Here is a 72089-nt window from a genome sequence, read left to right on the forward strand (position 1 = left end):
AGTAACCTGACACCCTCCGCCCCACCCCCCACCCCCCACCCCTGCAGCCCATTGGCCCAGGTCTCAAGCACTGGAGCCAGGGCGACTGCAGCGTTAAACAGTGCTACAAACTCTTATCTCTTCCTCCATGAAGTCCTACAATAAGACAAGTCAGCAGTCTGCAACCACAAGAAGAGGAGGGCGGGCATTCAGCTGATTTGTTGATCATCTTTATTTGATGGGGTTCTACCTGCTGCTTTGTGAAAGAGTAGTAGAGTTGGGTTTTCATCATTGGAATCGCCTCAATATAGCAGATGATATGTCATTTGCATATCAGAACTACAGCAAAACCCAAAAGAAAACCCAAATATTCCCAAATTTGCTGATGGCAATGTGTCAAATAAAATTAGACATTGAAAAATGCTCAGAAAGTAGAGAAATAGTATTCTTGAGCATGTGAAAGGATTGCCTCAACAAAGCACGCCAGTGCTCTCATTGCTAGTACATAAATCACAACCAATAAATCGTTCATACAGGAAATTTTCCAACCCTAAGCTTTTTATTTTATTTTATTTTATTTATTTTACCTTTATTTACCAAGGCAATCAATTTAAGAACAAATTCTTATTTGCAAATGCAGCCTGAACAAAGAGCAAAAGCAGTTTGACGGGAGAGGGGAGTGCTGAAAATAAGAACAATGTTATATAAAATTACAAATATCAATACAGAAAATATGTAATACAAAAGCATCAAACAACATTAAAGCCATGGGATATGCAGGGCTGGACAATAACGATGTACCGATGGCCCGGGGCAAGTTAAAACAAAATTGGGGCAAGTAAATCCAATCAGTGATATTCCCGTCGGGCAAGTGTACTTTGGCATGCCATACTGCCAAGAGTTTTTTTTAAAAGCGGTTCTTGTTGGGTGTTGGTAAAACACGGACTGCGTAATTCCGGTGGTCATTTGCAAACCAATCCTTGCAAATCTTGAAATGGACCAATCAAAATCGTTTATTTAGACCGCAGTCCGCGTTTTACCCACACCCGTTCTTGTTGGCGATCAACCAATCAGCGATGGTTTGACTAGGAAAACATCTATCATGGCGTCCCTGCCAACATGGTCTAATTGTTCAACAACTTGTGAAGGAAAACAGCAAAAAGTGATGAACCAGTGCCTCCTAAACAAGTATTTTATTAGCGGCAGCAAATCAAATGATGGCACAGGTGAGTGAATCACATTGCTGTGACAATTTGAAGTGGTCACAATGAAACACCACCGATTAGATCCAATACCAAGTGCTGATTTTGCACAAGATACAAAATCTAGCGCTTCCATTTCTCTGTGTATTTTTCTCACCTTTGCTTCACAAATTATTGTTTGACTATTAAGCATTTTTTTCGGGATTAAAAACACTTTACTAGTACACAAATGCGTCTATTCAATAATGTTTCATTGTGGTGCACAACTTCGAAAAGGCAAAGTGCCTAGAAGTCTCTTGACAATCCAGCAATCCATGCAACGTCATGATCTATGTAGGAAAACAACCACAAGAAATGATAATCATTTCATCTTTATTTGAGATTCTCATGTGATGCCACAAAAATGAGATGATATCATTATGGCAGTCATTTCATTTTACATGGGGCAAGTTCGGGCAAGTAGTTCTCACCTTAAGGATTCCCCATGGGCAGGTCATTTTTCTTTTTAATGTAGAGCCCTGGATATGGCAATAGGCCTAATCAGCAAGTGCATGAGTCAGATGTAATTAGTTGCAAGTTTTGTTTAAAGACAGAGAGAGATGTGAAGGCTGAAAGTTTTAGAGGGTTTTGTCGGATGTTCCAGTCATTAGCTGCAGCAAACCGGGGAAAGCGCTGCGTCCAAAGACGGTACGGACTTTGGGGATGGAGAGTTTGATGTGATTACTGGACCTTAGATTGTAAGCAGAGTGAGAAAGATGTAAGAGGGAAGAGAAATAGAAGGGTGTGATGCCAAGTAAGGTTTTGTAGATGAGCTGGAGCCAGTGACGGAGCTTAAGAATACATTTTATTTAAGGAAATATCCTCCTCCTAAACACATGAACACAATTTGGCATCAAGACTCAATGGGGAGGGAGGCAACATGCCTCAGGGGAGATGAATGGCCAGTTAACAAATCAAGACTTGACGAGAGAGAGAGATTGTGGGGCTCCAACTCCGGTAATGAGATCCTCAGGTAACTGGGCCATTTAGAAGCTGAAGGTGATAAATAGGTGGAGAAGACGAAGCTTGCGTAAGACATTTCACATCATCTTGCACAACTGGACAATGCAGTATTTTCACTGTATTGTGTTTGTCACTGATCACATTGCTTTGTATGCACAGCGCCGGTAATGTGATAGTGTTAGGTAAGAACTCCTACCAGCAATACAGGTATTAGTCAACATTTGTGGAGGTTATTTTTGGTTGGCTTACTCAACATTACTTACATTCCTTTCAAGGTTGCACAATTTGGAATTATACTGTTTTGAGTTGTTATATCTCAAAATGACACCAAACATTAGCATTCAGCTGCTGCCATGACATCAATATAACATTTATATCAAGCAACTCATGAATTAATACAAATTATCCTGCTCTTAATAGTAATGGTAATGGTAATATTTCATTTGAACATGCATCAGATTACAATTGAATGCATCACATAATCAGTTCACAGTTCCACATGTCCAAAAGGAGTAGGAAGAAGCAAAGCTTATTAAATCCTACCCCTCCATCTGGTACTTTTACAATCAGTAACTTACATTTGTTCACTTCCTGCTTTCCATAATACAGTTTAAGGTTTTTTTTGTGTTTTTTTTAATAATGCATATGAGCATCCAATGACATAATGGGTACGATAGTAAGTGTCAATATAGTGATATATATAGTACATCAGGACTGGTTCAAGACTCTTCATCCTTGTATTTAGCAAACATCAACTGCTTGTATTGTTTCTTTAGGTCACTACACAAAGCTGAAGACCATAGGTGAGAGTATAGGAATGTAGATAGATCGGTAAATTGAGACCTTTGCCTTTTGGCTCAGCTCCGTCTTCACCACAACAGACTGATGCAGAGTCCGCATCCCTGCAGACGCTACACCAATCCGCCCGTTGATCTCGCGATCCATGCCTTAGTCACCCATGAACAAGACCCCGAGCTACCCCAGGCAGTAACCATGTACATGGACTTGGAGGTGCTGGTTCTCATCCCAGGTGCTTCACACTCTGCTGCAAACCAATCCAGTGAGCGCTTAAAATCAAATAATCTGCAAAGAGTCCATCTCTCTCTTTAATATGAACGTTAATACTCAATGTTCAATACATTGTGGTGGAAGAAGAGCGCAAAATGCATCATCACTGTTCAGGTTGCGCAAGAGGAAATACTGTGGCGCAAAAATACAAAAGAATGTCACAATGTCTTTCTTTGGGAAATAAATGAGTCAAAACTCGTCGCACAATTCTACACTAAAGAACCCACAAAGAAGGAAGTAGAGAAAATGTTCGTGAGTCATATAGATTAGATTCACACTTCCTGTAAACTCAGGTCTGGAATTACCCGTAGTGTTAGAATGGTTGTTGGGGGGTGGAGTTAGCGGGATTGCGCAAAAATGACCTCATTCATTTTGTTGAGAGGAAAGTGAGAGGCAGATACATTTTATTGCAGACCCGGATAAATGTGGAGATTTAGGGGTCCTATCCTGATTATTTCATTTTATATTGGATCACAGTGGGGATATAAGATAAGAAAAGATATGCCTTTATTCATCCCTCAGTGGGGAAATTTGCATTGCACAGCAGCAAGAGTACAGAATCAGTTAAATATATTAGGGTGCATCAAAAAACACAATTATTGAATTTTGATATGGCTGGGTACTAAAAGTGTTCCAATATATATAGAAACAACACATACCAAATATTTTTCCAATACATGATTATTTAGGGGTGTTTTTGTGGAATAAAGTGGTGAACAGTTCAATGGTCGCCATGGAGATTTGAGGTGATCTTTATGTTTTTGTTGGTGTTTATACTCCTATTACATATTACTAGCAAATTTGTGGTTTTGTCTTTGTAATTTGAATGATTTGTAGTCATATTTATAGGTATTTAGTGCTCATTGCCTCTACTGTAGCTAACATTAGCTAGCTACAGTTTGCTAATGACAGTTAGCTAATAGCTGAGCAAGCATAACATCAACAACAGTAATATAGAGTAGACAGTATTACTGATGCCTCATATTTATTGAGAGTAGTACTGTAGTACTACATAATGTGATATACACTTGTCCATGTATTATTTTAGGCACTGTGCAGCACAACCCACCAGCTCTCCTAAGATGCTGCCCTCAACAACTAGCTCCTTTCAGACTAGCAGTCGCAACTTGGTCTTTGGTCTGGGCCCCCTTTGATAACCCTACAGAAAATGATGCTGTAGTATAGACGTTCATTGTACTCAACATTTACAGGTCAACTTTTTGGCAATTAGACTAGAAATTGCACATTTTCCGAAATTTTACAAAAGTTTATGTGTGAGGTGGCACCCCTAAATCTCAATGGATTTCCCCAAAACTTTGCAAAATACATTTTTTATGTTCATTAGAAAAAAATGGAATGCTAGCCAAATTGATATTATGAATTAAAAATTTCCCATTCAAATTTGATGGACCCTAATATATATACAGTTTTGCTCATAAGTATTCATACCCCCTGGAAAAATCCAGTAATGTTCAATTATTTTCTACAATTATGCGTGGATGTTGGGAATATACCTTGATTCAGTGACAGTTGTTATGCAACAATCCAAGACACATTTGATATGGGTTGATGGGCATTATGACATTTATGATAACTTTTGTATTTCCACCCCTGTTCAAAAGTATTAATTCCCTTGTCCTCCAGAAGTATAAAGTCATCTGTTTTTCATTGCTCAAGTATTTTTCTACTTGCAAGATGTGTTTTGTTGGCCCCCTCAATGTTATTCAACAAATCCAAGTAAACATTAACTATAAATTGAGGGGATTGGTGAGGTCACTGTCAGTTCAAAGTCATCGCCAGATTATCCACCATGGTCAAGGAGAAAGAACTGAGTGAGGACCCGAGGTTGTGTATTGTGGATGCACACAAGGATGGTTTGGGCTACAAAGCAATATCCAAGCGCTTTCAGGTCCATAGAGTTTCTCGGCGAGTGGGACGGGGAACCTCATTAAGGTGGACGGCATCATGCGGAAGGAACAGGGCATCGAGATCCTCCAGCAGAACATCCAGCAGTCTGCTGCAAAACTTGGTTTAGGGCCACGTTGGCTCTTCCAACAAGATAACGACCCCAAACATACCGCCAAAAAAGTCAAGAAATGGTTTGAGGACATTGAAATTAATGTTTTGGAGTGGCCAAGCCAAAGCTCGGACCTCAACCCTATCAAAAATTTGTGGTGCGAACTCAAGGTGAAGGGCAGTGCAAGGACGCCATCCAATCTGAAGGACCTGGAGAGAATTTCAAAGGATTAATGGGCCAAAATCCCTGTGGAAACGTGTCGGAACCTGGTAGTCAACTACAGGAGACGTCTTGAATCTGTAATTGCAAACAAAGGTGATGCCATTGACAATTAAGTGACATCATAAAGCCGGGTATGAATACTTTTGAACATAAGATGTTTTGCAAATTTGTGAAATAAAGCAGAAATAAGAAAGACATTTGTCTCAAATATTTATGCTGTGTTTGTTAAAACCTGTTGTAACCTTTTATGTAATTTGTTGTAGAATAAATGGAATCTAGAAGGAAATAGATAGGAAATACCCCAAAAATGATAGGGGTATGAATACTTCTGAGCACAACTGTATATATATTAGGGTATATTTCTATCAGTTAGATATATTCGTTTTAATTGAATGATACTTTTTCCATTGAGTTTTCTGGGAAGCAAAAGACTCCCCAAAAAACTTCAGGAAGTTCTGACATTTGGTAGAGATTCCCAAGATTTTGGAGTGGCTTAAAGAAGTTAAAAACAAGTCACAATGTGGCACTTCCACTATTCGCTATTAGTACAAAGTAAAATCAGCAACATGTAGCTCACATGGATGTTCACACGGCAATATCAAACCAGACTATTGGGGTTAGGCACTCAATAGTCAGTTCATGTGCGATCGCCAACGCCCTGCTGACATAAAGCCGGGGCATTGTTTGCGTGACATGCAGGACAACAATTGATTCCCCTGAGTCTACGTTTATTAGATTCCACCCTACTCGTATGAATATGGAGGGCACAATGGAGAGCTCCTGTCTGGGGTCTTGAAATTCTGCCCACGGCCGGCCGCCCATCGGGACAACGAGTCTCTTTCAGGCCAGCAGAATTTGGTGAGAATGAATTTGTGTGAATGTTCAAAAATGAGATGCATCTGTAAATCTCAGACCGAGTGACGTATTATTCTAACTTCAATAAACTGCAGAACAATATTGTTAAGAAAGTAGGAAAGTTGGACGTTTTGTGGGCACTTGGGATGATAATAAATCAATGAATTAATGATGATGATGCCTTTATTCGTCCCTCAGTGGGGAAATTTGCATGAATGAATTAATGAATTATGAATTAAAATTCATCATTCCTCTTTCATACAGGCAGGATACCAACAAGGAGACCCGATGTCCTGCTCCACAAGCATCTTCAAGCTAGCATGAGCTCTAACAAATTGGGCTTTTTTTATTAAAAAAGATAGTTTTGTCGAGTCTCCTCTCCCCTAATTATTGTCATCCTCATCTGCCATCCTCCTTTTCTGGACTACAATCAGCTGTCGCGCCCCCTTTCTTCAAGCCCATGTCCCTTCAAAGAGTCAAAGCAGGGCCTCTCTGTGGTATTAAATATCTTTATTAAACTCCTGCTCCCTCTCAGCCCCCCTGCCTCCTTTCTTTTCTCCTCTCTACATCCCAACTATCCCCATAAACTTGGACCCCGCTGGGCTCGCTTCAAAGACTCCCGCCATGCGGCTTCTGCCGGCGACCTGCTGTGCTGCAAGGTCCTGCACAATGGCCTCCGCTGGTCCCTGCTGCGTTAAAAACCAGGCAGACTCCGCCACACTTGGCTGGGCCACATCTGACGGCAGGATGCAACCCGGCTCGGGTCCTCGGGATTAGAGGAGGAACGGGTTAAAGGCGGCTAGCGGGGGAAAGGGGGCTTTGTGGGCCAGCTGTGTCATGGTTTGGAGAGTGTTGGCAAAAGGATTTTATCTCACATCACATCTGCTTGGACGTGCAGGTAGGGACGCTGTATAAGGGGGGCGTGGCTTTTACGCTACGTGAACAAACAGATGGCCGCTACAATTTGTCCCCTCCCATAGCTTTTTCACAGTCGCTGTGCTCCGGCACATTAGTGGGTCGTGAGAGATCATCTGGGATGCTGCCGGAAAGACTAAAAAAAAAAAAAAAAAAGATTATTAAACCAGCAAAAAAAAAAAAAAACATATATAAGTCGCGCTGGACTATAAATCACATTTTTAGTGGGTAATTTGTTTTATAAAATGAGAGCCCAGAACAGACGTTTCATCTTGAAAGGCAAGGTGTAGAAATAACAATAAAATGGAGAACAACAGGAATAGGTGAATATGAATAAGTGGTATGTTCACGTAACCTATTAATATTTATTTGGATAACTTTAGCCTAAACAACATAACATAACTAGTTTACTTGCGGCTCATAATCTGCAGAATATGACATGTATTCCATCTTTCTCAGTTGTTTTTGTAAATTGAATTTAAATTGTAAATATTCAGCTGTACAGAAGTGATCTAAGCATACCTATTTTGTCCTCCTTTATGCTGAAACCTTTAAAAGAAAACCCTTCCAAAAAGGCCAAAATGTTATATTAAGCATCGACATTGTCATTGTAAGAGCTAACACAGAAGCATAACATAGCTCCTATATAATATAAGACGTCAGAGGAATTTGTTTGAGAACTGCATATGATTTAGACAAAGTCTCAGTAATGTTCATTCATTCATTTTCTACCGCTTTTCGTGGGGGGTGCTGGAGCCTATCCCAGCTGTCTTCAGGCGAGAGGCGGGGTACACCCTGGACTGGTCGCCAGCCAATCACAGGGCACATATAGACAAACAACCATTCACACTCACATTCATACCTATGGACAATTTGGAGTCGCCAATTAACCTAGCATGTTTTTGGAATGTGGGAGGAAACCGGAGTACCAGGAGAAAACCCACGCATGCACGGGGAGAACATGCAAACTCCACACAGAGAGATGGCCGAGGGTGGAATCGAACCCTGGTCTCTTAGCTGTGCGTGCTAGCCACTCGACCGCCGTGCCGCCCGTCTCAGTAATGTAGTTTAATCTTAATCTTTAATCTTATACAATAACCTCAATTGACTGATGTAATATTTTGATCTGAGAATTAATTTTAAAGTCTAAAGATATGGTTTTAGAGGTATCCATATTTCAGTATCAAAGGGAGCTGCTACAAGAAGTGACTAAATCGAACTAAATTTTAATTTACCAGCTCAACATGTCTTGTGCTGGAAGATACAGCCATCCCAACTGTCAGCTGACGGAAACAGCATTCATTGTTTTCAGCATTCTCTGTGATATCAATACACCCAGGTAATGCTTAAAATGTATAAAATAATACAAGTATTACATGTTAGCATGAATGTACCTGCTACTATATGGTCACATAATATATACGTATAAAACAATAGAACTTTGTTGGAGCTTTCTGTAGGTGTTTTAACAGAGGGCTATATAGGCAGAATAGGTGAATCCCATTATGTGCATTGTTAATACACAATGTGATGACCATTTTTCAACACGATATGGCATGTACGGGAATGTTTCTCGGTCTTCAGTATGTCATCTAACAGCATAATCAGTGTCACTTTTACCTATTTTTCCACCCTCATGTGCGTGTGTGTGTGTGTGTGTGTCTGAGTGAAGTGGTTACTTGTAAAACTACACTTTCAAAGTCGCCTCTGCCCCCACACTGCTGGCTGCAGCGCACCCTTTGTCCACCACAAAGCGAGGCGAGGACAACAAAAGGCGCCTTTGCAGACCCTGAGGAAATTTAGGAGCCTCCTGTCACTCAAAGCCATTGTTGACGTGTGCGGGGCTCGGAGGACAATAGCACTTTGTGCAAGGCGAGAGGACACACCCTCCTCCTCCTCTTCTTGTATCTCCACCTACTATCTGCCGAACCGTCACATTTCTCCACCACTCTCACTTCTCCTACAGACGACGCTCTCTTTTGTCTATGTTGGTCTTCGTTTTAGCATCAGTAGCAGAAGTGGCTAGTTTTTTACAAAATATTCCCCAACTTTTCCATTTGTTCTACTTCTACAAAAAAGTAGTGAATTTAGTTGTTTAAATAGTATTTAAATGTTTTAAATTCGGCCATCTCTGTGTGGAGTTTGCATGTTCTCCCCGTGCATGCGTGGGTTTTCTCCGGGTACTCCGGTTTCCTCCCACAATCCAAAAACATGCTAGGTTAATTGGCCACTCCAAATTGTCCATAGGTATGAATGTGAGTGGGAATGGTTGTTTGTCTATATGTGCCCTGTGATTGGCCGGCCACCAGTCCAGGGTGTACTCCGCCTCTCGCCCGAAGACAGCTGGGATAGGCTCCAGCAACCCCCGCGACGCTTGTGAGGATAAGCAGTAGAAAATGAATGAATGAATGAACTTGGGGTAAAGAGTTATAAAGTTGTAGTACAGTATTAGATTATTTATTAAGATCATTTATGAAAAAGTGTTGAAATTGTCAACAAAAAAAGAAAAAAAGAGTGAAGTTCATACTAATAATAGACTTTTTCATCAATATCACAAAGCTTTTTTCGGTAAAAAAGCGGTAGAAAATGAATGAATGAATGAAATTGTCCATAGGTATGAATGTGAGTGTGAATGGTTGTTTGTCTATATGTGCCCTGTGATTGGCTGGCGACCAGTCCAGGGTGTACCTTGCTTCTCGCTCGAAGACAGCTGGGATAGGCTCCAGCACCCTGCAACCATCGTGAGGATAAGCGGTAGAAAATGAATGAAAGAATGAATCTTTTAAATTCAATTTAATTTATTTACATAGCTCCAAATAATACGAGCAGTTATCTCATGACACTTTCACAAATGAAAAGAGAGAACCAACTAAAACCGCACATGAGCAAGCACTTGGCCACGTAGACAAGGAAAAAATCCCTCTGGGGAAGAAACCTTGGACAGAACCCAGGGGCTGTCATCTGTCTCAACCAGTTGGGTTGAGATAGAAAAATAAAGTAGGAGGATAGGTGGTAGATCAAGCCAGAAGTCTTAGTCCAAGGAACATAGAGGAGTGTTTCTGACGGTATCAACATACCAGAGGTCACTTCTATATGCTTTAGCAAAGGCAGGAGTTTTGTTTTTAGATGAGAGGCGGGGTACACCCTGGACTGGTCGCCAGCCAATCAATTGCAGGGCACATATAGACAAACATTCACACCTACATTCATACCTATGGGACAATTTGGAGTTGCCAATTGACCCAGCATGCATGTTTTTGAATGTGGAACCTGGAGAAAACAGGGAGGCACAGGAAGAACATGTAAACTCCCATTTATATATTTACGTATATATGTTAAATTATATAAAAAACACTTGTGTTCTTACCTTTTATTTTATGGAAGTACATGTACACTATCCTTCTCCAAGAAAAGTGTTGATACTTTGTTGTAAAAAAGTCTTATTACCTCTTGGTGAGTTTAGGTGTATAATCATTCAGCATGGCAGTCAAATTTTTTCATTCATTTTGCAGAGCATAAAAATATCTTGAATACATTTGACAATATGCTGGCTTTTCCTATACGGAAAGACGGCAGTGACAAGCACCTTCCAACTACGCCTGACCCCTTCAGGATGATGTTGTGTGACATTGAATAAGAATATCAAGAATAAAGACCCTTGTATTGAAGACATGACATGGGCTGTAGAACATTATGGTGTATAATAATAAATGTTGCAATAAATGCAACATTATATTATTGGCGACATGCTGACAAACAGAAACTGGCAGATGCCATGGTCCAACTCAGAGTGTAGTCAGTGTTCTCAGAGGCTTGCGCAACTGACTTCCTGTGACTGAAAAATCACATAAATAAAACTAAATGATTACATATTGTCGTCCGAGTTTTTACATTTTTTCCTAGGGCTAGAGTTATTCCAAAACTCATCACTGGTCCATCAAAAATGATCTATGATTAATTTTTGGCATCAGCGTCTTTCTTTCTGTTGTGTTTTGTAACAGGAGCAGCAGGTCAACCAAGTCCAATAGTGTCAGATTTGTTCTGAAGGCCAGTTTGGGCTGCATAGGCATTGCAATCCCGGCCTCCGACCCTGATGACATCACACGACGGGCTATGCTGCTTCTTTCCATGAACACGAAAGGAAGGTCAAGACCATTCAGGGGGCTTTCACATAAACTAAGAGCAATTTGATGGATGCTTGGACAGTTATGAGTGTTTGCTTAAGGAGGTGCTGCCGTGTACACGACCATGTGTGGTCGAGACTGTTGTACAGAAACGTGATGTATAGATAAACGGGGATCAGGAAACAAGTTGGGAACACACTCTAAATTAAAATATGTTCTAAGTGTCACATATTTCCTTTGGAAATATTAGAGACATAGGAAATATACAGTATTGTACAAAGGAGCATGCAGCATATAATACAATGTCTGGACTATTCCATTAGCAGAGCAATTGTAGAAGAAAAAAAGTTTTAAGTGTCACAAGCTATTTATCTTAGATATAGAAATATATCTTGACTATTCCAGATATGTATTGCTGGGTACACAATGTCAATGAACATACTGTATGTCCCATGTGTCTTGCCTGTGAAGACATTTCTTTGACATAGAAATATACTGTACACAGGAGCATGCAGCATATAATACAATGTATTGACTATTTCTGATCATATGCCTTACTGGGTACACATTGTCAATGGTAATACTATGTGTGATATGCTTGTCTTACAAGTAGGGATTATATTATTATTGTAGCATATAATGCAGTTATCACTATTCCAGATGGATTGGCTAGTCGAGTACTTTTTATGCTTTTTCTACTTTTCTGACCTATAAATGTTGTATTATCGTGTTAGACGTTGCCAAATTTCAGAAAGTAAGGTTTGCACATTTGGAAATAAGTCTTGAAAGAAATTCTGGATGGCTCTGAACGCTAGGTTCCAGAGAGTTTTTTCTAACACTGGTTCACTATAATGTCACAGTGGTCTGGACTTCCTTATATGGGCGTTCCCGAGTACAAGTTCTTGGATTGCCCTCCCCCTGCTTTGCCTCTCTGGTTCACTGCTCTGATATTGTTGTGTTACCGTGGCGCTAGTGGTAATGGCTTCCAGGAAAAATCTTTTCAGTTCTGAACTTGCCTAAAGAGGCAAACATCAGACAGAAATGGTTGGAATTGCAGAGTCCAAGTGAAGAGAGACAGGAGACTCTTTCGTTAGCCTGGGTGAAGCTGGACTATCTGTCAAATTGTTGCTGAAGCGCTTTGCATTTCCAACGTTATTTGGGCATGTTGAAGAGTCAGAAGTGCAAGCAGTAGGTAACAATTTAATTTATCAGTGTCCTAACCGTGTTTATTTTGTGTAAGTAAGTGGTTGTCTCTGTGTGCATACAGCAATTGTGTGTGACCAATCACAGCGGAGTGGGCTCGGTGGGAGTCTTACCAGCATGCATGCATGTTACAAGCTAACTGATGTCTGGAGTTGCTAATAGCCCAATAGTTAGTCCAGCAAAAAAAAAAGTTTAATGACCAAACTGACACTACTGATCAAGATTGTCTACACTTAATAAACGCGGCCCTACGCTACCACTCAGTGGCTATCAGTGGTCTCCAGCTAGTAGCTCATGAGCTACCAGTAGCTCCTAACCATTTTCAAGTAGCTCTCCAAAGGATTTATTTATTTCTCAACTTCTATACCGCCAAAATTAGAAAGTGGGTATCGGCAGTAGTCTGGAAATCCTCAGGAGCTCTTGGGAGTGTGACCAATCACAGCGGTCTGGGCATGCCTGGAGGCGGGCCGATGTTGGTTTCCTCAGGAGACCAATCTTAAGCATAGGAATATACTGTACATAGGAGCATGCTGTGTATAATACAATGTCTTGAGTACTACTGAGGATATTCTTTGCCAGGTACACAATTTTGATAGATAATATGCCTAGCGGGTGCACATTTTAAATGAAAATATGTCTGAAATGTCACATAACATGTGAAAGACTTGCCTTATATACTGTACATAGAAGCAGGCAGCAAATAATGTGATGTTTTGACTAGTCCACATGCCAAACACCCCATCAAGCATTTTTTTTGTACATGTCAGCCAGGCATACTAAAAGGCCATTTATTAATCACCAGACAACTTCAGTTTCACTCAGCATCTAGCCAGAAGTGTAAATACAGTATGAGTATGTAAATTCCCACTAGTGAGTCGGAAATCTCAGTGTATTTCTCTATGTGTGAAAGTGTTACGCCAATAAGAGGTACACGCCGCGCCTGTTTGATGTTTGATCGCAGAAACGCGGAGACACTGCCTTTACGCGACCACAAGAGAGGGCACAAAGTCACACACATCCTCTGTTTTGCTCCTGACCTCATTCCATCCGTGGTTTCTAAAGGCTCAGTTGTTAGACGCATCTTTGAAGTTGAGGTATAGCCTGCCTTGTGTATATTCCTACCACTTTGTAAAAAAAAAAGAAAAATAAAATGAAATTTTGCTACACATCTGAAAATAAAAAGCTCAGCCAACTATCTGTAAGCTGTAAGTTTGATCATTTGGCTTTTCTTCAGTGAATAAGCTAAGCTAGCATGTTGTTGCTGTTAAAAGTAAAAAAAGAGTGTAATGTTAGCCTTCAGCTCTCATAGCTTTGCTAGTGCTGCTAATGTTTGTGTCCTCCTGTCCGCTTGTTGGAGACACACACACTGTTGAAAACAAACAAAGCGCTTTAGCATTAAAAACACACACATAAAAAAAAGATGTTGTGTTATTAATCTGTTTTTATTCAAAATATTAATTATATAATTAAGCATTGAATACACACATCTATATATAATAGTACCACAAGTAAACAAAGTACGATGTCATAACACCCACACAAACACACTTGCTGTGATTTTTTTTTTACCAAAAAGGCTCGAGGAGCTCTGAGGAGCCTCTTGAATCAACACGGGCAAGAGGTTAAAGGTCAAAGTTGATAGAAAGAAGCCCAAGGAGAAAAGGGGCGGGGGAGAGAAGGAAACAAACAGTGGTGGGAGGGGGGGACAGGGAGACATTTTGGCGGGAAACCAGAGGCAGACCTGCAAAGCCACCTCTTACAGACAGACGGTGAGTCAGAGTCTGCACCCTCTGAATCACACACACGCACACACATACACACACACACGCACACACACACAAATACCTGTGCATCCAACAGATTTGAGCTTAAACAAAAGCTTTTAAGTGTGCACTGTGCAATGATGTCATCCTCTTTTCCTATGGAGCAACACTATGGACTAGAAGGCATGACTCAACACTTTTTGAGTGCGTGTGTGCGTGTGTGTTGACTCATGAGGTCAAGGTCCGCATTTCAAGCCTGATGTCACTTATCACTGACTAATCCTCTAAAACATTCAGAGGGCGGCAAACAGTCGGGAACTGGAGGGAAACTGTGTGTGTGTCACCTTGCTTAGGGTGTTTCTTTTGTGTTCAATCATGCGGTAAATTACATTTGTGGCGCCCCCTATGGGCTATGGTCAAAATGCTTTAGAAGACAAGCTAGCATCCTGTACATGTATTACAGATATCCTTAAAGTCTTGTCAGTATTAGTCTTGTCAGTATTAAACAAATGGTCAGTGACCGCTGAAGAGACATTTTGGTTGATGGCGGCCATGTTTTTCAACCAATCTTGCTCAAATTATTCACATGTTTACTTGTCAGTCCTGTAAACTGACTTCATGTTTAGACATTAGGGTGCATCAAAAAACACAATTATTGAATTGTGATATGGCTGGGTACTAAAAGTGTTCCAATATATGTAGAAACAACACATACAAAAATATTTTTCCAATACATGATTATTTAGGGGTGCCACCATAGATCTGTTTTTGTGGAATAAAGTGGTGAACAGTTCAATGGTCGCCATGGAGAACTCTGAGGTGATCTTTATGTTTTTGTTGGTATTTATACTCCTATTACATATTACTAGCAAATTTGTGGTTTTGTCTTTGTAATTTGAATGATTTGTAGTCATATTTATAGGTATTTAGTGCTCATTGCCTCTACTGTAGCTAACATTAGCTAGCTACAGTTTGCTAATGACAGTTAGCTAATAGCTGAGCAAGCATAACATCAACAACAGTAATATAGAGTAGACAGTATTACTGATGCCTCATATTTATTGAGAGTGGTACTGTAGTCCTACATAATGTGATGTACACTTTTACTCCATTTATTATTTTAGGCACTGTGCAGCACAACCCACCAGCTCTCCTAAGATGCTGCCCTCAACAACTAGTTCCTTTCAGACTAGCAGTCGCAGCTTGGTCTTTGGTCTGGGCCCCCTTTGATAACCCTATAGAAAATCATGCTGTATAGACGTTCTAGAAATTGCACATTTTCCGAAATTTTACAAAAGTTTATGTGTGAGGTGGCACCCCTAAATCTCAATGGATTTCCTCAAAACTTTGCAAAATACATTTTTATGTTCATTAGAAAAAAATGGAATGCCAGCCAAATTGACATTCATTCATTCATTCATTCATTTTCTACCGCTTTTCCTCACAAGGGTCGCGGGGGTGCTGGAGCCTATCCCAGCTGTCTTCGGGCGAGAGGCGGGGTACACCCTGGGCTGGTCGCCGGCCAATCACAGGGCACATATAGACAAACAACCATTCACACTCACATTCATACCTATGGACAATTTGGAGTCGCCAATTAACCTAGCATGTTTTTGGAATGTGGGAGGAAACCGGAGTACCCGGAGAAAACCCACGCATGCACGGGGAGAACATGCAAACTCCACACAGAGATGGCCGAGGGTGGAATTGAACCCTGGTCTCCTAGCTGTGAGGTCTGTGCGCTAACCACTAGACCGCCATGCTGCCTCAAATTGATATCATGAATTAAAAATTTCCCATTCAAATTTGATGCACCCTATTGGACATATACTATGTGTCACAAACTGACACAAACACAAATATGCAGTCATGTGAAAAAATGAGGCGTCGTCTATCTGCGATATCTCACGCTAAACTAGCGTGAAGTCATGACAACTTTGGCCACGTGTGATTTTGACGTGCAAATTAGCGCAAATCGGTGACTGTTCAGTCAACACTCCCTCCAAGTGAGCAGCGTGTAAACACATCGCAATGATTACACCCGGGGGCCAAATCAAACATCGCTTGAACCCCATACGAGAAATGAGCTAAACCCATGACACGGCCCAGTGGACATGAAAAGGCCTCACCAAGCCAACGAGACAGCGGCCCAACGCAGGTGTGTCCAGGAAGACAGATCTAGGACCCAAACACTACAACAGTTGCACATGACAACCAGTCATTGGGAGTCTGGCAGTAATTGATAATTGATAATGTCGTGTGTGTGAGGGTTTTTTACAACGCATCAAATGTATTTAAAGCTCAATTATGGCATCCCGAGTTGTCAACCACCCATCCAATTATGCAATGCTAACCTACCAATGCGACAAAGACAGCACATCATAATCATGTCCATGCGGAGGCCACAATGCTGCAAAAAAAACATCACTGACTGTCACACTTAGCCTTATCATTGTTATTGGAAGGTGATTTTACACTGTTTGCACAGGTGAATGGTTGCAGGTTTGATTCCCATCCCGTAATCATGTCAAAGTATCCTTGGATAATATATTGAACCCCTAACAGTGCTTTGAGTGGTGGATAAGCTCTATACAAGTGAAAGACCATTTTCCATTTTGCATCAGAAACCATGTCACGGTCGGGCTTCATTGCTTTACGGTTTGACCCCAGGATGCAGAGAGCAGGACCAAATGCAGGTAAATAATATTTATTCTGTGCAACAGCAGCAGAAGAAAAAGCAACTCAGGTAGCAGACGGACAAACGACAATGATCCCACAAAGGGAGAAGCACACACCTGAACTAAATAGAGACGACAAATTAGGGTCAGGTGTGGGTGGCTATGGCAACGAAGGCAGACGAGGCAAAACAGGAAGTCCAATACAAAATAAGTGTCCAAAACGGAAACCAAAGCCCAAGAAGGTAACTCAAACTCAACCTGTCACGTGCGAACCCACACGGGGTGTGACATACACATTATTACATAATCAATTATACCGAGATGCATAACAAAAGACCACAACATTATTATTTTTATTTTTTATTGCGATTTTCAGACTTTGGATTCTTGCTTTTATGTTTATGTCCACAAATAGACAAAAGCAACAACAGCAGGAACTGTTTTGGTCACATGTTTGGATGTGTCCATTCTTAAATGTAATTACAGATTAGGTGTACAATTACGCCAACGCCTAAAGTATGACAAATTCCTTGTGCGGTCATTACGTGAAAGCAATAACTTTATGGGTATGCCCTTTAAAGAAGTACTGGTACTGGTCCATGTGATAAAATAAATTATTTTTAAAAATACAATTGTAAATAACTGCATACAATTTTATGTAAATGCATATCGATTTTGGAAATATTGTATTTGGAATATTGTATTTGTTTTAATATATTATATATATAATATTATATATATAATATTATATTGTATATTGTGTATTATATATTATATATTTTTTCATATATTGTATTTGGAATATTTTGGAAATATATAATATTTTATTTTACAAATATACAGTTAGAAACCCCACCGTATTTGCATGTTTAGGCACGTGGGACCTGTCCCACTTTGTTTGACGGTCCTTGAACACACCATCTAACTGACTATTTACTGTATTCTCCCCATTTTCCTTTGGTTCTAAATGCTGATATGATGTGGGGTGGGAATGCATAAAGATAAGGCTTGATGGCGTCAACCTCGTGTTCATTCATTTTACCACACGGCCTGTAACAGCGATGTAATAATTTTCACTCTGAAGATGTGCTGTCGACGTCTGGACTTCCCTGCTTAGGCTTATGCCCCTGCAACCACACCTTGGATAAGCAGTAGACGATGGATGGATGGATGCTGTTGGCGTTCATGATTGCCCGGCTCAGGACTAGAGTCCGTCGGCAGGGGAACAGAGACCCATCTCTCAGGTGGTCTCACCCCCCACCCCGTTTGGTCCTGGACTGTGTCCATACAACGATCCATACACACCATCACAGGCAGAATTCTATGACCTTCTAGATGCTATGGCCATTGAGTGACATTTTGCAAATTTAAACAGTCACCAGGAAGTGAAAATATAGTCATGTGGGCGGTGGCGGATGACTACACGAGTACGCTCAGCAAATTGCATGGAAAATACTGCGTCTCTTCTCCTTTTTCAGAGATGACTTATCTGAGGCCTTTGGGGTCAGAAGTCAACAATGAGTCAGGTTAAAGTTTAGTGATTTCTGGAACTGAGCTCCTCAGGACGGTTCAAGGACCGGGAGCTCCTCAAGTGTATGCGCTCAGCATTTCAGCATTTCACCTGCAATGTGTTTTTCCACTCAAGTGACGTGTGTGAATTGCCGCAGGTGAACTAGTACCCCCCCACTTATCTCATATCATGGCGGGCTTCAGGTCTCGTCCGTCGCCACCTCCTCTCTACTTCTCTTAACATATATTTCGTCATTCTCTCAAGTAGACTAATGGCTGCCTCGGGGCCACTTTTACCCTTCACTTTTACTCAATCACCCCCCCCCCCCCCCCACTCGCTCATTCTTTTACCTTGCCATCCCAAAGTCTGCATTTGAACCCTTGAGTGGAGGCAGTGCGTGCTGTCTATCACCGTGGTAACAGAGGGGCACTGTTTGATTAGCAATTGTTTGTTTGAGAACAGGTGGGAACAATAGGAGGAAGGGGAGAACACCCCCCCCCCCCCCCACCCCCAAGCTCCTCCGTCAGTGCCAACACTGTAGCACTATAGCACTATAAGCAGTATACTATTATACTATATTACTTATTGTGTTCAGTCACAATGACTCTCACATCAACTCTGAAGCTGTAATAACGACATTAAATGACTTTGTGGGTATTTAGGACATGTGCTGTGACAGGAGGAGGCAATGGACCTCTACTGCCCCCTCATGGAAGCTGTTGGACACATTTAAAGTCCACCTGCTGCACAAAATTATGAATTTTTATATGCGGTTCTCCAATCGATGAATAGATGTTTTTAATGATGCCATAAACCAATCCTAATGAGACTGAATACAACATGTGTTTCTTCAAAATCAGTTTAATGGGCATTTTTTTAAATATCATTTAATAAATATCATCACAGGGCATTTCCTCATTGCCCTGTGATTGGCTGGCCACCAGTCCAGGGTGTACCCCGCCTCTTGCCCGAAGACAGCTGGGATAGGCTCCACCACCCCCCGCGACCCTCGTGAGGAAAAAGCGGTAGAAAATGAATGAATTAATGAATAATTTCCTCATTTAAAAAAATCTTTTATTTAGCATTATTGTTTTGATATTAAAGAGATATTAATTGGTTCTCCTGTCCAAAGCATTTCATTCCAAAAAAATACAATTCTAAAAATTGTATAAAACTAACCCAATTTGAGAAAAATACTATAAAATAAACACATAAAAATGCATCTTCAAATACAATTATGATTGTGTTACCATATTAACAAACTTATGCTCAATGGTTCCTCTAACATCCAGTCCATTCATCCATTTTCTTTACCGCTTAACCTCACAAGGGTCGCGGGAGTATGCTGGAGCCTATCCCAGCTGTTTTCGGACGAGAGGTGGGGTACACCCTGGACTGGTTGCCAGCCAATCACAGGGCACATATAGACAAACAACCATTCACACTCACATTCATACCTATGGATAATTTGGAGTCGCCAATTAACCTAAAATGCAGAACATGCAAACTCAGCCCAGCGGAGAATCAAACTCAGGTCTTCTTGATCCCGATCTCTTGATGCTAACCACTCCCCTACTGTGATAACTAGTGGTGTCATTGAGACTTCCTTCTCCCAATACCTCTCCTTCCATTGCAACACCCTTTTTAGTATGCAAGACAACCACAGAGATGAAGGTAATTTCATTTAATCCTTATATTGATTATTTCCATTACTGTATATCCTTCATATGTCCAATATGTCCTTCAGGTATTCTGGTTTTTGATACATCGCATCCTCCTCATCTTCCATGAAAAGGTGCGTGAGAACGGCGCAATTTTGGTTGTAATTTTGAGTGGAACGTGCATTATAGAAATTTTTTGCATTGATACATAAAGAAAAATAATTGATTTGTGTCACTCAAGCGAGGAAAGAAAGTAACTGCTGCAAAAACAATAAAAGGCCCTTGTGAAGGTGCAAATTAACATTTTTTTCAAGGACTTACTCCTCATAAGAAATACTCCATATCCAATTGATTTGTTCCAGACACCCAAAAATATGATAAAATGTATAAAATGTACATTTTATAGAGTATACATGCAGTCTTAAATGTTAGAAAACATAATATTACCAAAAAATCACAAATGGATCAATGGACCTTACATCTTGACAAGATTAAATTCAATAGTGTTTCTCACATTCTTTATTGACTTGCTGAAAAAACTTTATTTGGCCCCATGGCAGGTTATTTAGCAGTCACACAAAATGAAAAAAATGCACAGCGAGTGGTGAGTAAGCAAGGCTTAGGGTGCAATTTCATGGAATGATACAGTAGAGTGAAAACGGACTAGTTTGAGATAACTGAGAAAACAGTATGAAAACTAGTATACGAAAACCGGTGCAAGTATTGTGAATATTTACCTGACACTTTAAATGTTTTTTGGAATAAAAAAAACAGCATTTCGACACATACGTATGCTTCTTTCTGGTGAGAAAGATTTATGTCCCCACTGTGGACTGTTTAGCGCCATGTCCAGTCAAAACAGTCGTTTACAGAAACAAAGGCAGTCTCATTATCCGCACAAAATTTGTGCCAATAAAACCGTTATTCAGCCCAAAATAAAAGAGGCTGTGCAAGAGAAACAGGCACTCTGTTTCCGAAAGAGGACCGGTGTTGTTTTAATGTATACTTTGGAAACCGTAAGTAGACATAAATACCACATGTCGAAGCTAATCCCCTCACTTAGACGCAACCCAAAACCCATGCAGCTCTATGGATGAAGTGAGGAGTGCTCTCAAACGCTCCTTTGTACTGACTAGGACGGCACATGCGTTTAAAGCACGGGTGTCCAAACTGTGGCCTGTGGGTCATTTGCGGCCTGTAGTTGATTTTTGTATTGCCACACGCCAGGTTCTAAAAATTTGATATAATAAGAAACAAAAACCCAACAGCAAAAATGTAAACATCAGCAGGATTTTTCCATGAATTGAGTCAAAATATGAGGGGAAAAAAGTTGTAATCTAATGAGAAAGGTCCTAATTTTACAAGAATAATGTTGGAATACTATGAGGAAACTTAACGTAATTTTAGTACCACAAAGTTGACATATTAAACAAAGACATTTTATAAAGTGGGAATATTCTGAAAAACAAATGAAACAATGAAGAAAGTAGTAATTTGGGCAAAATTAGGTTGCAATAAATGTTAGAATATTGTGAGAATTAAGTTAAACTATTGTAGGCATGAAGTCATAATTACAAGAAGAAAATTTTTAAATTCATAAAAAGAAAGTTGTTGGAAAAATCTGAAAATTTTATGAGAATAAAATCAAAATATGAAGACAAAAAAGTCATATTTGAATGAGAAAAAAGTAGCAATTTTAGGAGAATAAACCTGTAATATTACGATACAAAATAGTGCCGTTTTAACAGCCCAGGGTTGAAATTAGATTTTTTTAAAAAGTCAAAATATTATCAAAAGCAAACAAAATAAAATAAAGTAAAATCAAACTAAGTTGGGGGGGTATAATATAATATATAATTATATTATAATAATTGTACTAATAATATATAATATATAAATAATATATAATTCATAATTATATAACGGGAAGAAATTTTACAAGAATCGTGAGGATGGTTTAAAAAAATAAATGTGAAAGAAAAAGTATTTTTAATTCGTAATATTAGGAGACACAAACAAAACAAAATGGTTATTTTTGGATTAGATTGGAAAAACAAAACCAGCAGAAATGAAAAAAACTGTTGTAATTTATGAGAAATAAGTCAAAATACTAAGAGCAAAAAGTTCTATTCTAACAAGGGAGAAAAAACACACAATTTTAGACAAATAAACTTGTAATATTATGAGGAAATATAATGTACTTTTAGTAGCCAAGAGTCAAAAGTATGGGAAAAAAATAGGTTTTAAGTCGTAATCTTACAACAAGAACATTTATAAAGACTATATGAGAAGAAATATTTATGCAAAAATTCGACAAAAAGAGTAAATAGCAAGCTAATAATATGCTTTTCCACCTACTATATCAGTTAAGTTAGGTGCATTTCTTAAAATATCCATAACTTCTTAGCATATCTACATGTGTTGTGAAAGTGGCCCTTGCATCCCCCATCCAGATCAGAACCATTAAAAACATACATTGTATATATAAATGGAATTTTTACATAAAAAGGCACACATGCAAAATTATTGACTGCTTGTACAATAAATGTTGTACAAGCAGCACACACGTTGAATCATTGACATACGTACGTACTCGCGCCAGGAAATGAAGCCAATTACCATCATGTTAAATCTATGAATAGTGCTTATACGGCCCTGAGGCTACACAGAGCAGCCTTTCACCTTGCACACACACACACACACACAATCACTACATGCACACACTGCACAAAGACCTGGTTCTCTCTGGTGAGGGTGTGGTCAACCAGAGGTGGGTGTGTTGACACAGAACTGTTGTAATGTGCAGGGCCTGTATGATGATGATTTGACACAACACACAAAGAAAGGTTGCTCTTTTTTTGGGGGGGGGGGGATTTTTTTTTTAGTGTGGATTGGTGTGCAAGACTTGGAAAGTTGCTTTGTCACAGTTCCAGTGAGCATGGTTCGCCCCCTGGTGGTGAGGGTGGTCAGGACAGAGATTTGATGCTGTATAACGGGGAATAGGATCAAAACCAGATTCTGACAAACTGCAGGCTGTCATTTGTGTATTTTTGCTTTCAACGTAAAAGACGTGATATTTCGTCAAAGCTATGAGTTGATTTGACTTTTTGAATAAACTGTAGCAGGTCTGGAGTGTGTCAAATCTGATTGCGTCTCTTATCCCATGCCAGAAGCACACAAGGCACAAGGCAAGCACCTGCAACCTGGATCTTCTTTCCTCGCCAACCCCCCCGCCCCCCATTTCCCCCACATCTGTGCCTGCAATCACCGTTTTTGGCAGAGAAACAAGACTGGAAAGTTAAGTAAGAAAAAAAAATGAAAGAAAGGAAAAGCTGAACATTATCTACTTGCTGAACATGAAAACGTGTGCTCACCACATTCAGATTTTAAACCGGTTTTTACCAGTTCTGCAGCCATCCCCTGTGTTACCTGTACAGTGTTAGTCACCTATGGTACAATGCTGACATACGTAAGTATATTTAACAAAATACAGTCAAGCCTCAGTTTTTGTATGTATGATGTAGTATGATTACATTTTCATTCAGGGTCGCGGGGGTGCTGGAGCCTATCCCAGCTGTCTTTGGGCGAGAGGCGGGCTGGACTGGTCGCCAGCCAATCACAGGGCAAATATAGACAAACAACCATTCACACTCACATTCATACCTATGGACAATTTGGAGTGGCCAATTAACCTAGCATGTTTTTGGAATGTGGGAGGAAACCGGAGTACCCGGAGAAAACCCACGCATGCACGGGGAGAACATGCAAACTCCACACATCTCCTAGCTGTGTGGCTTGCGCACTAACCACTCACCACCGTGCAGCCCGTGATTCAATTTTCATTCATTCATTCATTCATTCATGTATGTACATATACATATACAAGGTATGCAATGTGTGAGAGTCACAATGTTTTCTTTCAGCTGATACTAACTAGTCCATCCAGTCTTAGTGACACGATGTACTGAAAACCTCTTGTGTGAGAGGCAGTGACCAAAGACGGAAAAATGGGGAACAATTTGGGTTGGCTGCTGTTAAATCTATGACATAATATTGTACTACATTTTTCATCCCATAATTCTATATGAATGCGATACAATAAAGTGAAGTGCATTCATCCATAACTCATTCACAAGTAGTGCTTAAGTACAATTGGTTCAATAAAACCTTTCACAGAAATGCAATAATTCTACCATCAACATGAAAGTGGATGTTTATTCCATTAATAATATATATTATATTTATAATATATATTAATTATATATTATATGTTGAATTATATTACCATTTTCACTTGGATTACATAATTGTTAGTTGCAGTGCCACCTCTTTGAATGTGAGTCACATACGTCATATTGAATGTAATTAAATACCAAATGAGTCATGAGGGACACTGTAAAAAAAGGACATCCATAAATCACACCACAGCCACACAGGAAATCCTGATAAGCTCACAGCTCAGCTTCAGGTTAGAAAGTGATTAGCTCGACTTTCTAATTTCATTCCGCCATTTAAAAGACACACTCAGCCTCCCAGTCAAACACAGATTGTGGGATTGTCTCACAAGCCGATGATAGCGAGGAGGCCTGTATTTGATAGCAAACACTAAAGTGACAGCAATGTCGCCCAACACAAAGATTAAGCAGCGAGTCCACAGGAAAGGGACTCACACCTGGCACACACAAAGAGGTGGATTGTGTTTGGACAAGACTGTGTCCTCTCAATGACACCTCAAGTCGTACAATTTGAAATTCGACTCAAACTATCAGGGGGGGATCAGTAAGGACGTTAAACTCTTGTTTCTTGTTGCTCACACAACAAATATGTATAAGTATAACAATACATTATGATGTACATGATTTTCATTCATTCATTCATTTTCTACCGCTTTTCCTCACAAGGGTCGCAGGGGTGCTGGAGCCTATTCCAGCTGTCTTCAGGCGTGAGGCGGGGTACACCCTGGACTGGTGGCCAGCCAATCACAGGGCACAGACCTGCACAGCTAGGAGACCAGGGTTCAATTCCACCCTGGGCCATCTCTGTGTGGAGTTTGCATGTTCTCCCCGTGCATGCGTGGGTTTTCTGCGGGTACTCCGGTTTCCTCCCACATTCCAAAAACATGCTAGGTTAATTGGCCACTCCAAATTGTCCATAGGTATGAATGTGAGTGTGAATGGTTGTTTGTCTATATGTGCCCTGTGATTGGCTGGCCACCAGTCCAGGGTGTGGACTGGGATAGGCTCCAACACCCCCCGCGACCCTCGTGAGGAAAAAGCGGTAGAAAATGAATGAATGAATGAATAATGTACTGTAATTTGAGGCTAAATTAAAATCTCATAACATCTCCTTTACTTCAGAAGTACTACTACTTATTTAAATACTGTACTGCTCTCGAGACAGTAAGCTAAAAGGGAACTCACGAGGAGCATATCAACCCATTACTCACTGCCTCGCTTTCAAAGAAGGCTAAACTCGTCACACAGCAACTTAACACTAAAAAAGGTAGTTGGGAAATATACAATACAAGTACAAATACAGGTTTAAAATTGAAAAAAAACGATTTTAACGTTTTCCAATAATGGGTTTTGTCCAAGCAAAGCATTTCATTGGTGTCTGCCAGGGTGCTGCAATGATGTCAGCCTCCCTTTGAGTTCATCTGGCTGCTTCTGGTGAACAGAGGGAGCATTGCAGCCAATTGTCATTTTCTATATCCGCTTGTCCTGAACTTATACACTGGAAATTACTGTAGTTATTTACAAATTATTATTATTTTTATTAAAGTGTTTTATCTTTATCTGAAAGTTTCCTGTGACGCAATGGTTGGGGACCCTTGGCTTACAGCATGTTTGGTGGTATGATGTGCTCTTTTACCCATTTGAAAATACTGTTAGAATGCCACTTTTATAGCTGTAGCTTCCTTATTTTATAATGTAAAATGTGAAAATGACAGCATAAAGGCTAACCCACTTCCAATACACTGCTGTTGAAAAATGGGATGATATTGGGTGTTTAAACGGTAGTGTATAAAACACGACAAGTCCAAGTATCTGCAGCACAAACCTCACATCCATTCCTGTCTTTGTAGTGTCACGCTGGGTTGACCTCCCAAAAATAACAAATGATTGTACAATATGTTCCGCAATAAATGTTGGCAATATGGCGTGTCTATTTATGGAGTTTATTAACACAATATGTTCATACATAAATGTACAATGAAAGCCTCGATGGCGCTTTCCAAAGCCACTCTAACCTCTGTCAGTCATCTGTCGTCCATTGTTGGCTTGCTAATCCCACCATTGACGCCGTGACGTGCATTTCCACCATGCGAGGTTTTAATCAGGGGTGGGCTCAAATTAGCCCAGTGCAATTAAAACGCCGCGGCTGATGGGTAATGAAGTGACCTTGCTGGTCATGAAGCAATTGGCAAAATCAATAAAGGATCATTGATCACTGGTGACCTTTTGCGGCTCAGAGCAGATGGAGGCTGGTCACTTAGACCAAACTGTGGCTGGAGGACAGCAAAGATGAGCTTTATTGCGGGGGCAGATGGATATGTATAGCCGCCTCCTCCTCCATGACTCTCCCCCTCAAGCAAAGGTTTTATTTTGCCACCCTGAGGACACTGAGGCTTAACCCGAAAGCCCCAGATTAGTTTTCTCTGCAAGTAAAAACAAAATAGAAGATGTTTGCACATGCGAGAAAATGATTTCTCTAACTCAAAATAAATACAACCGACCCTGAATGCATTTACAAAACAACTTCCCTTAAAATGAACCTCACTTGGCCGAGAACCAGGCTTTGCTCCTGACCCCTGTTTGACCAGGCTTTTTAGAGACAAAAGGACTCGGCTTTCTGGTCCGTCACCCTCCCGCCGCCTCCTCCCCCTCTCAAATTCAACTTCTGCTCATTTTAAACTCCCCAGACCCACACACACCACGCCTCCATCCCCCCAAACCCTAACAACAACAGCCCCCACCCCATCCAATGTCTGCTGATTATAGAGGCCCGGAGTACCATGTGGTTGAATAGATGCCATCGCTCCACGGACAACAGTCATATGTTGCATTTAAACAATGGGATGAGGAAAGAATTCAATTCAGGCTTTTAGTTCAAATGACCATTAATAAGGTCAGGCAACATTTTTGAAATGGTAGTCAAAACTATTTTATGGGGGAAAATACTTAAAAATCACCAGTATGACCCAAAGTTTGTCATAAGAGTAGATTCAAATTTTTATATTATGATGACAATTGATATCAATTTGAGGCAGCATGGCGGTCTAGTGATTAGCGCGCAGACCTCACAGCTAGGAGACCAGGGTTCAATTCCACCCTCGGGCATCTCTGTGTGGAGTTTGCATGTTCTCCCCGTGCATGCGTGGGTTTTCTCCGGGTACTCCGGTTTCCTCCCACATTCCAAAAACATGCTAGGTTAATTGGCCACTCCAAATTGTCCATAGGTATGAATGTGAGTGTGAATGGTTGTTTGTCTATATGTGTCCTGTGATTGGCTGGCCACCAGTCCAGGGTGTACCCCGCCTCTCGCCCAAAGACAGCTAGGTTCCAGCACTCCCCGCGACTCTCGTGAGGATAAGCGGTAGAAAATGAATGAAACCAGGCTCGGAAATGGTCAGATCCCTGTCTCCACGATACCCAACAACCCAACAACCACCATGTACATTACCACTCACCACCAGTATGTGACTAAGGAGTGAATGAATAATGGCTTTACTTCATTGTTGAAGGCATTGGGTGCCTTGAAAAGTGCTATAAAACCTAATTATTATTATTACAACTAGATTTGAGCTTCACAGAGCAAAAATACATGACTTAGTATTACCTGATTTGTATTACCTTGATTTTGCACTTACTCTTGTGTGCTTCTTTTTGGTAATTTTTGCAATTTTAGGACTATAAAAATCTGTAACAAGATGGAAAAAGCTTGCAGTCAATTTGACTATGATCATTCTAGGTAGTAATGCTCATATCTCTTTTGGGTTTTTGAAATTTTAAATATAAAACAATGTTACAACATTCTGTAATTAGTCATGTATTCATTAATAAAATATCGTTTGAATAAAAGGTGGCTTTGTCTGTATCTGTCCCTAATGAACGCTTCTCCGGCATAACTTATTAATGGGCTTGGCTATTAAAAAACAGCGCCCGCCTGTATGGGGCAGCATGTGTTTAAATGGATCATGTTTAGCTGTGATGTCACCACTTTAACCCCCACCCCTGAAAACACTCCCTCACATAAACACACCCTCTGTTTCCCTGGTAGCACCAACCAGCTGTCTCTTCTGTTGCTCTCAGCTGATGGAGCACTGGGATGCAAAGGGTGTTAAGGGTGGGTGGGGGGGTCTGACAGCTGAGCAGATGCAGGAAGCCTCTCTGGGTTTGGCGGGGAGGAGCTCTTTCCCAGCCACCCCGCAGCCGTGCAGCTGCCCCGGCCGGCACCAGCTGTCCTGGTGACCACCGCAAAAGTCCAGAAAACGAAAAAAAAGAACCCCCCCCCCCCAGTTTCCAATCAGCCCCTCCAGGCTAAAACTATCTCAGAGCAAACATGCCTTAAAATGCTCGCACCCCCTCAACCCTATGACCCATGACCCCAAGGGTCACAAAGAAGTGGTGTGTTTCAAATGAGATATTGATCAGTACATTGACATGCAGCATGCTATGATATGATCAAAGAAAGAGAGGCGACACACCTGCTGTTTAGTCACTGATCACCATCACCATGCCAAACACAGCGTGTCGACCTCCGCCAAGGCTTTAACATTCCTAAAAAGTCAATGGTCTTTATATGTTACATTGAAACGGTTGTGGATTACCTACAATATGCTCATTTAAACCACCACCACAATACTAAAAATGGTCATTTCTATTTCATCTGGTACCCTCATGAACACGTGCAACATCCCCTCATGTTATAGCATTATTTTTCAATGAAAGAATTATGAATTCGACCATTTGAATATATTTGTTTGGGGTGTCCAAAGTTTTAGTGAAAAATGAAAGGATGCACGGGCCAATTTGATATTTTGTAAAGCAACACATGTAAGTGACATATGAATATTTCAAGAAAAAAGCTTTGTGATATTGATGAAAAAGTCTATTATTAGTATGAATTTCACTCTTTTTTTCGTTTTTTGTTGATAATTTCCCAACACTTTTTCATAAATGATCTTAATAAATAATCTAATACTGTACTACAACTTTATAACTCTTTACCCCAAGTTCATTCATTCATTTAATTTCTACCGCTTATCCTCACAAGGGTCGCGGGGGTTGCTGGAGCCTATCCCAGCTGTCTTCGGGCAAGAGGCGGGATACACCCTGGACTGGTCGCCAGCCAATCACAGGGCACATATATTTGTACTTGTATTGTATATTTCCTAACTACCTTTTTAGTGTTAAGTTGCTGTGTGATGAGTTTAGCTTTCTTTGAAAGTGAGGCAGTGAGGCAGACTGTTATATTGAGTAATGGGTTGATATGCTCCTCGTGAGTTCCCGTTTAGCTCACTGTCTCGAGAGCAGTACAGTATTTAAATGAGTAGTAGTAGTTCTGAAGTAAAGGAGATGTCATGAGATTTGAATTTAGCCATAAATTACAGTACATTATTCATTCATTCATTTCCTACCGCTTTTTCCTCACGAGAGTTGCGGGGGGTGCTGGAGCCTATCCCAGCTGTCTTCGGGCAAGAGGCCGGGTACACCCTGGACTGGTGGCCAGCCAATCACATGGCACATATAGACAAACAACCATTCACACTCACATTCATACCTATGGACAATTTGGAGTCGCTAATTAACCTAGCATGTTTTTGGAATGTGGGAGGAAACCGGAGTACCCGGAGAAAACCCACACATGCACGGGAAGAACATGCAAACTCCACACAGAGATGGCCGAGTGTGGGATTGAACTCAGGTCTCCGAGGTCTGCGCGCTAACCACTCAACCGCCGTGCAGCCCCCCGTTCCCCAGGTTAATATTTAAAAAAGTACATTTCTCATTGTATTTAAACGTACATATTTTATGTTATACCAAAATAATATTATTTGACATTATTTTCCTGTATTTTCCCATAAAATTGTGATTTCTTTTCTTCTATTTTTTTTTTTTAGTAAGTATTGCGCCTTTATTCTTGTAAAATTCACTCACTCAAAACTCATCCTCAAACTTACATTATTACCAAATATGCAAAAGAACACAGCTTTTGTGATCAATATTTACATTAGCTGTCTATTAAAACCAATAAAATGCCCCAAAACAGATAATATTAACTATTTTACTGAATTGATGTGACTGGAGGATTCTGTATGTGTATGTGAGAGTGAGGCGAAGCCGTTGGTGTGTGTGTGTGTGTGTGTGTGTGTGTGTGTGTGTGAAGGGGAGGTGGGGGTCCCAGATGGATAATGGATGGGAAGTGCGTTTCCAGGCTGGGGCCCAGTAACGAGCCAGTGGGAGACTGTGGGCTGCTGACACGGATGTCCACCTGACACCCAATTATGATAGCGAGTCTCTTTCTACTTTCTCATTGTCAAGAACGTCTGTTCTCGTCTGTTCAAGCTTCATTCATTAAGTTGACATGACATTTTTTCGGCCTACGATGTCATGCGGTGGGAAAAAAATATATGTTGTAGCGCAATCATTATTTAATACTTTATTGCCATTAATTCAATTTTATATCAGGTGCCAAAGTCTCTTTCCAGGTTCCTGTTTTTTTGCTGTCATTCTTCATATATTAAAGTACATATATGCTAAATTAAATTTGTGTTTTATATGAAAGCCTATCATATTTCTGGTTGCATATTCCCGTTGATATACAGTAATACTTTCATAACATTTTTCACTGGGAAAACCCAGAGAGATGCCGACACCGGGCAAGTAAACAGCTAAACATTGGTATGATTGGCAATACATTCACCACACCCCCTCCAGCAGCCAGTCCCTGCTGAGGGGTGATACTTTTTCAAGCATCCCAAATAAATGTATAACTGTCAGCACACCATTCTTCTTCTATAAAACCCACATGGGGTTTTATAATTATTGCTACACCTCCTGCGATATGAACACAAATACAAACCATTAAAAAGAACAGGCCCACATTGTCTGTATTGAAATGAAAATATACATACAATGTATAAAATATATCTGGTAAACGTACTATACCAAATACTGACTAGTATTTCACATTCACAGTTTACAAGTAATCAAAATAGGTGATAGTCAATAATTCGAAATTCAGTTCAATATGACAATAAAAATAATTACACAAAATTCCTGAACAGTTCTGCAAATAACCTGAATAACGGTCATTGGACACACAGTTCATGTATTATGTCCAGTTAGCATTTGCTATCAAACATGACAGATATGCAAGAAATAGAAATTATTAAATGCTCATTATGTATTCACTCTTCATGCTCTTACAGATCACTTACACACATACACAGTACACATATAGCGGAATAATGATACATATAGCAACCTTTCATTAATCAATTTCAATTTCAAACAATGCACAGATGAAAGCCCCACACATTTCCGTATAAACTACGCCCACTTGACGTCACAATTGCGGTGTGCCTCTGATGCGCAGGTCAGTGGGTCCGCTCATTTAAAGGCAATGTGATGCGTTTATTTAATTGGTTAGTATTACACTCGGCTGTGTTAAAACCTTTCACTCCTTCTCTCCTCAAAATTCATTTCAAAGTGTGCTGGTCACATGGCGTTGCCGCGGAAGGCCCAGTGTGTCCGACAACGAGTGGTCCTCCTCTTGGAGGTAGCGGCCACACGTCCCCGTTCTCCTGAGCTCTACAGCAGCAGCAGTGCTTCTGACAAAGTGTGTGCGACAATGAGTGCTCCTCCTCGGGCAGGGGTCTCCAGCCAGTAGCTCATGAGCTGCCTGCCAGTAGCTTCAAAACACTTTTCAATTAGCTCTTTACCTCCTATACCCACTATATTAGAAAGTGGGGTTCGTAGTTTGGAAGCTCTTTGGGCATGTGAACAATCACAGTGGAGGTGGGCCGTGGGTGGAATAAATTAAAACAGACCACTTTGGCAGGAAGCACAAATCCAAGGAAATACAACTGGAATAGGTGCAGATTCTGGATGATCTAGAAAGTTTCCTATGCGGGTTATTGTGTGTAGCTGCTCTATAGAGTCCAAAAACTCAATACAAAGGGTAGAAAAATGAACATAATAGGTACCCTTTAATAATAAATTAAAACGGACCACTTTGGCAGGAAGCACAAATCCAAGGAAATACAACTGGAATAGGTGCGGGTTATTGTGTGTAGCTGCTCTATAGAGTCCAAAACTCAATACAAAGGGTAGAAAAATGAACATGGTAGGTACCCTTTAATAATAATTTAAAACAGACCACTTTGGCAGGAAGCACGGATCCAAGGAAATACAACTGGAATAGGTGCAGATTCTGGATGATCTAGAAAGTTTCCTATGGGGGTTATTGTGTGCAGCTGCTCTATAGAGTCCAAAACTCAATACAAAGGGTCGAAAAATGAACATAATAGGTACCCATTAATAATAAATTAAAACAGACCACTTTGGCAGGAAACACAAATCCAAGGAATTACAACTGCAATAGGTGCAGATTCTGGATGATCTAGAAAGTTATTGTGTGTAGCTGCTCTATAGAGTCCAAAACTCAATACAAAGGGTGGAAAAATGAACATAATAGGTACCCTTTAATAATAAATTAAAACAGACCACTTTGTCAGGAAGCACAAATCCAAGGAATTACAACTGCAATAGGTGCAGATTCTGGATGATCTAGACAGTTATTGTGTGTAGCTGCTCTATAGAGTCCAAAACTCAATACAAAGGGTTCGAAAAATGAACATAATAGGTACCCTTTAAAGACTGTATGGTTTTAAAATAAGTAATGCGATTAGTGTAGTATGTGTGTATACTTTCCCACCTTCCCAGTTTCAACAGACAACTGGTTTCTGTGTTTGAACAAAAACCATAGCGGTAAAGCTTTTCAGTGTTTATATTTTCAGCTTGGAAACCACGCACACAAAGAAATGTTCCTCATTTTCAGTTAAAAACATATCACGTCAACAAAAATAAATGTTTTAAGATAGCAGCAATGCGTTAATCCTCTTTGATGGTGGTTGTTTTGGGTCTGCGTATCCTCAGGGTACCCCACTGGCCATCATCAGGTCATTTTCACCTCAGCTGGACTCATCTATCAAAGAGGACCCCAATGGAAGCCTGTGAGGACCCCGTCATCATCACAAAAGGTGAGCTGTCCCCGTACTGCCAGTCTTCAACTGCTGCAGACGTCACACATCAGCAGTCGTGCGACTCCTGGCTACAAAAAAAAAAAAAAAAAGAGGGCGGCAGCTGGTCAAACGGCGCCCAAAACGGACCACCATGTCCCCTGTTAGTGTTTACTGTCAGTCCCCCTGACACTTAAGTCCTCTCTACTGTAAAAGGTGGCGTCTTTCGCCTCGGAGGAGAGAAATGGAGCACATCACAATGATGCATGCAGCACTTTTATCTCAGGGGATCCTGAGAAAAGGCAGGAAGGGGGTCTTTGTGAGGCCCACTCAATGATCAAAAGCCTGCCAATGCTTTCAAGTTTTCCTACTGATCCACTTCCACAGGCTATCTCAAAAGTCAATACTTACTGTTTTATTATTTCTTGTATTTTTGAACCACAACTCTGCCAAGGTTTTGTCAAAAATTAACGTATTTAATATCATTGCACATTTTGAAATATTGTTTGTAGTCAATATATTAATAATATTAGCAGCCAAATCAATGATCATTGATTTATACATTGATTTATCCCAACGACGACTGAAAGAAGAAGAAGCTTCTTAGCAGCTGCTCAGCAAATGGCGCAGATTGATTTTTTTTCACTCACCAGCTGACCGGTGGCGTGAAAATCCCAATCCACAAAGCAGCGCCAAGGTCACGCCGTTGCAACTGAGAGAGTAATTGAGCGTTAATGGCGATTAAAAAAAGTCATCACGACCCGTTTGTCGGCCGGCGTCATAACCATCGCCTCGTTTGCAGGACTCGGCAGAGCCCCGTGGTGGAGATCAGGGGTGTCGTAGTGTGAAGTCGCAGCCCGTCCGGTGTTGACCTGACGCTTCTGTTTGATGAATCACTTCCACTGAATGTGGCACATTTGCGCCAAATGTCCTCCAAAGCGTGCGGGTTACTTGCAGAAACTTTATGAGAGCATCTGGAAGAAGGTTACGTTCAAACCATGGAGCAAATGGAGACCTGATTGTGTTAGCGTGGTATGCAAAGTAACAGCAGCAGAAGGCTAAGCTAAGTGTGTGCTAACATCATGTCCTGAAATACACATTACGATATCTAATCATTTCAAACAGAAACAACAGTCATTTTAGTGCCAATGCTTTAGTGTCCTGGCTGGTCTGCTGCTGAGGTCTCTGATGGTAACATACATGAAAGCTGACCAGGGATCGCCATGGCAACAATAGTGCTTTACAATAAAGTCGGTGCACTATAAAAATAGTTTTGACAATGTTATTTTAACATAAAATTATTACATAGTGTAACTTTAAGGACACCTGACTGGCCTTTAGATAAAGTTTTTAAATGAAAAAAATCCGTAGCCTAGTTTAAACAGGAAACCTGGTTGTGAATGTCAATAATGACATCACTTGGAGACTATTGTCCTGAAAACTAAATAAAAATGCACTTCAACTGCACCAAAGTAGGGATAAAATAAATTGATAAATAAAATCATATCATTTAATATGAAAAAATATTTTGTAATATTTTAATATATTAAATATTATAGTAATATTTTGTAAATTCTGTAAATATTGACGTTACATGTGTTGGGATTAATATTTTAGTAAAAATATAAACTTTAATAAAAAATGAAAGAAATGATTACATATATATTATATTATATATATATAATCATTTCTACATAGTGATGATCATGAAAGAAATAATTACAATTATATATATGTATATATATATATATATATATATATATATATATATATATATATATATATATATATATAGGCTATGTTGGGATTTAAAAAGTAATTGCCAGATAAATTAGTATTTTTATTTAATTTTATTTATTTTTATTTTTTATTTATTTTATTAAACTTTAATATAAAATGAAATACATGATTTTAGAATATATATATATATATATATATATATATATATATATATATATATATATATATATATATATATATATTCTAATATATATAAATCATTTATATATATTTTATAAATTAAAATATGTATTCAAAATGAAATAAATGTCATTGAACTATGAAATGTATTTCATTTCATTTCAATCATATTCATTTCAATATTAATACAGTGGCTTGGTTTGAGTAGAAAAGTTAAAAAAAAATAAATTTCATATCGTCTACACGGTTTGCTACTTATGATCTCCCCATCCACCCCCCAGGTAGAAGGTTGTTTTGGTAGACAGAGGTGATAGAACAGCTGTTAAAGTGTCATTAGGACCTCCCAGGTTCGACAAAGGCCCACCAACACCTCAGCGCTCTTCTGACATGTTGGTGTGAGAGTGTGTGACCCGCAGGCGTGCGCACAGACTTAGAGGAAACTCATTTTGACAGTTTGACCAAAGGACAGTCGAGCATAGATGGACACGATGAGGAGGAGTCAATACAATCATATAATCCCATCCTCAAATATACTAAGTTGGTGGGAAGGCACTTCCAGAAAACTGTCAACATGTCTCAGGGTCGTGACACCAGGAAGTTGTCTGGTAACTAACCAAAACAAAACATCAAAGAAATATACAAAGCTTAATTGAATTGTCCAAGATAATTAATACACTGTCACTTAATGAGGAGCAGCTTTCAAAGTTCTAAAAGAAATACGAGTCAGCAAATGGAGAGACGTTTGCATTCCGGAGCAGTTGTACGGAACACCAGATGCTGTTTGGAAGTATGGCAGCCTGAGCGGGACACAAAAGAGTCGAGGCCAAATATGTTGGCGTTGATGGTGGAGAACAGCTGGGCGGAAGCGACCAGGAAGTGGCTGCACTTCATTAAAGAAGCAGCAGGACAGATGACCCCCTCCCAACCCATAGACACCTCTTTTTGTTACTCCTCACTCTCATTTTACTCACAAATATCCTTCCACCATCCATCCCTCCATCCATCTTCACAAAAGCTCCATAACGTGTCGCTATGGTGCATCCTTATCGCATCCATGCTGCATCCCCTGCTGCCATGACAACAAACTGACTGCATCAGCAACATTAATATGAAGCAGCAGTTATTCCGTTTTTGTGGGATAAAGAATACTTTTTAAAGTCAAGTCTGCCCCCAAAATAAAGAATGACCCATGCCCCGCCCCCTTTGTCATCATCTTTAGCGACTCACTTTATGATTGGCTTATGATGGAAACGTCGCTCTTCAGTGCCACAAAAGAAAACACCTGTTAGAATCTTTCTAATCCTCAGCAGCAGCCCTGTTCTTTGGGGGGGGGCTTTAATCCAAACTTGGGGGCAAGGCCAAGGCCAGTGCAGATTAAACCCCCTCCGCCACCTCATATATCCACCAGGATTCTAGTCGGCCCCTTAATCCTTGGACTCAGTAGAGGGACACATCCACCTTCCCCCCCTCCAGTGCAGAGCTAATCTACATGCATCCCCGTCGGCCAATCATGGGACCAGGATGACAAGACTTCCTGCTATCACACACACATGCATACACGCCCCCCCCCCCTCCTCCAGTGGGTCTGATGGCCCATTGATTTGTTGATTTCTGTCCTTTTGTCTGAGGTCAGCGGAGTGTTAACAAGACAAGCAGGGTCCAAGGCCCAGTGCCAGGACTTTTGGCATGGGAGTTTATAGGCCTGATCTGGGCATCTGTCACTGCCCCGTCATCCCTCACTTAGAGAGCGACCACTTCCTGTCTCATTCATTTTCTAGGTCATTTTTCATATACCATGAAAGTAAATACTATATTCTTTTTTGTTTGATTGTTATTACAGTAATTTTTTTTGTAATTTATAGTTGCTATTATTGAGATAATGATGTTCATCACTTAGTGTTATTATGAGACTACTGAACAGTATATTTGTCTTTTACATCACATTTTGACTTATACATATACTTTTATATATATTTCCATGGCAAATTAGGTCAGTTGAATTATTTCCAACTGGCCCCATGACAAAATGATCTTATTACATATGCAGATAATGTGAACATTTTTAAGAAACATAAAAGACAAAAAAAAATATGGTGCAGTAAAAAAAGTCAAAAAGTAAAATGCCCTATTGCTGTTATTTGGATAGTATAAATATATATTTTGCTGAAGCACCCTGAATAACGTTATATTCTTAATTATAGACCTAATAGCAATAGAACTTGTAAATGAATAAAGCAGACAATGGGGCTTCAGCAGACTACACGTACTTTGCCTCCATCTAGTGGTAGAACCTTATATCACAAGGGAATTATGCCTTCATTGCTTAATTTGCACTTACTGATCACACACAGGGCAGCACAGCGGTCAAGTGGTTAGCGCAGACCACACAGCGAGGAGACCAGGGTTCAATTCCACCCTCGGCCATCTCTGTGTGGAGTTTGCATGTTCTCCCCGTGCATGCATGGGTTTTCTCCGGGTACTCCGGTTTCCTCCCACATTCCAAAAACCTGCTAGGTTAATTGGCCACTCCAAATTGTCCATAGGTATGAATGTGAGTGTGAATGGTTGTTTGTCTATATGTGCCCTGTGATTGGCTGGCCACCAGTCCACGGTGTACCCCGCCTCTCGCCTGAAGACCGCTGTGATAGGCTCCAGCAACCCCCGCGATCCTTGTGAGGAAAAAGCGGTAGAAAATGAATGAATGTTGTGAATGGACTCAGCTCTTGGGCTTTACCATCATGAACTACTTTTGGAACTGAACTGTTTCCAGCCAGGATTTGAACGTTCCGATAAAAATGTATAAACATTAAATGAACTGTGTCCTTTTATCGTTAAAAATCTACCAGTGATGATGACATATCCAGTTTAAACACTGACACTGCCAAAGTGACAAGGTGAGTGTTGGTAGCCGAGTGTCTTTCTGTGCGTTGCTACAGCTCAACATCTTTTACCCAAGATCCACTTGTTTAGTGGAGTGTCAATGGTTTAAAGTGGTTGCTGTTTGGCCACATTTTTGCGTTTTATTTAATGGCAAAAAATGACGTTGGCTATGTTGCGGACTTCACTGATTGGGGCCATTTTGGGTATCTACATCCCAAACACTTCACTTCTGTCTCCTCAATGCCACCACAGCAACCGCCTGTGTTTGAACACACCAAAGCCCAATTTTGACTGCGAGTAGTACAGGACATGACAGGTCACCCCGGACCTCCACATTCACACCGTAGAAAGTATGCATCATGTGGCCAACTTCAACTTTCAATCCAATCCACTTTATTTATATAGCACATTTTATAAACAGAGTTTCCAAAGTGCTGCACAGACTAGTAAAATAAAAAGTAAAAATAAAATACAATAAATAAAAGGTACAAATTGAATTTAATCCAAAACTAAAATATAATTTAATAAACTAGTAAAATAGATATTAAAATGTTAAAAACAAGAAGCAAAGCAATAAAAGTATAAAAAAAAAAACAATTCAAATAAAAGAAATAACTAAAAGACACAGGACCATACGACTCACTTCGAGTTAAAAGCCAGAGAATAAAAGTGGGTTTTAAGACGAGACTTAAAGCTTTCGATGTTTACTTGGGAGGGGAGAGAGTTCCATAGCTTGGGGCCAACCACAGAAAAGTGGTTGGCCCCAAGTCCCCTGGTCTTAAGTCTCGTCTTGGGCACCACAAGTTGCAATCAACGCAACAATTTCTGTTAGTCTTTCTTAGTTATGACAACTTAATTTGAAATTGCTTTGAACCAACAAACAATATTGCGTTACACGAATTAGCTTTTCCTCTTCACTCAAAGCTTATTTTAAGTAATGTTTACTGAATAATTGTTGTCATAGGAACAAGGTTTTAAGTTCATAACTCAAGTAAAATATGTGAAGTCAACTGACTTAATCATTTTATTCAAAGTAGTTTAATTTGTTGTCTACTTAATTATAATAGCAATGCACACAGCTTTTTAAGTAGCAGTAACTACTAAAACTAAATGGCATTCCATTTTTTCTGTTGAACATAAAAATGTCTTTTGTGCTTTTGTGCAGTGCTGTAACTTAGTTAGCATTCACATAGTTATACAAGCACAGGGGAAGAGCACAGCTATGTGAATGAACAAAATATATATTTTTTCAGAAAAAAATGTGGCTGTGGCACTTGGGTAACGGCTGCTGTAGGTAGCAGTTACACGGCTAAACTAGCTCAGGGGAAAAATACAACTAACATGTGGTAACAATGCTATAGAAGCTAGCAGTCACATGGTTAAACAAGCTAAATTTGACTTACTGTGACTAATTTAAAACCATCACTTCAGTAGAACAATTAGAAATACAATTTTTTCACCATGAAATGTTGATTCAGCCTACTGCACTGTCTTGTCTTGTAGGAGATGGAACTTAAAATGGAAAGGTTAATGTTGAGAAAAATTATGTTACCGAGCTAATTTTACTAAGTCATGGCAACTTGGATTTTGTTTTAAGCTTAGCAACAATAAAATTTGAGTGGAAATGACATGCTAATTTAAGTTCATGTAATAGCCAACATTATTATTTGAACATGACTTCAAAAATAAAGTTAGCAACTGAGAAAGTTTATCTAAATCAATTAATTACATTTTTTTACATTGCATTTATGTATTAAATCAAGTGGTATTTTTTAGAGAGCTGGCCCTCGGACCTCAGTGACCGCGCTGAAGAGTAAATTTGGATGAGGTCCGAGATGTATTGTAAGTGGGAGAGAGACTTTTGGATTATAATTCCAGACTAAAGTGCATTACAGTAGTCCAGACGTGATGAAATAAAAGCGTGCATGACTTGCTCAAAGTATCGCAAAGATAAAAAAATATTTCATTTTAGCTAAAAACCGAAGATTATAAAAACAAGATCTTATAACTGCATTAATTTGTTTATTGATTTTAAAATCAGAGTCTATTATGACGCGGAGGCTGGTGGCTGAGAGACGAATGCTGTTTTGGAGGGGGCCAAAGTCTATAGGGGGGCCTTTATAGTTGAGGAGGATAGCTTCCGTCTTCTCCTCGTTAAGCCTTAAAAAGTTTGTTCATTACGTCACCAATGCTACACAAAATGATCCATTGCAATAACGGGTTGGTTTCTTTGCACATTGTGGACTCAAGCTAAGTCTGTTGTGATCCAACTTTTGGTCCTCAGGCACTTCCGAGCTGCTTTTTCACAAAGGTGCTCCAACGGTGTCCTCGAGTTTTCCCAATAGCTCACATAACGCTGCCGCTTGAGCTTCTGCAGCTGATCTGCCCATCTGCTGTGTTGAACTGTGGATGCTCTCCATAGCTGTCACTCGGCGAACCACGGCCACTGTCGTCGCACCAAGGTTTTCATTCACCCTTACTTGAATCTTCATAGTGGCATTTAGACTCCAGACTTCCCGGTTCAACTGCTACATTCTGAGCAACGCTGAGGCATCCATGTTGCCAAAACCAACAGGTTTTGTGGTACGAACCCAGGTATCTTCTCATCACACTCGTTATTAGGTAGTCTTCAACTTTATTAGCATCCTTTTCGGGGGCTTTATGCCTGATGCAGCGTATGGTAGTCGCCCACATTTCAAACAGTCGACGCTTGGACTCTTCAATCCACTCATAGAAGAAATTGCTTGAAACCGACAATAGAAATTCATGTGGTGACAAAGGTTTCATTTCGCTGACAATAATGTTTTTAAAAGCTCTTCCTCTCTGACCACTCTCCCACCTGCTGTTGTGTAGACGTACGTCTCCAGACTACCAGCATCTCCCGTATTCGTTGCTGCACCCGCCACCATCTTGCTTTTCTCTGATGAGAGTATTATATTGTTAAAACTGCTTGTGTTTATATTCTGATTGTAATTATCAAAAAACGTATGCCCATAATTAAAGGCTAAGTCAATCATTCAAGGAGCTTCAGAAATTTCATGTAAAAAGTAAGGATCGGCCGATATATCGGGCAGATATTTGCGTTTTTTCCTTGTATCGGTATTGGCCGATACGCACGTGGGTTTGCCGATGTATTTTTCCACCGCATGATTTACCCGGCGGCGGAGGCAGCAAACATGAGACCTGTAATATTTGTTATCATGGTCATTTTTTCATGTAAATTGGGGGATCAAAAGCAGTATCGGCCACAAATATCGGCCCAAGTAAAATCGGCCATCGGCTGAGGGTGATGGAAAAAAAACGGTATCGGCATCGGCTCCGAAAAAAAACATATCGGTCGATCCCTAGTAAAAAGTATCAGTATCTCCAATACTGGCCCTGCAGTTCCTTTACAGTATTGTTAAATATTTCCATCAAATGTGAATGAAGTGAACATACCCGTCCCGGATTTTGAGGTCCTTTGACGTAGGGTGGAGCCCAGCTGGTTCCTTTGAGTATCATGCCTGGCCAGGAGGACACAACTACAAGAGAGTCAGGACTCTGACAATGGCACTATGATTTTGGCTAAGTGTTACGTTCCACCAATGCTGGGGAACCTACAGATGTGGATCTTTTGATGACTGCATCCAGCTCTCAGACATGCTCATTGATGCCTTTGCATCGAGGAAATGCAGACATGTGCATCTGTGAAAGGCACACGTGCATTTTTAGTTGTTCTTTCAGTTTTGTTGTGGGTTATTGAGGTGGTAGAAGTTATTTATTGAGTTTAGTCATTTCAGGTTTTTTATTTCAAATTTATGTCAGGTTGAAGTGTATTTAATATTTTTTTCTTTTTTGTTTTTTTATTTAATGTTTTTGTTTAATATTTATTTCAGGTTATTTTTAAAAATATTTATTTATTCATTACACATTGAAGTTTATTTAATAATCAGTTCAGGTTGATTTTTTTCTTTATTTCATATTGATTTTTTTTTAATTTACTGTATGTTGAGTTTAAGGTTTTTGTTTGATATTTATTTTACTACATGTCATTTCTTTCGCCGCACGGCGGTCGAGTGGTTAGCGCGCAGACCTCACAGCTAGGAGACCAGAGTTCAAGTCCACCCTCAGCCATTTCTGTGTGGAGTTTGCATGTTCTCCCCATGTGTGGGTTTTCTCCGGGTACTCCGGTTTCCTCCCACATTCCAAAAACATGCTAGGTTAATTGGCCACTCCAAATTGTCCATAGGTATGAATGTGAGTGTGAATGGTTTACTCAATATAACAGTCTTCCTCACTGCCTCACTTTCAAAGAAGGCTAAACTCGTCACATAGCAACTTAACACTAAAAAGGTAAGATTAAGATTAAGATATGCCTTTATTCGTCCCTCAGTGGGTAGTTAGGAAATATACAATACAAGTACAAATATATGTGCCCTGTGATTGGCTGGCGACCAGTCCAGGGTGTACCCCGCCTCTCGCCCGAAGACAGCTGGGATAGGCTCCAGCACCCCCGCGGCCCTCGTGAGGATAAGCGGTCGAAAATGAATGAAGGTTGTCAAGTATTATATAATATGTTGTATGGCATTTTGTACCTATGATACATTTGGGAGGTGTAGGGTGTGTCGGTTGGCTTTGGGCCCCACTTTGGTCAGGGTTGGATAGATGGTTGTTATTTTAGAGGAAGAAAAAAGGAACAGTTATTTTCGCTACAGTCCTAACAGAATAAGAGCATATAGGAAGAAGATGAACCTACCGATCATCGTACTCAGGTGATTGGTCTTTCTTATCCTTCAGTGTCGTAACTTCTTGGAACTGCAGGAGCAATCGCACCATGTCGGAGTGCCCTCTTCTGGCAGCGACCATTAATGGTGACCTGGAAAAATTTTTTGCAGTTTAACAATATACATTTTAGTTTAAAGGGGACCAATTATGCAAATGTTTCCACCCTTTGTATTGAGTTGTTGACTCCTATAGAGCAGCTACACACAATAACCAGCACAAAAAGCTTTCTCGCTCTTCCAGAATCTGCACCTATTCAGTTGTATTTCTTTGGATTTCGTGATTCCTGCAAAAATGGTCTGTTTTATGTACTTCATCCATGCCCGTCTCCAGACACGCCCAATCTGCTGTGGTTGGCCACACTGCCAAGTGCATACAAAGAGTTCCGATTTGTGCCGCTAACTTTATAGGAGTTGATAATAAACGGCCATTTATCTTTGAAAAATGTCGGCCGAATGTCACCGTCGGGCAGGACCCAAATGCAGGTAAGATTGTTTTTAATAATCTCGCTGAGCAGCAGGAAAATGGCAACAGCGCAAACCACACGAATGATCATGAACCAACAAAGGAAGGAGCACACACCTGAACTAAATAGACGTAACTGAAATTAGAAACAGGTGTGGGAGATAATAGAAAAGCAGGACAACGGAACAGGGCCCGGCATAAAGTGAATACAAAAATAAGAGCATCCAAAGAAAAACTAAACTTCAAAATGGGAACTTAAACTGTCACACAGACACGTTGTGACACCGACATCGTCCAGTGTGAAATGCTGTTGACAGGTTAAAATGCATTTTGTTTGCTGGTAGGGAATCAGGAACTCCAACCACTTGTGCCTGATAATGGCGTCTTTAGGAATTGTAAACAAATGCAGCATTCCCTTTCGAGGCTAGTAAGTAAACAGCAGAGCAGCGCTTGGGTGAGGACACATAGTATAGTCAAGTCCGGCCCTCTGTGACATCACAAAGGGGCAGTTTTACCACGCCTTTTGAAACCGAGCATTTTTAGCCATCCCAAACTTCTTTCAGGTGTCACTTCCATATGCACAAACCTCATTATCTGAAACTTTGGTATTGTTTAACACGAGAATACAACATTCTAACTACATTTATAGGTCAGAAAAGTGGAAAAAGCATAATAGGTCCCCTTTAACTGGTTTATTAGTGTGTCATTGTTTTGTGGCTGACCTTTTCTTATCGTCCAAAATATTAACATCAGCCCCTTTCCTCAACAGAAAGTCAGCTACATTTATGTGGCCCTCCATGGCCGCCATCATCAGCGGTGAAAGGCCCTCCTAAAAAATGAGAACACATAAGAATGCTCAAAGTTACAACATAGACAAGCTGTACGGTGAAACTGCTTAGACATTGTAAAGAAAATCACCTGATTTTGAGCATTGATGTCCGCGTTGTGCTTCACCAGCATAAGAACAATGGAGATGTTTGGGATGCTCGATGCCAAATGTAAAGCCGTGTTGCCATTCACATCCATCAGGTTGGGATTGGCATTGTTTTCCAGCAGCAATTCCACAATGTTTTCATGCCGCCCTTCCACTGCCTGATAAAATAGAACAGAATTTACATAAATGAGGACCAAACAACGAAAGGAAAACTGTAACTGCAGCACAATCAACAAAACACATTAAGGAACGTTTCAGTGGATGTGTGATATTTTAACCTTAACATTGTTAAAATGCATTAAGTGCATAACATTTACACTTTTCACAAACCAAACATTCCTGAAAAAGAGCAGATCTTATTTAAAATTACTCGTTTTCTCAATGTCTTTGCAATGACTAATTTCTTGGCTTCCTGTATTGACCATGTATGTTTGTATGAAAGACTTAACAGTGTGTGTGGTCATAAAAGTTAATGGAGTTTCTTCATAGTCTGATATTATCCAATATTAAAAAGCAATATAATGTGCATGATTACCTTTATTAATGGGGACCTATTTAGTTTGTCAACTAAATTGAGGTTGGCTCTGTTCTCCACGAGGAATTTTACTTCCTCGACCATTCCGTTGGCACAAGCCAGGTGAAGCGCTGTCCTGGAAGAAGAGAGAGAGGGATGGGTATGTCTTTACGTCAGAGGCACCCACTGTATGACCCAGGGTCCATTTGCAGCCCAGGACTGTTTCTTATGCCATGGGACATTCAAAAAACACAATACCTAAAAAAAAAAAACAACAGCAAAAATGAAAAAAATTAGCAGTAATTGTACAAGAATGAAGTCAAAATTTATGAAAAAAATCTGGAATCCTAGAAGTTGCAAAAATTGAATATCACAAAAAATAACATTTTAGCAGCATGAAATTGAAATATAAAAAAAAAATTGAAAAACAAAAGTTGTCATTTTTGAAAAAGTAAAAAAGGCTAATCTCTATGAGATTAAGTAAATTACCAGAAGAAATGTTACAAGATAAAAATTTAATTGTTGGAAAATAAAAAAATACAGAAATGGACACAAAGTCAACATATTAAGATAAAGAGAAAAAAGTTGCAATTTTTCCAAAAATACTCACAATGAGGAAAAATATTTTAGGATACAGCTGAAATATTCAAGAAAACAAATAATCAGGGATAAATATATATTTTTTATTTTTTATTTTTTTTATTTTTTTACTGAAGACAGTTGAAATATTAGGAACATTTTTAAAAGCAAAAACTGAGGTTCACACCATTTGGTATTAGCAAGTACACCAGTTCACCCATCTACTGAATTATCTGTATCCATATATGTACTGGGAATGGGTGGGGCATGAACCGGAAGAATGTCTGCTTTAATTGAAAATGGACGTGGATTAGTGGGGAACTGTTGGCAAAAAGTTTTTTTTTGTGATGGCTTTAGCCAAAATAGGTATAAATAGGTATTTCCCATGATGCCTGTTGCTAGCTAGCTCATATAACTCATTTTACCATGCTAGAGTGCACAGAAAAGGGAAAGAAATATGTGTACATGTTTCACATAACGATTGTGTAAGAGCAGCAAAATTCCCTAAAAAAGCGCAGTTCCCTTTTAAATCGGTACATTGAGTCTGAAATTAACGTATTAATTAGAAGTTTCTATATTTATTGTAAATTATTCATATGCCTACTGTGTATGTGTGGAAGACTTAGTTTTTAGCATCAACTCTTCTACAACTTTCAATTTCAAAACAATTTTTTTCTTACTTTTTTCAAGCTGCTGTCGCATCCACACTACCTGCATGCAGCCAAAGTACCAAAGTAATTGACAGCTGTACTTTTTCTTGCTTGTAATCAGCAAAAGTGCATGATCTGTATGTAACAGCCTCATAACTCCAAATTACACTTTTTCACCTACATCATAGCAGTTTATTGAAATATTTCTTTTTAGCATTTACAGAATATAAGTGGCCTTTGCATTGGACCCCAGCTTTAAAGTATTTACTAACCCTATTCATTCACTCCGGTTCCTGGAATGCAGCAACTACATTCTTAATTAACCCGTGTCAAGCTCCACACTGACCTGTTGTGTTTGTCGACTTCATTGACGTCGATGCGTTTGGCAAACTCCTTCAGCTTGGACATGTCGCCCTCGCACGCAGCCCTGTGCAGCTTTGCAATTTCTTTTGCTTCATGTGATCGTTTGGTCTTTAATCCACTGAATAGTTTCTTCATCCCGACACAGTAGCAAAGCGATGCTTTTGCATCGCTATTATCTGCTACTCAACTTTGAAATGATCTCCAATTGCAGCTTTCATCCCTATGCAAGAGAGATTCATTATAAGGCATCATAGCTGTAATACACTCCTGTATTAAGATGAAAAAGCTGCAAAAAATTAAATATTCACATTTTGCTCTGGCTATTTGGAAGCAGATTGGATGTAGAGCATCAAATAAAGGTGGATTGATATTATTAATATTATTGATAACAGGGTTGTAGCGGATCAATACTTCATTCATTCATTCATTTTCTACTGCTTTTTCCTTACTAGGGTCGCGGGGGTGCTGGCGCCTATCCCAGCTGTCGTCGAGTGAGAGGCAGGGTACACCCTGGACTGGTCGCCAGCCAATCACAGGGCACATATAGACAAACAACCATTCACACTCACATTCATACCTATGGAAAATTTGGAGTCGCTAATTAACCTAGCATGTTTTTGGAGTATCCGGAGAAAACCCACGCATGCACGGGGAGAACATGCAAACTCCACACAGAGATGGCCGAGGGTGGAATTGAACCCTGGTCTCCTAGCTGTGAGGTCTGCGCACTAACCACTCGACCGCCATGCGTTCTACCCTTCCCGCACTCCTGAACAAGACCATGAAGAACTTAAACCCCTCCACTCCAATGTGGTTATTATACATTTTTTTGTGTTGTGTGTTTCAGACATTGAACACTGTGGTTCTCTCCACCTTAAGAGAACCACCTCTCCACCTACAGCACACGCCCATATAAGGAAGCCAAAAACATTCTGAATTCTAGAATTCTTATTCTAAAACATTCTAACTACATTTATAGGTCGTACATGTGGAAAAAGCATAATAGGTCCAATATAAATTAAAAAGGATCAGCTTCACAATGCCAGTCAGACTAAACACAGTTCAATGTGAAGTAAATAATGGTAATGGTTTTATTTCATTTGAACATGCATCAGATTACAATTGAGTGCATCCCATAATCAGTTCACAGTTCCACATGTCCAAAAGGAGTAGGAAGAAGCAAAGCTTATTAAATCCTACCCCTCCATCTGGTACTTTTACAATCAGTAACTGTTACATTTGTTCACTTCCTGCTTTCCAAAATACAGTTTAAGTTTTTTTTTTTGTTTTTTTTTAATAATGTACCTTGTACCGAAGTAGGAGGTGATATGAGCATGCAATGCCATAATGGGTACCATAGTAAGTGTCAATATAGTGATATATATAGCACATCATGACTGGTTCAAGACTCTTCATCCTTGTATTTAGCAAACATCAACTGCTTGTATTGTTTCTTGAATTGGCTCATCGTTGTGCATTGTTTGATTTCCTTACTCAATCCATTCCATAGTTTGATTCCACATACTGAAATGCTATGGCTAGCATAACATAGTCCTAGCATAGAAGTGTTTCAAATGTACTTCTTCCCTGAGATCATATTTCTCCTCTCTTGTAGAGAAGTATTGGATGACATTTTTAGGTAATTGGTTGTTTTTAGCCTTATGCATTATTTTAGCTCTTTGAAGTTGAAGTATTTGTGATTTTAAAAATAAGGACTATGCATATTAGAAACACAAATTGTTGTTACATACCAGTCTTGTCTCGTTTCAGCATCTGTCATCTGTTGACTCTTGACAACTGCCTTCCCTTGTATCATTCAAGTCACAGAGGCTTTAAACATCACATAGGCTTCAAAAGTGTCCCATATCAGGGGAATGACATCAGTTGCGTCATTATCATCATTATTAGGTTCAGAGTTATGAAAAATGTTAATAGAATCATTATTGTCAAGAACCTTTTTTGGGCTTCGTTGTGTGACGTGGGATGTTGTGTTTTGCCCACAAATCACTTCATGAATGCAGATGCTGTACACATCAGCATCTTGCAGCTGTGCAGCAAGTACAACCCTCAATTCATCCATGTTGTGTAAAAAGTTTATACAATTCCTTTGTGTATATTGCATATGCAGCGGGTGCTGTCTTTTACAAGAAAAGCTTTCAACAATCCCGCGAGGAGGACTGACCTCCACTTGTTTCACTCGTGTTGTGATGGTAATCGTGTTGGCAAAATGGCAAGAAAGTGTTTTTTGTAGTGATAAGAGAAAAATAAGACCCAGAATGTCTTGTAGCGTGCACTTAGTGGACACTGTCAGTGGGGAGAAAAAAAAAGCCCACTTTGGTGTTTTTGCGCTGTGGAATTAATCTGTTGAACGTCTGGAACGAGTGGGAGTCAGCACTAAAACCCGTCATTTGGTTTTGACGCTTTGGACGGCTGAGAAAGATCCTGTCATGACAAGTACGACTCAGAAGTGTTGGTGTGTTATTTACTTTGATAAATGGATGAAGGATTGATGTTTTTAACACAAATACACAATTGAGAAAACTATGAAAAACAACAGAGGAGCTTCCTTTATTGCAAATCTCTGAATTCCAAATGAAATATTTAAGAAGTCAAAGCATAGAAAACATTCATTCATTCATTCATTTTCTACTGCTTTTCCTCACGAGGGTCGCGGGGGTGCTGAAGCCTATCCCAGCTGTCTTCGGGCGAGAAGCAGGGTACACCCTGGACTGGTGGCCAGCCAATCACAGGGTACATATAGACAAACAACCATTCACACTCACATTCATACCTATGGACAATTTGGAGTGGCCAATTAACCTCGCATGTTTTTGGAATGTGGGAGGAAACCGGAGTACCCGGAGAAAACCCACGCATGCGCGGGAAGAACATGCAAACTCAACACAGAGATGGCCGAGGGTGGAATTGAACCCTGGTCTCCTAGCTGTGAGGTCTGCGCGCTAACCACTCGCCGTGCCGCCCATAGAAAACATGTTAACCTTTAAATAAAATCATATTAGAGGCCTCTAGACATGATATAATACATAATAACACCTCGATAGTCACCTTTACACTCCTACTACCCAATATGGTTAACATAGTACGACATTGTTGCTGAAAATGTGCATTTAGCTCAGTTAGCTGACTAATTCATTAATAATATACCAGGACCCTACTTAGAACATTGACATGTCCTATCTCTCTCAAATGCAGCATTATCATATCTTAGCATAGCCTAGCATAAAAAACAAAGACAAATTTGACTGGTTCACTTTAAAGTAGAGATCGACCAATATGGATTTTTAGGGTCGATACTGATTTTTAATTGAATTAGCTTTTGAGTTAAAAGAAACAAAAAAATTGACAAATGTTATTCTGTCTTTTGTGTTCTTTTGTGTGGTGCTGGGAGCTTGTTAGCGTCAATGGAAAGTGCTAGCACAACGGGTTCTGATATCCTGCTGGAAAAAACAATACCAGCATATGTTGTGTTTTCGTGCTGGTATGCTGGTCTGAAGGATGATCTCTCATCGGCCTATCAAAAAAAATGTCGATGCTGATAGTTGTCAAAATAAAAAGCGTGACAGTAAGTCAAGCTACATTTCGTGTGCTAATATGCTCCATAGTAACCAGGCTACTGATGGCTGCTAATGCAGTGCATTAGCTTGGCTTGTTGTGATGTGCCAGCCAGACGTCTAAAAGTTTGTTTTTGATTGCAGTGTCACTGTGAATCTTACAATAATATTATTATTTTTATGTCAAATTGCTTGCTAAACAAAAAATCGTTGTCTCTTGTCTTCAGCTCTGTGCAGTGTACAAAGAGCAAGCTGATAGCCTGTGGCTATCACTGACAGTATTTTGAGTAACGAGTGGGTTCACTATTGGTCATGTAGTTACATGACAGGCCACCAGGGGATGCAAAGTGTCAAGGTCAATGGCGGAACCAGAAATTTTCCATTAGGGTGGCAAAGGTGAGGTCATTACTCACATCGGTGTGGCAATACCTGAAATGTCTAGATGGCCAGTGGGGTGGCTGGGGAGTAACTCTGCTCAGTAACTGGTCAATGCTTCCAGAACACAAGAAGTAAACACGGACACAATCTCATCCAGTCTGACTGTTTGTTCTGCTCATGTCGGATTATTAATGGAGTTTTTAAATAATTGTTTTCAATGAAATGAACACAGGGGCTGCACGGTGGTCGAGTGGTTAGCGCGCAGACCTCACAACTAGGAACCAGGCTTCAATTCCACCATTGGCCATCTCTGTGTGGAGTTTGCATGTTCTCCCCGTGCATGCGTGGGTTTTCTCCGGGTACTCTGGTTTCCTCCCACATTCCAAAAACGTGCTAGGTTTTTATTTTTTTTAAAAAGATTAAAGACACACCTTTTTAATCAGGCTTTTACCAAATATTTTTAAACGTTTCTTATGTTTTTATCTTTTTAGTCCTATTTTATGCTTTTAGTCTTATAGCTTTTAACTCCAGTGTTTCCTCAGGAGGGGTCCTCCACACTGGGGGCTGTGTCGGGTCTGCTGAGGGGGTGCCATCCTTGGGTCCCTTCGACCCGGCCGGCTGGAGGTTCCTCCCTTTAATGTGGGGGTCCGCTCATCTGTTGGAGTCGGGGGGCCCGGGTGCTGGTCCTCCTGCGGCTCCTCCCAGTGTGAACGGCCCCAAAGGTGGCGTTTCCTTGATCCTCAGTGCCATGCCATGTCTTCCTACTGTGTGTGATTGTGTGTGTGTGTGTCTAGTATGGAGGGTGGGAGGGAGGGGTTTTCTTAGTAATTGTTTTTCCTTTTAATTGTGGTAATTGTTTTTAATTCTGTAAAGCACTTTGTGTTGCATGTCTTTGCAGGAAAAGTGCTATACAAATAAAGTTGATTTGATTTGATTTAGGTTAATTGGCGACTCCAAATTGTCCATAGGTATGAATGTGAGTGTGAATGGTTGTTTGTGTATATGTGCCCTGTGATTGGCTGGCCACCAGTCCAGGGTGTACCCTGCCTCTCGCCCGAAGACCGCTGGGATAGGCTCCAGCACCCCCGCGACCCTCGTGAGGAAAAGCGGTAGAAAATTAATGAATGAATGAAATGCACACAGTTTTGCTTCCTTGGAAAACCCAAACGTGGAACATTTCATCTCTTGCGGAACAATGAGACGATATCTCATGAAGGCCATTATTTACTGAAAGACTTGTGTTTTTCCTGGCGAAATAGAGCGCCACAAGAGAAGGCGTCGCCAAAAGTCCCAATAAAACCTTTTCAAAGGATACAAGGCAGATTTGAAGAGACAGGCCTGCAAGCGCAGCTGCCCTTTGTGAAGGGATAAAGAGGTGAGAGAAGATGACAGTGGATAATAACGTGATGTACGACTGCGCTGCAGTGAGCCTTAAACGTCTTATCTAAATTCATACGGCGCCGCCGCCCGTTTTATCATTCCACTCGCGCCGCCTGGCAGATAATGGACAAAAGGAAATCAATAAGTTAGAAAATCGTACTGAATCACGCGCCGGCACTGATGAATCCGCCGTATTCTCACGTGCTCCTGATTGACTTGGTGAGGGATGGCGTCCTCTTTTGACTGCATTTGTTTAACATTGCATGATGCGAGAATACACAAGTAGCATACGGAACAATGGCATTCATGTATGAGGTGTTGCTTTTGTGTTAGTCTCTGGTCTCTGGTGTATTAGATACATGAAGGAGTTTCGATATAAGAGCTGTATTTAAGCAAAGAACGGTATCTGCATCACTTTTGTGGATTATTTCCATTCCAAGCCAAGAATGTAATACACGTTCAAGGTCCCTGATAATGCAAAAGTGAGTTTTGAAGGGTCTAACTGTAAGGTGTGTCCCTGAAGTCTGTTGATGAACACTGAATGTAAGAAAAATCTTTTTCACATAGGGCCATGTAGGTTTGGATTTCTCTTCTCTTAAAGGGGACCTAGTATGCTTTTCCCACTCTTATGACCTATAAATGTAGTTAAAATGTTGTATTCTCATGTCAAACGATGCCAAAGTTTCAGATAATGAGGTTTGTGCATTTGGAAGTGAGACCTGAAGTTTGGGATGGCTCAAAACTCTCGGTTTCAAAAGGCGTCGTAAAACTGCCCCTTTGTGATGTCACAGATGGGCAGACTTCCTTATATGGGCATGTATGTAAGTCAGATAAGCTATCTGCCCACCCCAAGCTCTGCTTCTCTGTTCACAAAACAAGCTCAGGCAGAAGTTATTGTATTTCGTGATTCCCAACAAGAGAAAAATATTTTCATCTGTCAACGGCATTTCATATGGGGCTGTTTTTGTGAACATTAACATGAAATTAACATGGAGCCAGAAGCAGCGCGCTCTTGCCAGGAAAGGTGCATTAATTTCGGACGCGCTGTGTGTCCACATGGCGCCCTCACATCCAGCGGTACTACGTTACCACTCCTGAGTTCATACACAATAAGTCAGGGGTCTCCAACCAGTAGATCATGAGCTACCAGTAGCTCCTACACAATTTCCAATTAGCTCTCCAAAAACTTTATTCATGTATTACACCCACTATATTACAAAGTGGGGTTTGCTCATAGTTAGGAAGGACTTTGAGTGTGTGACCAATCACAGCGTAGTGAGCGTGCCTGGAGGCAGGCCATGGGTGGAGTACATTAAAACAGAACGTTCAAATCCAAGGAAATACGGCTGGAATAGGTGCGGATTCTGCCAAATCTAAAAAGTTTTCTGTGTGTTATTGTGTGTAGCTGCTCTTTAGGAGTCTCAACCCACAACTCAATACAAAGGGTAGAAAAATGAGCATTATGGGTCCCCTTTAAGAAAATGCTTTTGTGTTCAGTTGTGTCTAATATTTCAAAAAATCAGGACGGTGGCACTTTTGCACACCACTGTATGTCCAATTATGTCCATTCATGCAATGTATTAATATTGCTTTCACATAAAAAATGATTTAAAAAAATTCCAAGGCTTGTATTTACAGTCTTGCTGTGCTGCGATCCATAACATGTAGCGGAAACCCTGGGACAAGTAGAGTTATAGTGTATATGTAAAAAGTGGATAAAGTTCAAAAACCGAGTTTCCACTGTAATACATTCTTATATCTCATACTTATATATCTGAAGGTTGATTCCTTTGATGATATCACTCCGTCCTCAGAATTGATGTCAATAAAGTGTGTGTGTGTGAGTCTCCATCTCCAAAAGGCTGCGATCTATTACTTCTTGTCTGGGAGGACGAGAAGGACATCGCTTTATCTCCTCTTCCAGGGCTGCTGTTTGGGTAAGGTCCAGAAAAGATCACACTTCAATTGCCCATAATAACACACCCACACACACACACTAGGTATGTGCATAAATACACAAAACTGGCACCATTTCAAAGCAGTCCAAGGGCAAAGCCGGCCTGTCTTTTCTTTGAACTGAATTGGAGAAGACATTGCAAGGTTTCCTATCTTTTGCCGGCTCTTTGGGGGGGGGGGGGGGGGGGGGGGGGATCATGCTTGGTTTGGAAGCGCAAATCTGACCTAAAGAAATGTTTTTCCATACTGCAACTAATGCTTTCTTTAGCCCTCAGCTAAGAGGAGTATTTTGCATGGTGTGCGCTATAAAGAAAATAAGTAGAAGAGGACCAAGCAATGAACCCAGTGGGACACCTTGAGCTCAAACGTGATATGTAACCAACAAAAAGTGAAAATATTTGTTTTTTCAAATAATGCACCTCGTACCAAAGTACAAGGTGATATGAGCACCCAATGCCATAATGGGTACCATAGTAAGTGTCAATATAGTGATATATATAGCACATCATGACTGGTTCAAGACTCTTCATCCTTGTATTTAGCAAACATCAACTGCTTGTATTGTTTCTTTGTATTGTTGCTTTTTAAAGTAGTCCTAGCATAGAAGTTTTTCAAATGTACTTCTTCCCTGAGATCATATTTCTCCTCTCTTGTAGAGAAGTATTGGATGACATTTTTAGCTAATTGGTTATTTTTTAGCCTTATGCATTATTTTAGCTGTTTGAAGATGAACTATATCAGCAAGTTGAAGTATTTGTGATTTTAGAAATAAGGAGTTAGTATGTTCTCTGTAGGCGGCATTATGAATTATCCTTACTGACCTTTTTTGCAGTACATTTAGCGAGTGAAGATTGCTTTTATAGTTATGAGCCCATATTTCCACACAATAAGTAAGATATGGTAGAACCAGAGAGCAATACAGAGTGAGGAGTGATTTCTGATTGAGAACAAGTTTTGCTTTGTTCAATACTGAAATATTTCTGGCCACCTTATGTTGTATATTTGTAATATGAGGTTTCCAGCTCATATTTTCATCTATTGTGATCCCCAGAAATGCATTTTCGTTCACCCTTTCAATGTCCACACCGTAAATTTGTATTTGCTGGTGCGTGTCCTTTCTGCTGTTACCAAACAGCATGATTTTAGTTTTACTTAGGTTCAAGGACAATCTATTATCATCAAACCATCTTTTTAGTGTGACCATTTCTTCTCTGACCTTTCTAATGATTTCGTCTGTACTCCCTCCAGAACAAAAAGCAGTGGTATCATCCGCAAATAATACGGATGATAATAATGAAGTGCAACCACGTGCAGTAACAGTAAATGTTTAAACAGTGTTAATGAATATTTTATTTTTCGTAAATATTGCCAAAAGTGTAGCATTAATACAGTAAACCTCGGATATATCGGACTCGGATATATCGGAAATTCGCTCACAACGGACAGATAAAAAAGAACCGATTTTTCTGTAATGCATTTCCAATAAAAATTCATTGCATATATCGGATTTTTTATAACGGATTTCGCCCATTTCGGACAAAATCTCCAGTCCCGTTCCAATGCATTTCCATTAAATTTCCCTCGCATATATCGGATGGCCGCATCGTGGCGCTCCGATTCGCCGAATCGTGACAGGCCGCTATACGACGTCATTTGCAGCGTTTGCAGCGTTGCCTGCGCGTCCAGGTACATTGGAAACATAGTCAAGGAAGTGCCTTTTTATAACGGATAAAATCCGATTTACGCATATACCCGATATAAACCCGATATATGCGTAAAACGGACATTTTCCGGTATACGCATATAACGGATTTTGCTTATATCGGACAAAACCAGTGGGATCAATTGAATCCGATATATCCGAGGTTTACTGTAGTTCCAATGGTGTCACATTGTTTTTGACTTCTGTCATTTGTCTTTGCCCGTTTACGTATTTCACTGGGAAGGACAAGTAAAACAAGAGACTTTTAACAACAGAATGGGGTTTTCAAGCTCTGGCTTCTGCTTGGCATTATCCCTTGCCATGATAGTCGTGTTCCGATTCTAGGGAAGAAAAGTAAGGGGCAGACAGGAAGTGACGTTGGGGCCTCAGAGTTGAGTTTTAGCTTGCAACGGTAGTTTGTTTTTGTGGGATAATTGTGACTGTTGTGAGGTCATTCAGAGAAATTACTTTCGGTCTTTTGTGGGATTAATAAAGGCATACATATCTTATCTTATCTCTTATCCAATTCATTTTACTACTACAAATCATAATTGGGTTGTCAACATAGACGCACACATGAGCTATGATGAGGCTTTCATGTTGGACGAAGGCTTCCAGTCTTCACATTTGTCTGATGCTTATCCAGAACACCCCCACGCTTGATCCGATGGGCTTTGCTTCACATTTGCGGCACCACTACCGTCTAGTCTGTCATTGTCAATCTGACAAAAGAAGCTAGGAGGGCGAGGTTGTTCCGTCCACTTTCGTCTTGAAGTGCACTCACACGTTCTTGGCTCGCCTCAAGGAAATCATGTCAGGCTTAGCGCATAACGATTAATGATCGGGCGACATGACGTCCAGACACAAGTGATGGCTGTGCAATGGAAGTGTTACAGCTTAAAAAAATACAAACAAAAAGCAAGTAGCCTGTCATTCACAGAGGATGGTAAAGGGCGACTGGAAAATGAGACAGCCTTTTAGAAAAAAAAAATGTAAGTGTGCTTCATCCATCACATGCCGAGTCTCATTCTGGCTGTGGGTGCAATATCACATAGAAGCCTTTATCACTGCTTCCTCTTCTTATTAGCAGCAGTCGAGCAAAGGAAGGCAACAGTTGCACCTTCATCATGGAGAGCTTAAAGCAAGTCCTGTATGTGTGTGTGTGTGTGTGTGTGTGTGTGTGTGTGTGTGTGATCCATCCAAGGAAAACCTATACAGTATTGGTTAAAACAGTGTTTTTCAACCTTTTTTTTTTCGAGCCACGGCACGTTTTTTTACATTGGAAAAATCTTGTGGCACACCACTAACCAAAAATGTTCCAAAATGTCACCACGACCTCACACGTGCATCAATAAGTCTATGGGAGGAACAAGGTAGGTGTTGCCACACGGACCAATATTACATTGCTCTGCCAGTCTTTACACCACAGACACTCCACAGTAGCCACGTTTTTACATCACCACTTTTTCTCTTTCCGAATGACCTTTCGGGAAACGATGGTATCCATAGAAAGGAATATTCCAATCTCTTGTCTACATGCGCCGCGAAAATCAACCAGAATAGTCAATAGGGCATGCCCAGTAAAACGTAAACATCAACATCACGTGATACCGGCTTCCCCAAGTTTTTCTTTCACTTGTTGGAATAACTCCGTATTGCCAGTTTTTCGTCTGTCCAGTCTTGAAATTTAGTTTGAATCAAAAACAAACTTTGCTTAGTCCAGTGCCGATTGCTGGCCTCCATTTTTAAAAGTGAAGAACATCTGGATCTGCGTGTTACGTCATATCTGAACATGCGCTGAAAGAACGCACCCGGGATAAATTTAAACAGGAAAAGATCAAATTCAATCTTGCTAATATTTTATAATTAAACTCAGGACATGTTTTATATAGATATATATTTACTTTTTTAATAAAACTGCACTTGTGAATGGCGTATAGAAGGGTTTAGATTCTGTTCCACAGATGGCGCTAATGCACACGAAAGCTGCTTGCCAACCGCCAATAAACAACAGAAGAAGAAAAACACCACGAAGAAGAAGGCACCCTGACAACTTTCCGTTTGAGCGGGTACAAGATACCTCAATCGGATTGGTTAAAGGAATATTCCATCCCTGTTCAATTCTTTCCGTTTGAGCAAATAAACCAAAGTGAATTGGAATATTTGGGTCCATGTATACCAGTGACATAATGGCTATTGACATAATATTTGCAAATGATGATTAATAAATGTTAATTATAAAAAGTGATATCGGATAATTCCTCACGGCACACCTGACGGTTTCTCAAGGTACACTAGTGTGCCGCGGCACAGTGGTTGAAAATCACTGGGTTAAACTACAGGAAGGGAACACAGTGACTTCTTTCCTCCATTGGATAAACACCGCAAAATGATGTTCAACCCTGATATTCAAAAATGTAATAACATGAGATCACTCCATGACACTTCTGGTTAAGACAGGCAACCAAAGTAGTGTTGGAATTTACAGAGAACACTAATAGTGTTCCGATCGATCGGCCATTGACGGGTATCGTCCGATATCAGTGACGGTATCAAGCCGATCAGCTCCACCTCTGCCGCAGGATGCTGAGCAAGGGAGCAAACAAAAGCTTTACCAAAACTGTTCCCACAAATCTCACAGTTGTCCAAAAAGTCTTGTTAGAGGAAAGTCCAACTGACTATTGATTATTTCATTGTTTAAAGGGTTGATGCTTGATGCTTTTGTCCATGTGGAAAATGTTACCTTTTACCTTCCATTTTTCCAGCTGCAGTCAGTGTCCTTCCCCTCATGGACATCTGCCACGTCACATGTGGTTAAGGTGCTATTTTAAGCAACCTGAGCAATTTTAGGAGATGGTGACACAACACACAGGAGCGTGAGGCGTACCATCTGTTATACATTATTTATAATTCCTGAATTAAAAACGCAGAGTGGAAAAGAATGGAGATGTTTAGGATGCCAACTATCAGCAGGGCGCATACCGGCCAGTTGACCCCTTGAGAATTTCCACATGATTGCATTGTTAAAATGGAGCGTCACTCAGGGATGATGCTTAGGTGGAGAGCTCAACCAAGAATTTTTTTTTTTTTTAAATGTCTCAGCAGTGTGGGTACAGCCTTGTAGTTTCATCACTGGCTCAGCAGAGGTCAGTAGTCCACAATGAAGACTTTGTCCACTCAGCATCAATCACTGAGGGGAGGCTAATGTCCTCAAAGGAGGCGAGGACAAAAAGAAGAGCAAATTAGGCTATTTTCCAAAGAGGATGAGTGCCTTCAAATATCACAGCCAGAGGCGATTTGCGGCACATGAAGGAAGTCAGGTGACATTTTCAGCAAAGTGGCATGCACAGCATAGGGGAATGGGGGGGATCATAACAAAAATACGGGTGCTGTCATTTAATTCAATGAAAGGTTTCAGGTAGACAATTGGCACCAGGATAACCATAATTCTCTAGTCTGTTGAGACGAAGATGGAAAGAACCTATTATAAAGAAACATTAACTCAAGGGGAGGGATGTCCAATTTTTTTATCGACCCTGGCACATTATAAGTATCAAATTTAACAAGAAAAAACTGCCAACATGGAAAAATCTGTAATTTTTCAAGAATAAAGTCAACATAAGAAAAAAAGTTGGAAACTTAACTCTTAAAAAGTTGTAATTTTTCAAGAATAACATAATATTTTGAAGAACAATAACAAAATTTAAGTTGTGCATAAAATGTTATATTTAGGAGTAATAAATTTATTGCAAACATGCATACACGTTAGATTTGGAATACATCACATTGTACAATTCACAGTTCCACAGGTGGAACAAAGCAAAATTTGTTCTCAATCAGAAATCACTCCACACTCTTTATTGCTCTCTGGTTCTACCATATCTTACTTATTGTGTGGAAATATGGGCTAATAACTATAAAAGCAATCTTCACTCACTAAATGTACTGCAAAAAAGGTCAGTAAGGATAATTCATAATGCCGCCTACAGAGAACATACTAACTACTTATTTCTAATATCACAAATACTTCAACTTGCTGATGTAGTTCATCTTCAAACAGCTAAAATAATGCATAAGGCTAAAAATTATTAGCAATTAGCTAAAATGCCATCCAATACAAGAGAGGAGAAATATGATCTCAGGGAAGAAGTACATTTGAAACACTTCTATGCTAGGACTACGTTATGCTAGCCATAGCATTTCAGTATGTGGAATCAAACTATGGAATGGATTGAGTAAGGAAATCAAACAATGCACAACGATGAGCCAATTCAAGAAACAATACAAGCAGTTGATGTTTGCTAAATACAAGGATGAAGAGTCTTGAACCAGTCATGATGTGCTATATATATCACTATATTGACACTTACTATGGTACCCATTATGGCATTGGATGCTCATATCACCGAGTACTTCGGTACGAGGTGCATTATTAAAAAAAAAAAAAACCTTGAACTGTATTATGGAAAGCAGGAAGTGAACAAATGTAACAGTTACTGATTGTAAAAGTACCAGATAGAGGGGTAGGATTTAATAAGCTTTGCTTCTTCCTACTCCTTTTGGACATGTGGAACTGGGAACTGATTAATCTGATGCATGTTCAAATGAAATAAAACCATTATCATTACCATTACATATCCAAAAAGGAGTGGGAAGAAGCAGAGCTGATTTAATCCTACCCTTCATGTCAACTGCAATACATTTGTTCACTTCCTGTATTCAAGTCGTGACATGAATAGTCATACAAATAGGTTCCCCACCCCTGCAATAGAGGGTGCCACAAATTGAATTTTACTTTTTTTGATAGCTCATACTTATTAGGCGAGGTTGAAGTGAAAGCAAGCAAGTGATCATGCCTAGCGATAACAAAATAGAATAAGATGCTAACTACCGTCCTTGGTGCTTGTGCGCGTTTTTGCTATAATAAAGCTCAAAATGAAGACACTGCGTGTTGTGTTTGAGAAAAAAATACAAATGTGAACACTGGAGGTCATCCAATTATATAGTGTGGCACTTATTTCTACGCAGCACGCGTGTGCGTGTGTTACATTTACATTAAATGGCCACGCTAGGAGATGCTATCATCGCCGTGTCGAAGGTTAGCAAACAAGCTGTGGGATCAGACAGCGGCGAGCGGGTTACAAATCAGTTGACTCCACATACACTCATACCTAATCAAAATCAACTATCCAGTCCGTCAGCATACTTGCAGCTAATTGGGTCTTGATGAGGAAGTGGTCTCCGTCCACACACACACACACACACACATAATGAGACATTGGCCAGCCAACACAAATGAATTCCCACAACAGTTTCTCCTACCAGATAACATCTCTGCCAGCGCCTTCCTTCCAAAGCCCGCAGGAGACTTTTCTTCCCCGCCTTTTCTTCAGGCGCTGGCATGGACCAACATGGGGGGCCTAATTAAAGGCCGTTCCTCCAGGGGAGTCTTGGAGAGAGCAGCTGTATTATTTGCATAGCCTGATATGCAGCCAGGTTGCGTTACATTTCATTTCTTGCTTGGCCCGCTCGTGTCCACTAGGTGCTCTCCGGCTGGTGAGCTTGCAGGAGGACAACATCTCACTCCTTCTTGTCTCACACCACAAAAACTTTGTAATGCAAACATAAATAACCACCAAACACCTCATTAGGTACACCCTCACAATCTAATGAGATATAATGAATACATGAAGTGCTCCTAGAAATCACCTTTTATAAAGACAATCATGCTGAGTGGAGTATTAACTAGCACTTTTATTTGTAATAATTTAGAAAGACTTTATTTATTTAAACACATTTCATCAATATATTCAATATTTACTATTTACCGTTTTACACATGCATTTATGAACCCCCAATTGTGGACACATGAGAGCAGGAACCGCTGGTGCTCCTCCAACCTCGCCTGCCCGAGAAGCAGCACTCATTGTCGGACACGCTTTGCCAGCAGCACTGCTGGTAACATGGAGCTCCTGAGAAGTGGGACGCTATGGCACTGCGTCCAGCTCGCTTGCCCGAGTAGGAGCACTCATTGTCGGACACACTTTGTCTGAGGCGCCGTCGGTGCCATGGAGCTCAAAGCGGATGTGAGGGCACCGGGTTTACTAATTGCAGACAAACTTGACACAACATCGGTGGTGGAAATGTGGTCATTAGAATAGCCAATGCAAGAAGAACTGTACAGGATCCAGAGGTAAAAAGGGAACAACAAGGACCTCTCCTACTGCATTTATTTAAACACATTTCATCAATACATTCAATATTCAATATTTACTATTTACCGTTTTACACATGCATTTATGAGCCCCCAATTGTGGACATATGAGAGCAGGAACCGCTGGTGCTCCTCCAACCTCGCCTGCCCGAGAAGCAGCACTCATTGTCGGACACACTTTGTCAGCAGCACCGCTGGTAACATGGAGCTCAGGAGAAGTGGGACGCTATGGCACTGCGTCCAGCTAGCTTGCCCGAGTAGGAGCACTCATTGTCGGACACACTTTGTCTGAGGCGCCGCTGGTGCCATGGAGCTCAAAGCCGGATGAAAGCCGAACAAACTTGACACAACATCGGTGGTGGAAATGTGGTCATTAGAATAGCCAACGCAAGAAGAATTGTACAGGATCCGGAGGTAAAAAGGGAACAACAAGGACCTCTCCTACTGCAAACATTAATTAATTCATTCATTTTCTACCGCTTATCCTCACAAGGGTTGCGGGGGGTGCTGGAGCCTATCCCAGCTGTCTTGGGACGAGAGGCGGGGTACACCCTGGACTGGTCACCAGCCAATCACAAGGCACATATAGACAAACAACCATTCACACTCACATTCATACCTATGGACAATTTGGAGTGGCCAATTAACCTAGCATGTTTTTGGAATGTGGGAGGAAACCGGAGTACCCGGAGAAAACCCACGCAGTCACGGGGAGAACATGCAAACTCCACACAGAGATGGCCGAAGGTGGAATTGAACCCTGGTCTCCTAGCTGTGAGGTCTGCGCGCTAACCACTTGACCGCCATGCAGCCCCTACTGCAAACATCTAGTCTATAATCAGTCTTACGTCGTATTTCTGTTATGTCTACCATATTGGGTTTTAATGGTATGTTATTTCACATCCAGAGGGCTCTAATAATTCTAAAAACACAGTATTTAGAAGTATTCATAAGGCAGTCAACTGATTTTCTGACTACAAGAATATTTGCTTTATAAATAAGAACTCCTATTTCGGAAATGCACATATCACGGTCAGATGTGGAAGCAATTAATCAGCATAAACAAGGAATGACTGTATATAACAATGTTTTTGAGTTAAAAATGTTTTTCCACTTTGGCCTAAATACTATATGGCGCCCTCTGTTGCTAGATGGTGAAATCCAATATTGTAAAATATAAAATCACTAATATGAATGTTTGACAAATTTAATGATCGATTCCAAACACGTCTACAGTGCCAACTCTAACCCAATCATAATGTGCGGGTGCACCTCATGAAGTGAGCACTAAAACTTCCTCATAGGAGTTAATTTCAGACTGAATTGATAAATTAAATTCTATTTTCCAAGGCTGGAAAAAAAAGCTGTGTTGTCCTGGGGGGGCTTCCTTGGCTCATGCGGCCATAACGAAAGCGGGCGCCATTCTTTTCTTCCTGCTTTGCCATTCTTTACCAGCACAAAGCAAATATGACAGCGGCGGCCGCGTGAGAAGGCATTTACATAAGCTCGTGTACATGGCCATTGTGATGATAATAGGTGTGTGATCTCCTGTGTCAGCAAACAGGGGGGGGTGGGGAGGGCAACTCATCTGTTCCATACAAATAGATGTTAGCCAAAGCATTAGCCTCCGCTATAATTGGCTGCAGAGGTCAGCCTGGCTGAGCGTACGTTAATGTGGCGCAAGAATTTGTTAGCTCGCTCTCTCCCCAGATAACCTCGACACAGCCAAAAAAATGAGGGCGGTTCAGTGTGGCACTTTCATCTGACCGTACAAGCAATCATCAGATGTTTTATTCCTTTCATGGCCTCCGTGAATACCTAGCCTGTTGTTATGCATCACTGCTGCACGCTACAGAGGTAGATGATTGCTTTAGACCAAGGCAGGACACTTTTGGTTTTTAAGGGGCCGAGCCATTGATGGCGAATAACATACACAGGTTGTCCTCGGGTTACCAACATGCATAAAATACAGTAATAAAAACACTAAATGCAAGAATAATTCCTTACCTTGTTGAGGTAATGATACAGTTATGATACAGTAGCAAAAATGATGGTATTTTTTCTGAATGTGACGGGCTGTTACATTTGCTGATGTTGTTTTTGCAAGAGATTTGAATACGATACGAATCATTATCCTTAAAAGGACAGTACGTAGTGGGTTCCTACAGTTGCTTGTTGCCTGTTGACATGCAACACATGTCCACTTTTAATGTAAATCATTCAATAACTCATACATTAATAAGCAGTCAGTGCATGGATGCTTACCAGTTGCAAACCGATGTACCATCATGTACATTTCAGTCCAGTCTAATTCAGGTCTAATTCACAATTTAAAGGCCCCTCCTGGCTCCCTGTTATACTTTCAAGGCAGAGCTGGGCAGAGATTGCATCCCTCACACCCACTTTTTACCCCCCGTGCCCCCCAGTGTGGTAATTGTACACCTCATTCATGGGCGTGGGCGCTGACAAAAGTTGTTGCATCCACGATGATGATGACGATGATGATGACAGCTGTGATTCTTATGCAGATGAAAGCAGTGCCAATTCCAGGGTCCTTGCCAAGCAGGCCTACATTGTTGCTGTCATCTCAGCCCAAGGCTCTGTTATTTATGTTTGATAGACTATTACGTCAAATCTTCTCTACTAGCGACTATTACATACGAAGTTGTTCACATAGCTAATAAAATCACTGTATTTTAAATTTATTGTTTGTAAAATAAAATAGTGTCTTGCATTTGCCAACTTAGTCCCCCCTGGTTGTTTGTTTTATATACATAATAGGACACCCTCTGTGGGACTTGCAGACCAGTGGGCCTTCAGCCCCGCCCTCACTGGCCGCTCCGTTACATTGTTTTCAGCAGGATCTTGTAATCAAAAGCAGGTGTGGTTTGGCATCTAGTTGGCGATACACATGTGTGGATTGTGCTGTGAAATACTTTGATTGTGCCTTTTTTTATGAAAGAGGAAGTTGGCACTTCGTGGGAGCTACAAGTGCTGCGAGAGAAGGTCCAACGGTTGGAGGCGGAGAGAGATCATTTGCGACAGGAGTAGGCCACCGCCCAAGCTGCTTCGAGCTTTGGGGTGACACCGAAGTCTGGGACGGCAGAACGCATCGTGTACCTGCCAAGGGAACGGAAGTGCCCCATCTTCAGAGGAACTCATGGTATGGAGATTGATGAGTGAGTGGAGGGGGGTCCGCACTGGTATGTGGGACTGGCTGATCAAGCTGCTTTCATCTTTGATCATGCAGAGGGCAAAGCTTGTGATGAAATTAGACACAAACCTAATGCTGACTGTGAAAACCCTGAATGTATGTTTGTCATTTTTAAATAATTTTCTGGGTGTCAAAAGCCGTATGTGTCTCTTCAAAAAGAGTTCTTCTCTTGCCGGCAGGGTGAAAACTTGCACTGTTCATGCACTGCACTGTTCTGTTTAATACAGGGGTCACAAACACGCGGCCTGCGGGCCAAATGTGGCCCGCAGGACACTAGTTTGAGGCCCCCGCCTTGATATGAAAGTTTAATGTTAGTGCGGCCCGCGCAAGTTTGATATGGATGCTGTATGGTATCATGTACCCAGACAAAATGATTATGTTTGATTAATGTTCATGTTAAAGGTTAAATAACTGTTAATAGTTATCCTCCCTATCCATGTGGAAGTGGTAAGTTTTTGGCTATTTAAGTTTAAAGGAAAAAACTTGAAGGCTACTGTTTAGGTCGCTAGCGCTCTAGTTTGCGAGTTAGCATGTGTCTCAAGACCCTGCAGTTGCGCAATATGTTGTAAATAAAAAGAGTATAAATGTGACTATAGTCGTGTTTTGTCATGTCTACAGGGCTCTAATAATGCTTTGTTCATTTTAATCTGAAAAAAATAATTTTTCTACCCACCAACTATATGTGGTTTCTTACGTTTTTATTATTTGCCGTTTTATAATTATTATTATATTTATTTATTTATTACTGATTGATTTTCTTTATTCTTGATTTGTTCATTTCTTTTTCATCTTATTTTGATATTTGATATTATATATATTAAGATATATTAAGATATTTGAGAACAGTGGAATGTTTTATCAGAGCTTTTCTTGTAGAAAATCGAAACCAAAGCAAAGTTGATTCATTTTTCTGTTTTTAATAAATGCGTTTTTTGTTGTTTTTTTTGTTGGAAAACCTGATGCGGCCCAGTCTCGCCAGACCCTAGCTCCAGTGGCCCCCAAGTAAATTGAGTTTGAGACCCCTGGTTTAATGGATAAGGTTGCTGCCAATTCTCCTTATAGAATGACTAATTCAGCTGTATTGTTTCGTAACCAGTTTGTTGAAAATGTTCTGAACACGGACTTGCGAAGGGAGTTAAAGCGTTTTGTTAGTGTTAAACCTACATGTACGATGCTGGATGTTAGGGCCGAGGCCTTCAGATGGGAACGTGAGGGTGGAGTAAGCTCTGTCAGGATGAACTTTCCTTCAGTACCCACATTGTGTGCTACACAGACTGTTGATGTAGCCCTTTATTCTTGTCACTTATACCCCGTCCCCGTCATGCCTGCACTGGGGGGGGATATAGTGGCGAAGCTGCTTTAGGATGGGGGGGTGAGTGCAATGCATAATGTGTGTCTTCGGATGCATGAGTACGTGGCCTGCAACGCTTCCCCCGTCAGGTGCCCAAACCTGGAGCTCAGTTCGCAGGTGTCATTGCGATACACAGCAGTTGCCATGGAGAAGTCCGTGGTGGGCCCAGAGAAGAGAAACAACAGTCTCTTGGGACTTGGGACTTTTCACAACATGACCTTGGTTAGCCGTGGTGAGGACTCCGAAATGCAGATTAAGAATATTGTTTGCGTTAGTTCGGGCAGCCACATTCCAATAGACCGGACCACCCTATTGTCCATTCTGGTCTCCCAATTGATCCAACTGCTTTTGCAAAGCCGAAATCTTCACCAAGAGGGCATCCTTGTTGTGATTGGCAGTCACAGTCACAGAGTGTGAACAGCTTTGCCGACCAAATCATTCACGATGGGCAGCTGTGGCGTCTTCGATGTCCTCCACGGAAAGAATCGCCAGGCACATGACCTTCAACTTTCCCAACTGTCCATCACATACACGGCGGTGTACGTTCCGTCAGGGCAGGCAGGTTCCCCCAAACCTGAGCTTCTCGTCGAGAAGATCATGTCAATTACGTGGAGAGACCAGTTGATCAATTCCATGATTTAGGTTTTTTGAGAACAGTGCAGAGAGGCTCTTGAGAAAGTATAAGATGAGACTAGACAGGGCATAAAAAGCAAGCAAAGCAGGGAAGATACGGGATAGGGAGGAGATTGGAAAGATGCGACCGCCTTTGTTGAGAGCCAAAGAATGGCTTAATATGAAAGAATTAAAGCTGGTATTATTTGCGGATGATACCACTGCTTTTTGTTCTGGAGGGAGTACAGACGAAATCATTAGAAAGGTCAGAGAAGAAATGGTCACACTAAAAAGATGGTTTGATGATAATAGATTGTCCTTGAACCTAAATAAAACTAAAATCATGCTGTTTGCTAACAGCAGAAAGGACACACACCAGCAAATACAAATAGAAAGTGTGGACATTGAAAGGGTGAACAATATAAATTTCTGGGGATCACAACAGATAAAAATATGAGCTGGAAACCTCATATTACAAATATACAACATAAGGTGGCCAGAAATATTTCAGTATTGAACAAAGCAAAACTTGTTCTCAATCAGAAATCACTCCACACTTTATTGCTCTCTGGTTCTACCATATCTTACTTATTGTGTGGAAATATGGGCTCATAACTATAGAAGCAATCTTCACTTGCTAAATGTACTGCAAAAAAGGTCAGTAAGGATAATTAATAATGCTGCCTACAGAGAACATACTAAATCCTTATTTCTAAAATCACAAATACTTCAACTTGCTGATATAGTTCATCTTCAAACAGCTAAAATAATGCATAAGGCTAAAAATAACCAATTAGCTAAAATTGAATGGATTGAGTAAGGACCTCAAACAATGCACAACGATGAGCCAATTCAAGAAACAATACAAGCAGTTGATGTTTGCTAAATACAAGGATGAAGAGTCTTGAACCAGTCATGATGTTCTATATATATCACTATATTGACACTTACTATGGTACCCATTATGGCATTGGATGCTCATATCACCTTGTACTTTGGTACGAGATGCATTAATAAAAAAACACAAAAAAAACCCACAAAAAAAACGTAAACTGTGTTATGGAAAGCAGGAAGTGAACAAATGTAAGAGTTACTGATTGTAAAAGTACCAGATGGAGGGGTAGGACATGTGGAACTGTGAACTGATTATGTAATCAATTGTAATCTGATGCATGTTCAAATGAAATAAATAAAACCATTACCATAGTGTTTTAATGTGTACTTAGCCTTTTTAGAAGCACCTAATACAATCACTGTCTTGTGATATTGATGAATTTCTTGTTTGTAAAATAAAATAGTGTCTTGTATTTGCCAACTAGTCCCCCCCGGTTGTTTGTATTCATTTGCCAGATTTCCCTGCATTACTGTGTAATAGGACACCCTCTGTGGGACTGGCAGACCACTGGGCCTTTAGCCCCGCTGAATATAAGACAGCTCTGAATGTACTCTAAGACGAAATATTTGTTTAGCCAAAACTAAACTATGTTTCAGTGACTTCACTACGCCAACCCTTCTCACAGCATCTTAATTCATTTATATCGTTCTGGCTAGGCCGAGCTCTAAACATGCAATTACGCACATACTGTAAATGCTTTTCCTGAGAGTGGGCAAACATAGCTGTCTTTTAAGTTATATGAGCTAGCTAGCAACAAACGTCATGACACTAAAGCCCGCACCGAAAAAATGCCCACAGTGGTCCATTTACATACCCGACTTGTATATTAACCAAGCTACAGCGATATTATTATTGTAGCAGCTAACATCAAATAGTATTTTTATCTCACGGACTAACACAACGCTAATTGCTAGTCTCAGTTGCCATTCACAAACGAAAGAGTGGAAACCTAGCTCTCCATTGCACTACAAAGACTCAACAAGATTCTCGTTTGCCGTCAGCATTTTTTACCAGAGGAGTGGAGCACATGTTTTGTGCTGGAAGACACAGCCATCCAAAGGAGAGCGGACATCAAATTCCCAAAAAGTGTAGATTTTTTGGTAGACAGTAGATTTTATGGTCCGGTTTATCACAGCAAGTCTTCCACATCCTGAAGCTGTGAAACAGCCCCAGACCATCACACGACCACCACCATATTTTATTGTTGGTATGATGTTTTATTTTTTTTCACACCAGGTGTAATGAGGCACCTTCCAAAATGTTCTTATTTCTCGTCAGACCAGAGTATCTTCTCAAAGATCATTAAGATGCCATAATGTTCTTTTTGTTCAACAGTGGTTTTTGTCTTGGAACACAGACCGTTTTTGCCCAGTGTCTTTCTTATGGTTTCTTATGAGCACTGACCATAACTGAGGCAAGTGAGGCCTGTAATTCTTTGGATGTTGTTGCGGGGTCTTTTGTGACCGCTTGGACGAGTCATCGCTGCGCTCTTGTGGTAATAACAAAGTTTTATTTAAAAATCCCTTTAACTTTTGTGCTGTTCTGAAAAATCCCTACTTGGATTGTGTGTCTGAACAGCTATAAAAGTGGTCTTAGCAGTTATAGGCCAAACACTTTGACAAAAGTCCAATATTGTCAGTGGCTGCAGCAACACATTTGAATGTCACACCTGATATTAGCTGAAGGTTAGAGTGTACGCCCCCCCCCAACACACACACACACACAACAGCGCTCAGGACGGCTTAGTCATCATCACTCAATTAAACATCCTTTATCCCGGGAGACTATCTCATGTCGTTGTCAGGGAAACCGGAGGGCCCCCCTTTTCTGGCTGACATTCACGTGCTTTCTAGTCATATCTGGGTTTTGATGGGATTCATCTGGGTTACCCTTGCACCTGACATTCAAGTTGGACTGCAGATATAAGCACCCGGCATCAGATTGAGCCTGTCTGTATCAGCAAATACAAATGTCTCCTGACAGTATTTAAGGCTTATTCTTATGCTTGACACTGCAAAATGTTGATTTGAATAGATAATGTTCCATTTGAATATCGAAGGTAAGAGTTGTAGTAGTAGTCTGTATTTACTGCAAAACATAGCTAAAGACAATGGTCACCTCCAAGGCCAACCACAGTTTGGGGAACCTGCTTCAGTACCAGCCATTTTAGCCGATGTTGACTGATCTGTCAAGCCACACAGAATATTGCGTTCTTTGGCTAAATAAACATATAAGGTACCAAAAGCTTAAATTAGACTCCAGTCAAAGGTTCAGAAGTCAGAAGTAGAATCAGAAGTAGAACATAGGTACTAAGTTTCAGGACGTGGTTGTTTTTGTGTGCCATTGTGTAGTGTGTGGTCGGAGGATGTTGCCCAAGACTTTAGTTAACTGGACAAGACAATTTAAGACAGTAGTATCTCTCAGGCCAAACCAAGTTCTTGTTGAACTGTGACACATGGTCTAACCCAACCACCTGGAAATATCCACCAATCAATGTCATCCTGTGAGCTTCCTCTGGGATGAGTCTGTTCCATCTCCAGAAAGCTTGCCATGGTCATAATGTCTGAGTTGACATGTCTTCAGGGACTTGGAACCTAAGGACACATAAGATCATTGGTTATTTCCTTAAAAGAAATGGGAATAGGCTAACAGATAACCGGGATTCTAAAGATCTCAGATATAACTATCTGGATAACACTGCCGTTCAAGGGTTCAATCACCAAACCAGGGTTAATGACTAATTTCACCACCCACAGATTCTGGACTCAGAGCCAATTCCATGTAGTCACTGAAAGTCCGGATTTAGGTCTTTATTCAGAATTGCCAACCTTCTGGTTTCTGAACGACCTGCTCGACCTCCTAATAAAAATCCACTATCACACCAAACATTAATTTGTTTACTTCGTAGGACTGAACGAAGGCTGTTCTTGTCTCAGCAAGTGGCTTTGCTTCAGCATCACACATGTAACAATTTTGAAGAATAAGCCCTCCCTTCCCGTCTTTCAGGACAACATCAGACTACCAAACTGCACTTGGGGCCACCTGCAGAAACAGACTGTTTTTTTGTCCTGGTTTCAAGTCGCTCCCCCAGGATATCACAGACACCAACCACTTTGCCCCCTTTCCGAATGTCCAACTGCAGTGCTGTGTTTGTCTTTAAACGGATCGAAATCCAATCTTTGCAAAGTCATATATTTTGATTATCTCATTAGATAGTGCAGCTATACCTAATGTTGTGCCCAGTGAGTGTCTTGTTTGTCCATCAAGGCAGCATCATTAAAACAACAAGCAGAGGCAGTATAATCTTCTCTGTGATAAAAGTGTTTTTTTTTCTTTCAGTGCACGAGCGAGCGGCAATCACACAAAATGCAATCAGATTTGAATCTAATTAGAAATTCTTTTGCTCCATACGATGATAATGACTGCACGTGGATGTAATATATGGAGAAAATAAAAGAGGTTAATGACTTCAACAGAGTTAATTAATCCAGCTAAAGATGCATCTCACACACAGATACACACACGCAGGCAACATAATTGATTATTAGCATTGCAGCATGCATGTCATTCTAATAAGTCCTCAAACTTAGCATCGGCATTCGTGTTTGGGAGAAGATATGCACGCCACTAAAATGAAATGCAAGTGCAGCGGGGTCAACTGATTCCTAATTTGACGCACATTTCCCTTGAAGTCAGTTTTACATTATAAAAGATGGTCAATCGTGGCTTTAGGGATCATTATTTTTGTGTAAAATAAATGTATAAATTCCAATATATTTAGAATATTTACACAAGGAAAGACACACAACTCTTGAAGCAACTTGTGTGTGTAGTGTAAGAAAAAGCCACAAAGCATTGTTTTCCCCTAAATATTGACTGAAAATCTCAATGCCCACCTGATGTTTTCCCATCACAATGCATAACTGTTGCTGTCAAATGTGTGTAAAGGGTCGCTAACTCCATGATAGCCCACATTTTTTTTTTCTGGGTCGTCTACCTCATTTTGTCCATTTGGGACAGCACACCCACTGGGTGCAGCGAGAGGGAACGGCAACCTTCCACCTCGCAGCCAAAATTGCTGCCACTTGACTGGTTCCTTCACACAAAGTGCCTTTTGCTGCTTTTGCAACGTTCAAATTTCAAATCTGTCACTCCACAGTCAGCACCGTTGACAGGGTTTGCAGCTGGACTACAGAGAATAATCAGTACTTGTCTACTGCATTATCTGGGCATCTATGCATGTACCCAGATTTGGGCCCTGCTAGTGTACACAGATTGTTGATACTGCATTGGGGACAACTGAG

The 72089-nt window shown here is 40.4% G+C and overlaps 1 protein-coding gene across 1 annotated transcript; it reads right to left on the reverse strand.

The window, feature by feature from the left end:
* Nucleotides 1-6908: 6908 nt before the first annotated feature.
* Nucleotides 6909-48300, reverse strand: LOC131131424 (ankyrin repeat domain-containing protein 7-like). The gene is made up of 9 exons (XM_058076133.1): nt 48263-48300; nt 46495-46731; nt 44941-45055; nt 44390-44563; nt 44194-44300; nt 42981-43100; nt 41684-41766; nt 41085-41165; nt 6909-7111 (listed from the first exon to the last, which is right to left on the reverse strand). Exons 2-9 carry the CDS (start codon nt 46644-46646, stop codon nt 6909-6911), a joined length of 1035 nt encoding a protein of 344 aa, XP_057932116.1. The 5' UTR covers nt 46647-46731; nt 48263-48300.
* Between the last annotated feature and the right edge of the window lie 23789 nt (nt 48301-72089).

Source organism: Doryrhamphus excisus, chromosome 6 (genome assembly GCF_030265055.1).
Source record: "Doryrhamphus excisus isolate RoL2022-K1 chromosome 6, RoL_Dexc_1.0, whole genome shotgun sequence".
NCBI classification, from domain to species: Eukaryota; Metazoa; Chordata; class Actinopteri; order Syngnathiformes; family Syngnathidae; genus Doryrhamphus; species Doryrhamphus excisus.

Excerpts from the sequence above, each read along its gene's own strand:
- LOC131131424 (XM_058076133.1), bottom strand. The coding sequence starts at position 46,646 with ATGAAGAAACTATTCAGTGGATTAAAGACCAAACGATCACATGAAGCA. Across the intron at positions 44,564-44,940 it reads ATAGGTCCCCATTAATAAAG|GCAGTGGAAGGGCGGCATGA; the intron begins GTAATCATGCAC and ends CTATTTTATCAG. Across the intron at positions 44,301-44,389 it reads ACATCAATGCTCAAAATCAG|GAGGGCCTTTCACCGCTGAT; the intron begins GTGATTTTCTTT and ends CTCATTTTTTAG.